The 50,574-nt window shown below is 38.4% G+C and overlaps 1 protein-coding gene and 1 non-coding gene across 2 annotated transcripts; both read left to right on the forward strand.

The window, feature by feature from the left end:
• Positions 1-9,409: 9,409 nt before the first annotated feature.
• LOC129685539 (prolactin-8A9-like) lies at positions 9,410-22,175 on the forward strand. The gene is made up of 6 exons (XM_055619056.1): positions 9,410-9,440; positions 16,909-17,087; positions 17,828-17,866; positions 18,690-18,797; positions 20,831-21,010; positions 21,987-22,175. The coding sequence occupies exons 1-6, from the start codon at positions 9,410-9,412 to the stop codon at positions 22,173-22,175; spliced, it is 726 nt and encodes a 241-aa protein (XP_055475031.1).
• A 5,636-nt stretch (positions 22,176-27,811) lies between these two features.
• LOC129685590 (small nucleolar RNA SNORA67) lies at positions 27,812-27,946 on the forward strand. The gene has a single exon (XR_008721514.1). It is a non-coding gene; the product is annotated as a small nucleolar RNA SNORA67 (small nucleolar RNA).
• Positions 27,947-50,574: the final 22,628 nt, after the last annotated feature.

The raw sequence follows: 50,574 nt of genomic DNA on the forward strand, positions 1-50,574 counted from the left end.
ACACACACACACACACACACACACACACACACACACACACACACACAACAAAAAAAAACTGCAGACAGCTAGGGAACACTCATGTTTAAAGAAAATATTACATGGGCCTTCCATAGAAGACCTCTGAAAGACTACCCACCAGGGTATCAAAGCAGATACTGAGACTCACAGCCAAATTTAGCCAGAGTGCAGGAATCCTTATGGAAGAAGAGAGAGATAGAAAGACCTGTAATTGTCAGGAACTCCACAAGGAGAACAACAGAGCCAAAATACCTGGGCCCAGGGGGAAAGGGGTTGCAGAGTCTGATACTCCAACCAAGACCATGCATGGAGAGGAATTCCTACTCCTGTTCAGGGGTAGCCCGTAGGCTACTCAGTTTCCAAGTGGGTTCCTTAATAAGGGGTACAGGTGCTGTCTCTGTACTCAATGGCAGGCTCTTTGATCACCTCCCTCTGGGGGGAGGGGGCTTGCAGCCTTGCCAGGCTACAGAGGAAGATGTTGCAGCCAGCTTTGATGAGACCTGACAAGCTAGAATCAAATAAAAGGGGAGGAGGCAATGGTGGGATCTAGAAAAGATCATTCTGGGTGAAGTATCCCAGAAGGAGAAAGACAAACATGGTATATACTCGCCTATATAGACCTACAAGATATGATAAAGATAATGACGTCTACATACCTAAAGAAGATAAACAAGAAAGCAGACACGAGGTAAGATGATCAATCCTCACTTAGAAAGACAAATGAGATGTGCATTGGATGTATGACAGGAGTCTACTACAGAAGGCATCTGAAAGACCCTACCAAGCAGCATTTCAAAACAGATATTAAAACTCATAACCAAACCTTTGGCAGAAGGGGAGTTAGTATGACGTGGAAAGGATAGGAGCCCCACAAGGACCAAATATATCCGGGCACAGGGTTTTTTTTTTTTTTTTCTGAAACTGTTTCTCCAACCAAGGACCATGTATGGATATAACCTAGAACCTTTACTCGGAAGAAGCTCGTGGTAGCTCAATAACCAATTGGTTTCCCATAATAAGGGGAACAGGGACTATCTCTGACAGGAACTCAATGGCAGGCTCTTTGACCTCCCAACCCCCCAAGGGAGGAGAAGTCCTGCTAGGCCACAGAGGGGGACTTTGCAGCCAGCCCTGAAGATACCTGAAAAAACAGGGCCAGACGAAAGGGAAGGAGGTCCTCCCCAATCCGTGGACTTGGAAAGGGGCAGGGAGAAGCTGAGGGAGGGAGGGTGGGATTGGGAGGGAATAAGGGAGAGGGATACAGCTGGGATACAGAGTTAATAAAATGTAACTAATAATAATAAACAATAAAAAATAAAATAAAATTTTTTAAAAATTTTTTAATTTTTTTTTAATTTTTTTTATTAATTACACTTCACTCATTCTGTTTCCCCCCATAAGCCCCTCCCTCCTCCTCTCCTGATCCCACCCTCCCCCCCTTTCTGCATGCATGCCCCTCCCCAAGTCCACTGATAGGAGAGGCCCTCCTCTCCTTCTCTCTGATCTTAGTCCATCAGTTCTCATCAGAAGTGGCTGCATTGTCAGGGTTCTAGGTTATCTCCACGGATAGTCCTTGGTTGGAGTATGAGTCTCTGGGAAGTTCCCTGTGTCCAAATTATCTTGTTCTGTTGCTCTCCTTGTGGAGTTCCCGTCCCCTCCAGCTCTTACTATTTCCCACTTCTTACATAAAATTCCATTCACTCTGCCCATCAGTTGGCCATCAGGCTCAGCATCTGCTTTGACAGTCTATACTGCAGAAGCTTTCAGAGGCCCTCTGTGGCAGGTTCCAAGGTTGTTTCTTGTTTACTTCTGGCTTTCAGAGGCCCTCTGTAGCAGGTTCCTAGGTTGTTTCCTGTTTTCTTTTTCTTCTTATGTCCATCCTCTTTGCCTTTCAGGATGGGGATTGAACATTTTAGTTAGGGTCCTCTCTTTTTCTTAGTTTGTTTAGATGTACAGATTTTAGTGGGTTTATTCTATGTTGTATGTTTATATGAGTGAAATAAAAAAAACTTATACACAATTGAAAAATAAAAAAGAAAAAAAAAAAGGGAGAGGAGGTCCTCCCCTATCAGAGCACTAGGGAAAGGTCATAGGGGAAGAAGAGGGATGGTGGGTGGGAATAGGCGGAGAAGGGTGAGGGGGCTGCAGAGGGGATAAATGCATAAATTGTAATAATAAATATATAAATAAAATTAAATTTAAAAAACGTGTGGCATATCAGTTCAAAATTTCAAACTTTTGTTTTATTTTCAAAATAAACATGTAATATTTGAAAAATAAAAGAGAAAGTATTAGATACATCCAAAGCTTCATGGCAGAAACTGTAGGTAGCTTTAAAACCAGAGAAAAGTGTTGAAAATGAAGCCTGCGTTACAGAGTACGGTGCATGTCAATCTGAAAAGTTTCTGTATAGGTCCACAGAAAAGCAGTGCATTTTAGTACAAGGAAGCTCTTGGGGCTGTGGCAGTAAGAAATGCTGCAAAAAGAAAGGGACTAGAAGCAGTTTCAAATACTGTTATAATACTTCTCAATAAAAATCAGGGAGGACTCTGGAATGAAGTAAAAAGGATGTGAGATATCTGAGGACGTTAACAGGCCAGGCTTCTAGAGGATAGGAGGGGAAAGTTGTAGAGAGCAGACACAAGAATCCGTACTAGATAAAGAATGAATGAATAAGTGAGTGAGCAATTGGTTGGACATATGCATGGAGGAAAAAATAATGTAAGACATGATGAGTTCCATTATACTTTCCAAGAAATTGAAATACAGTCAGTAAATCTGTTCCTAAATATTGTTAAAAGTGAAAATAACAATCGAAGCCTCCATACAATGAAAAGACAGGTGCACTGCTGAATTTTACAATGCCCAAAAAGAATAACTATCATCTATGGTCTTCAAACAACTCAAAAAATGCAAAAGAAAGGCACAACTACCAAACACATTATAGTGAGGTAGCATGACCATGATACCAAAACAGACAGACAACCAAAACAGTGAGGCAATTAACTTGAAAAAGAGCAATGGAAGACACAAGTTAGGGGATATAAGAAGGAAGGAAAGTGGAGAAATTATGTAATCATATTGCAATTTAGAAAAATTAAAATTTACATTCTTCCTGAAAGTATTCAAATATATAATGAATTTTCTAATTGAAATATAATTCATATTGTATTATAAATAAATATTTCCTAATTGAAATTCATTACATATTTGAATACTTTCAGGAAGAATGTAAATCCTGAGACACTTTGAAAGCAAACAAATGATGTAAACAATGAATTAAATTCATTAAACTATGGGTTATCATTATGAATCCCCATTTATATACATGATTAAGGAAGAAACGGTACATACTCAAGTATGAGCAATAAAATCACAGCCAGTCAGAGAGGAATAACTATTAATGTGTTACAGAGGTTTTTTGTTTGTTTGTTTTCCCATACCATGACTTTTCAGAAAAAGAATAGTTCTAGAGCCCTATGGAAGGGCTGGAGGAGCTGGAGTGGAGTCAAGGGCTCCACAAGAAGGAAGACCTACATAGTCACAGGGACATCTAGGTTGTTTCTAGTTTCTGGCTATTACAAATAAAGCTGCTATGAACAGAGTTGAACAAGTGTCCTTGTGGTATGGATGGAGCATCTTTGTGTATAACCCCAGGAGTCATATAGCTCAGTCTAGTGGTAGAATAATTCACAGTTTTTGGAGAAACGCACAGATTGATTTCCTAAGTGATTGTACAAGTTTGTACTTCCACCAGTAGTGGAGAAGGGTTCTTCTTTCTCCACATCCTTTCCAGCAGTTACTGTCACTTGAGTTTTTCTTATTTTAGCCATTCTGATGGGTGTAAGATGGAATATCAGAGTCATTTTGATTTTTTCATTCTCCTGATGACTGAGGATGTTGAACATTTCTTTAAGTGTTTCTCAGCCATTAGAGATTCCTCTGTTGAGAGTCCTCTGTTTAGCTCTGTACCCAACTTTTTAATTGGGTTGCTTGCTTTGTTGGTGTTTAATATCTTGAGTTCCTTATATATTTTGGATTATTGAAAATCTTTTACCATTCTGTAAGTTGCTGTTTTATCCTACTGACTGAGTCCTTAGAGCTTTTCAAAATCCTTCCAGAAGCTTTTCAGTTTCATGAGGTTCTATTTATTAATTGTTGATCTTAGTGCCTGACTTCTTCCTGTTCTGTTCTGAAAGTTGTCTCCTTGCCAATGTGTTCAAGACTTTCCCCCACTTTTTCTTCTAATATATTTAGTGTATCTGGATTTACGTTGAAACCTTTGATGCACTTGAGTTTTGTGCAAGGTGATGAATATGGATATATTTGGATTTGTCTACATGCAGACATCCAGTTATAACAGCACCATTTGTTGAAGATGCTTTCTTTTTTCAATTGTATGTGTTCCACTCTCAATTGATTTCTTCTATCGTTTGAGATTATGAACTACATAATTTCCTTATCACCTTTTGCCTTTCATAATCTTGTACATATTCCTACTTACTCTATTTGAAATTCATATCCTTTTGTATTTATTAACGATTGTTCTATACATATATGTATATACAGACTTATTCCTAAGAAAAACTTACAACATGATCATTCTGCATGATGTCACTATATGTATACTTCGTTTGGGATTAGATAAACAATTCATGTGCTCTTTACAGAGAAAACTATTTCAAACCTCTCAATATTCCTTAGTAGCCTATAAATCTTTGTGCAGATTTGAGGAAACTTTGGTTTTCCTCCCATCCACATTAATGACTTACACAACTAACACAACTGAAAAGGGAGTGCCTCCTCCCCTTCCCTCTGATCCTAGTCTATCAGGTCTCATCAGGAGTAGCTGCATTGTTTTCTTCTTTGCCTGCTAAGGCTGCACCCCCCTCAGGGGGAGATGTTCAAAGAGCTATTTTTCAAGATATAAAATATTGCAATAAAATTTAAAAAATATCGACATACTTTAAAACTGCTTGTTTCTTCACCATATTTTAATTCTTTAACATTTTAAAATAATTAATCAGTAACAATTGATATTAATAAGTAATAAGATAATTTGTAATAAGGTAGGTAATACGTATCTTTTTTTGTAGGAAGCACAAATTGAATTTCATGGTATTTTATCTTTTTCCATTATTATTATTATTATTATTATTATTATTATTATTATTATTATTATTTACTATTCATTTGATTTAGATCGCAGTTGAAGCCCCCTCATTATTTCTTCCTGGTCCCACCATCCATTCCCCTTCCTTCCCTATCCCTCTTCCATAGTCCACAGATAGGGGAAGTCCTCCTCTGCTACTGTCTGACCCTAGCCTATCAGATCCCATCAGGACTGCCTGGATCTTTTTCCTCTGTTGGCTAGTTAGGTCACCAACCATGGAGAAGTGATCAAGGAGGAGGCAAACAAGTTCATATCTGAGATATTTCACAGGACTCAAGGAAGAATAATTTGAGTGACTTCTTCAATGAGGTCTCTGTGTGAACTATGTTAAGAAGGTCAATCAATTTGGCTGACTGAAAAATTAGTTCTGCAATCTAAGACTAAGATCTACTCATTTCTGGCAATTTTATTGTTAAAAACTTTTGAAAAGTTTCAGTTAAAACAAATAAATCTTCCAGAACTGTTTTGTTAGTGGTTTGTTCTATCCGCCACAGTAGTTTTCAGAACTTTAGACCAGTATGGTTTTAGAACAGTAGTTCATATGTGAGGAGTATGTTTTGGTTTGCCAAGTTGGAAAACATGCCCTGAGATCTGAACCCAAATACACAGAATTTATAGGAAAAGACAGAATGAAGCTGCCTATGACTGTAACCCTGTTTTGGGAAGGTGGTGACAGTGGGATTCCTGGGGCTTGTAGTTAACCATTCTATCCAAATAATGAACACTATGTTCAGTGAGATAACCATGTGAGAGTGAATAAACATTCCTTCAAGATAGGTCCTCATATACATGTGTATGTACAGGTATAATTGCACATCTACACACACATTACACACACATACACATACATGAACATATATGCTTGCAGGTTTATACACATAGAGACACAAACACATAATCACAAATACACACATATTTGCAAACAATCACTGATGAACCTGTCTTGGTTCTTGATAAAACACTCCAACAAACCCTGCTTAAGGGAAAAAGAGATTTTTTTTTTCAAGCTCACTTTCATATGAATGACTCAAGATTGGAATTATTTTGTACTACTGATTAAACTGCAACTCCTCACTTAGAAATAATTCCTTCTGTTACCCCCAATCTTCTTTTTTTAAATTTTTTATTAATTACACTTTATTCACTTTGTATCCCCCCATAAGCCCCTCCCTCCTCCCCTCCCGATCCCACCCTCCCTCCCCTTTCTGCATGCATGCCACTCCCCAAGTCCACTGATAGGGGAGGTTCTCCTCTCCTTTCTGATCTTAGTCTATCAGTTCTCATCAAAAGTGGCTGCGTTGTCCTCTACTGTGGCCTGGTAAGGCTGCTCCCCCCTCAGGGGGAGGTGATCAATGAGCAGGCCAATCAGATTATGTCAGAGGCAGTCCCTCTTCCCATTACTATGTAACCCACTTGGACACTGCACTGTCATGGGCTACATCTGTGCAGGGGTTCTAGGTTATCTCCACGAATTGGAGATAACTTGGTTGGAGTGTGAGTCTCTGGGAAGTTCCCTGTGTTCAAATTATCTTGTTCTGTTGCTCTCCTTGTGGAGTTCCCGTCCCCTCCAGCTCTTACTATTTCCCACTTCTTACATAAAATTCCATTCACTCTGCCCATCAGTTGACCCCCAATCTTCTTTTACTGCTCTGCTAATATTTTTTTCTAAAGCACGAGTAGCTTATGTACGTTCCTCAGAGTACTGTTCCTGTATTAATTGTCTTGCCTTTCCAAATAAAAGTCTGAAGCCCTTGAAGAAGGGTCTTCAACTTTTATATTTATTAATAATGGACCAAGAGCTGCAAAAGTGCCCAAATATGGAGGCAAAAAAATTCACATTAGTAATATCAGTGGTATTAATAACGTTCTGTGTTGACCTGTAAGTGTAGAGATATTAGAGTTATTTGTGATTATGAAGTTTTCTTCTTTTAATCTAAGCTTAGGTTAATTTTCTCTTTTCAGTGTGAATGTGGGCTACACTTAGAGATAATTTATGCTTCTCTCTCTTTGTATGTGCATATATATGTATGTATTTGCTTGTATATTATTCAAGTATATATATGTGTACACACATACCTTTTTGCACATACATGTATACATGTGTACACACACATCTACTTTCAGAAATACCACAGTGTTGAGATTTAAAACTGTGCCTCATTGAGAATATAAAAATTAAGGTATTAGGGCTGGAGAGAGGACTCTGCACCTAATCACACTACATCTTCTCAGAGAGGGCCTGGGTTCAATTCTCAGCACCCACGTAACAGCTCAGAACTGTCTGTAACTCCAATTCTATGGGATCTGACAACCTCACACAGGTATACATGCAAGTAAAAAACTAATGTAGTTTTAATATATAAAATAAATTAATCATTGAAAAAGAATTAATGTATTATATTGTCTAAATACAGACAAAATAGTTGTGATTTTTGTTTGTTGTTTGTTTGCTAGATTTCACATACTTTTTTTCTCTTGAAAAACTCTGAGGAATCTTTCTGTTATGAAGTCTTATTTTTCAATGGGAACCTATTTGTGTCATTTATTTTCTGAGTACGCTGTAAGATAAAAATATTAAAAACACTGAGGAGCTGTAAACTGACATGAACTCAGTGGCAGGCTTTCTGATCACCTTTCCCTGGAGGGTGCAGCCATAGAAGGCCACAGAGAAAGATGGTTCCGCCAGGCTTGATGAGAACTGATAGGTTAGAGTCAGACAGAAGGAGAGAAGGACCTACCCTATCAGTGGACTAGGGGAGGGGCATAGGAGGAGAAGAGGGAGGGAGCATGGGATTGGGAGGAGAAGAAAGAGGGGGCCAGAGCCGAAATACAAAGTGAATAAATTGTAATAAATAATACATAAGAAAATTTAAAATATCCAAAATGGAAAAATATGTAAAATCTCCCTTGCTGATAATATAGGCAAGAAAAATTTAAAACAGTGATAAAATAGTCTAATAAAGAAGAATATGAAGGAAAGCTTTCTTTACATGAATCCAACCTCTACACGCTTTGCACATTTGGTGAACTATTTGAAAGGATACAGAAGACATCTGTTATAGAAACTATAAGACTGTACATACATGTAGGAAAAGGGTTTTCTGAGAACCATATGTTTGTTGAATTAAATCCATGAGATCAAGGTGACCCCGAAATCAGAGTTGCCTTTCCAAAGAGCTATTCAAAGGTCAGGCTTCTGAAGTCCCTCATACTATTCTTGCAGTTGTATCTTCTTTTGAATGCACACCAGGCCTAAATTTAGGTAGCATATACTCACTTTCCAAAATATGAGGACATTTGGTTGGCATTGGGATGGAAGATCCCTTTGTATTGACAGGATGTCAGAATCTGGGAGCCATTGTGGAGTTGACTTTGGAGAATTGTAACCAGTGGTACTATGGCCCAAGTGATAGTACTAGCAGGATGTGTATAAAGTTAGACTTACCGGGGAAATAGAGGCACAACTATTTTGATTTTGGTGCAATTTCTGAGATAATTAAGTCCAATTCCAAGGAAAGAATCCATATTTGGTATTGTCATCGAATGCACAGTCATTGGCTTGATAGGCCATAGGATCTAGAGAGGAGTTAAAAGAGTTTTTCTGTTAAATATATGTGATATCTTTCAAACTGACTTCTAAATATCAAAATTATATAATATATATCGATTATTGTATCTGTCAGCTTAGTTTATAGAAAATCACTCTTCACAGTAGTCAGTAACTAATGGCAGAGATTCAGGATAACACTATGGATAACTTACTAATGCTGTGGCATAGTAGTGAAATATTCAAGAAGGAATCCCTCTCTGTTCATAAACATCATGAAAGAAATACTAAAAAATATACAAGAGTCTAAGGAAGGGGAAGTGATTATGAACAACAATTTTCTTCTGTTCTGACATAAGTATTCATCATCAGGCCCTGAGATGACTTCAGAGATATGCAAAATACCTTGGACAAGAAGCAACACGTAGGAACAAGCAGAAAGAAATCCTCCAGAAACAGATAAGAATGCGATAATAAAACTGTTGACATTCCCTGGAGATAGACAGACATCGTTCAAGAATGAATATGATTTCTTGCTGTCGTATGGCTCTGCATGCCCTTGGGGCTATCTGCTAGAATATAAAGTAGGAGGAAACTAGCGAAAAGCATGACTCCAGTGAAGCAGCTCTCCAGACTCAGCACTCATCCTGCTTGGGACCTCTTCCGTGATGGAGCTGCCACTGAGTCAACTTAACTTCTGTAAGTGAATTCTCCCTTATGCCTCTCTGTGTTAAAAGGTCCAGTTAAGTTGTTCACTGAGTTCGATTTAATGGTGTTCTTAGGAATCTTTGATATTTAACCTGGCATGAAGAGATATTTGTTCATAGTTTACCAAAAGTAAAACTCAGCATAAACTTTCTCATATTTTTAACATTATTTTTTGAAAGCAACTGTACAAGAGCACAAGAGACAATTGTATAAGTAGTTTCAATATTCTTTAGCTTGAGACATGTTGCAATTTTGAAGATAGTCTGATTTTTCTCTATTGAAGTGAGAGAAGAAGAAGGAAAATGTTACTGGTTTCCAATGAGTAGAAATGACAAGGATCACTAAACATTTCCCAATGCATAGCATACCTTCCAGAACAAATGCTACAGTACAAAAGGACAATGTTTGGAATTTACAAATTTGGAAAATATTGAGGCTGTAAAGGTCAGTGGGTCCAACTCATCTCATCTCAAGGCAGAAGAAACAGTTTTGATTGTAAGTACTCTTCATTAGTTTTCTTATGGGAAAAAAAAAGCTGAACAAGCTTTACATTCTGAAAACTGAAGTAGAGAAAGATGGCAGATTGTGTCTTATATGTTTCCAGTTTAGTGCAAGCCAAATGATATCACAAAAAAGAGCTGACAAAGCACCATATTTTATAGGAAATATTTGTAGAAAAAAGTATGATAACAAAAATTATTAAATGAAATAAAAATACATTTTTTATATTTTTTGAGAATTTCATTCATGAATATTGTAATATATCACTCATCCAACTCTTCAAAAACCTTTTCCTACGGTCTTTCCCAAGTTCAGCACTTTTTTAAAAACATCATTATTGTTACTTATAGATGTGTGTAAACATATAAACAACCTGTTTAATCCATTTGGTGTTGCTCATATGTCTATGACTTTACACCAAACTATTTGGTATTGAATAATCAAATAAACATTCTGGACCTTTGGCATTTATATTTATTCTACCACTTACTCTAAGATGTTCCCTCAGCCTTACATGTAAGTTTCCTGTTGTGGTGCCTAAAGAGTAGCAATTTTGAGGTTGAAGAAAGCCTGATTAATGTTACAATTTTAAAAGTAAGCATTTTAAAGAGAAAAGAAAACAGATCAAATTGAGATTTAATGCTTCTGGTATAATATACTGACAAATTTATTATGTTTTCTCATTTATTTATTTTTATTCCCTTTACATCCTTTTAGCCCCTTCCCTCCTCCCATTCCATTCCCTCCTCTCCTTCCTCTTTCCCCCTGCCATTTTCTTCAGAAAAGGACGGCTCCCATTCCCATCCACTCCAGCTTTTCAAGTTGCATCATGACTGAACATATCCTCTAACCTTGTGGCCTGTCAAGGCAATCTCACCAGGGGAAAAAGTTTTAAAGGCTACCAAGTGAGTCTTTGTCTGATGCAGTCCTCACTGCTCTTACTAGAGGACCCCCTTGAATCCTGAGCTGCCCATTTGCTACATCTTTGTAGGGGTTCTAGGTACCGTTCATGCATGGTCCTTGCTTAGTGCTTCAATGTCAGCAAACCCCTTTGTTCCCTAATCAGTTGGCTCTGTTGTTTTCCTTGCAGAGCTCCTGTTACTTGCAGAGAATTTTCTTGTTCCTCCCACTATTGCCCAAGACTGCCTAAGCATCAATGTTTGGCTGTGAGTCTCAGCATCTCTTTTGAAGTTCTGCTGAGTAGAACCTCTCAGAGGACAGTTCTGACAGGCTCCTGTCTGCAAGCTGAGCAAAGTATCCTTCATAGTGTCAGGTGTTGGCACTCTTTTATATGGTGGGTCTTTTTTGGGCCAGGCATAGGCTGTGCATTCCTTCAATCTCTGCTCTATCTGCTTTAGCTTTCTCCCTGCACATCTCCTAGGCAGGGTAAATTCTGGTTGGAAGTTTTTCTGGTTGGATTTTCTGTTCACCATCCTTTATTAGAAAACTAGTTGAGTTAGAGGATATCCTCTTCAGTCTTTATGGTATTTGCTACTAGGAGTCTCTGCTTGAAACCCCGTCATACCTTTCCAGGAGCCTCCCTGACTTAGATCTCTAGCATGTCACCAAGATTTCCCCATCCTCAGTTACTCTCTTCTCTACAGGCCTTCTGTCAACCTACCCTTGCTCAAATCAGGTCTGATCTCCACCTACCTAACTCTCTGTGTTCCTTCTCCTACCTTGTCCTACCATTGTGTAAATGTACCACAATTTCTGTATCTACTCCTCCACTGAGGGACATCTAGGTTGTTTCCAGATTCTGCTTTTTAAAAAATAATTTTATTACTTATTACAATTTATTCACTTTGTATCGTAGCTGTGGTCCCCTCCCTCATCTCCTTCCAATCCCACCCTCCCTCTCTCTCTTCTCCCCCTATGCCGCTTTCCTAGTCCACTGTTAGGGGAGGTCCTTCTTCCCTTCTATTTGACCCTACCTATCATGTCTCATCAGAACTGGTTGCATTGTCTTCCTCTGTGGCCTGTCAAGGCTAAACCCCCCACAGGGGGAAGTGATCAGGGAGCCTGACACTGAGTTCATGCCTAAGACAGACCCTGCTCCCCTTACTAGAGAACCAACTTGGAGACTGAGTTTATGGGCTACATCTGAGCAGGGGTTTTAGGTTCTCTTCATGCATGGTCCTTGGTTTGGTTGGGCTATCAGTCTCCATAGGGTCCCAAAGTTCCAGTTTATTTTTGTTTGTTTGTTTGTTTGTTTGCTCTCTTATTCTCCTTTGGGAGCTCCTGTCCCCTCCAGGTCTTTCTATCTCCTCCTTCATAAAATTTCATAAAATTCCATGCACTCTGACCAAAGTTTAGCTATGATTTATCAAAGATTTTATTTATTTACCAAAGCTTTATCCTCTGCTTTGGTACCTTGATCAATAGAGTCTTTCATGGGCCTTCTGTGGTAGGCTCCTGTCCTTTACTCTGTCTCCTCTTGCTTCAGATGTCTATTACATTTGCCCTCCTGAATTAAGAATGAGCATCTTCATAAAGGGTCTTCTTTGTTGGTTAGATTCTTTAGTACTATAGATTTTAGGTTGTTTTCAGTTTCTGGCTAGTATGAGCTATCCAGAGCTGCTATGAGCAAATGGTTGAGCAAATGCCCTTGTTATACAGTTGAGCATATTTTAGATATAGGAGTGGTATAGCTGGCTCTTGAGGTAGCTCTATTTCTAATTATCTTAGAAAAATGCCAGATTGATTTTAAAGCTGGTTGTACAAGTTTACACTACCACCAGCAATGGAGGAATGTTCTGCTTTACCCAGACCCTCACCAGCATAAGCCTTGGCTTGAGATTTTGTTCTTAGCCATTCTGACTGGTGTGAGAATTTCAGAAACATTTTGATTCACATTTCCATGATTACTAAGAAAGTTGAGCATTTCTTCTTTTGTTTTTGTAATAGTTTTTAAAATACTTTTTATTTATTTTTTTTTTACAATTTATTCATTTTAAATCCAGATTGTAGCCCCTCCCTCATCAACTCCTGCTCTCACCCTCCCTCCCTATTCCCTTCCCCTAGTACACTGAAAAGGGGAGTTCTCCTCCCCTGCTACCTGACCCTAGCTTGTCAAGGCAATCAGGACTATCTAGATCCACTTCCTTATTTGCCTGGCAAGGTCACATAGCCAGGAGGAAGTGATCAAAGAGCTGGCAGCTCAGTCCATGACAGAGGCAGTTCCTGCCCTCCTTACTTGGTGCTCCACATGGAGATTGAACTGTCCATTGGTTACATTAAGCAAGGGGTCCTTGGTTGATGCTTCATTTTTTGTATAGCACCATTGGCTCAGACTGTTTTTAGCTTTGTTGGTCTCCTTGTGGGGTGCCTGTCCCCTTCAGGTCCTCCTATCCTCATCTTCCTTCTTCCATAAGACACCATGCACTCTGCCCAAAGTTTGGCTGTGATTCTCAACATCTGCTTCCATTTCCTGTTGGGTGGAGCATTTAGAGGACCTCTCTGGTAGCCTTCGTCCTGTTCTCTCTCTTCCACAGCTTCTGGTGTTTTTCCTAGTTGCCATTCTGAATGAGAATTAAGCATCCTCCCTAGGGTCCACCATGTTGTTTAGCTTTTTTAGGTCTGTAGATTTTTGTATCATTATCCTATATTCTATCCTAATATTGGCTTATAAGTGAGTATATACCATTTATGTCTTTATGGCTCTGAGAAGATTTCTTTAAGTGCTTCTCAGCCATTTGAGATTCCTCTGTTGAGATTCTTCGGTTTGGTTCCTTGCTCCATTTTTAAATTGGGTTATTTTGTTTATTCTTGTTTGATTTTTGAGTTCATTATGTATTTTGTACTAAATGTGTAGAACAAAGAGAGAATATTAAAAGCTGCAAGGGAAAAAGACCAACTCACATATAAAAGCAAACATATGAAAATTACATGTGATTTCTCATCAGAAACTCTAAACACCATAAGAGCCTAGACAGATATCTTACAGATACTAAGAGAACACAGATGTCAGTCCAGACTACTATCCCCACCAAAACTTTTAAACAGCATAGAGAAAAAAAAAGATATTCAACAACAAAAACAAATTAAAAATACCTATCCACAAATCCAGCCATACAGAAGATACTAGAAGGAAAACTCCAACCCAAGGAGGCCAACTGAACCTAGGAAAGCACAGGAAATAAATAACCCCACATCAGCAAATCTTTAAGGTGGGAAGCACATATACTCTATCACCAACAACATCAAAATAACAGGAAGTAACAACAACTAATCATTAATATCTCTCAACATCAATGGCATCAACTCCCCTATTAAAAGACACAGGTTAACAGAATGGATATGAAAACAGGATCCATCTTTCTGCTGCATATAAGAGACACATCACAGCAATAAAGATAGCCTCAGTGTAACTGGCTGAAAAAAAAAAGGTTTTGCACTCCAACAGACCCAAGAAGCAAGCTGGAGTAGCCATTGTAGTATCTAATAAAATAGACTTTAAACCAAAATCAATCAAAAGAGATAGAGAAGGACACTTCACACACATCAATGGGAAAATCCACCAAGATGATGTCTCAATTCTCAATATTTATGCCCCAAATGCAAGGGTACCCTCATTCATAAGTGAAACATTATTAAAATTTAAATCACACATCGAAACCCACCTGTTAATAATGGGAGACTTGAACACCCTACTATCTCCAATGGACAGATCGATCTTCAATACAGAAACTAAATGAGGAAAAAATAAAATACAGACATCATGAATCAAGTGAGCTTAACAGATAACTACAGAACATTTTACTCAAACACAAGAAAATAAACCTTCTTCTCAGCAACTCACAGAACCTTGTTCAAAATTGACCATATACTCTGCCACAAAGTAAGCCTCAGCAGATATAAGAAGACTGAAATAACTCCCAGTATCTTATCAGACCACCATGGATTAAAGTTCAACAACAGCAGAAATAATGGAAAGCCTATAAATTCATGGAAACTTAAAGACTACATATTCAAAGATCAGTGGGTCAGGGAAAAAATAAGGAGAGAAATTAAAGAGTTTCTAGTATTCAATGAAAATAAAGGTACAACATACTCAAACTTATGGGACAAAATGAACACAATTCTAAGAGGAAAGTTCATAGCACTAAACACCTTCCTAAAGAAATTAGAGAGATCCCATACTAGTAACTTAGCAGCACACCTGAAAGCTCTAAAGTAGAAAGAAGTAAATGAAACAAAGAGGAGCAGTTGACAGGAAACTCAGGACTGAAATAAAAAATTAGACACAAATAGGACAATACAAAGAATCAATGAAACCAAGAGCTTTTTTTTTTTTTTTTTTTTTTTTTTTTTAGAAAATCAACAAGATAGACAAGCCCTTAGCCCACTAACTAAAAGGCAGAGGGAGGTTATCCAAATTAACAAAATCAGAGACAAAAAAGGGAACACAACAACAAACACTGAGGGTTTCAAAAAATAAATCATTAGGTATTGCTTCAAAAGCTCATATTCCACAAAATTAGAAAATATAAAGGAAATGAACAATTTTCTGAATAGATTTCTTCTTCTGAACTTGAATCAAGATCAGGTACATAATTTAAACAGTCCAATAACACCTAAGGAAATAGAAGAAGTCATCAAAAGACTCCTAACCAAAAAAAAAAAAAAAAAAAAAAAAGACTATTTTCAGATTGTTTTCTCTCAAAATTCTACCAGACATTCAAAGAAAGAGCTAATACCAATACTCCTCAAATTATTCCACAAAATAGAAACTTAATTTATTCTATGAAACTACAGTAACCCTGAGACCTAAACCACACAAACACTCCATAGTTATTTTCAGATCAGTTTCACTCATGAACATTGATGTAAAAATATTCAACAAAATATGTGAAAACCAAATTTAAGAACAGATCAAATTCATCATCCACCATAATCAAGTTGGCTTCATCCAAGGGATGCAGAGATAGTTTGACATATGAAAATTGCTCAGTGCAATCTGCCATATAAATAAACTGAAAGAAAAAAAAAATCAAATGATTATCTTATTTGATGTAGAAAAATTCTCTGACAAAATCCAACATCCCTTCATGATAACTGAAGGGATAATCCAGCATCCCTTTCTATAAGTCTTGGAGAAATCAGAGATACAGATCTTTATCTAAACATAATAAAGCCTACATACAACAAGCTGATTAGCAGCAGCATCAAATTAAATGGAGAGTAACTCAAACAATTCGCTAAAATCAGGGATAAGACAAGGTTGCCGACTCTCTCCATAACTCTTCAATGAAGTAGTTGAAGTTCTAGGGAGAGCAATAAAAGAAATTAAGGGCATACAAATCAGGGAGGAAGAATTCAAAGTAATGCTATGTACATATGATATGGTAGCATGTGTTAATGATCTCAAAAATTCCACCAGTGAACTCCTACACCTGATAAGTAGCTTCAGCAAAGTGGCTGGATACAAGATTAATTCAAAAAACAAACAAACAGCAGCCCTCCTGAACACAAAGAACAAACTGGCTGAGTTTGAAATTAGGGAATCCTCCTCACAATGCCTACAAATAATATAAAGTATCTTGGTGTAGCTTTAGCCAAGCAAGTCAAAGAGCTGTATGACCAGAATCTCAAGTCTCTGAAGAAATAAACTGAAGAAGATGTCAGAAGATAGGAAGATGTCCCATGCTGGTGGATTGATAGGATTAACATAATAAAAATGGCCATCGTACCAAACACAGTCTACAGATTCAATGCATTTCCCATCAAAATACCAACACAATTCTTCACATACCTTGAAAGAGCAATCCTAACCTTCATATGGAAGAACAAAACAGAACAGAACAGAACAGAACAGAACAGCTGTTCAATGCCAGATATTCAATACCAAGTCACACAATAAGGCAAAATTTTTACACATAAAACTTTACTTAATCTTTTGAGCTTTGGAAACCTCAGATTAATGTATCATCCCTAAGTGGCTCTTGTTTCTATGTAGCAGGGACACTCCTGCTTTTGGTGATGTCAAACCTGCTGCAGTGGGAGAAAGCTACATCAATTCTTACATGTCATACTGAAGATGGAGGCTGTATGGAGCCCCTTGTGGAAACATTTAACAATGCCATCAACAAAGCTGAAACTATCCATAACCTTGTTCATCAATTACATGAAGAGTTTGTAAGTACCTCAACCTTCCTGCTAATGTTTGAACTGCTCTAGATCTGAGACATTACGTATCATGACCCAAATATGAGAAATATACCTTAAAAGGTAAAGAACCCACGAGCTACTGAAACGTGCACAGGGTCGATTGCACAGCTTCAGAAATTTCAAAGAAACCAATGAGTTTTTTAGTTTTTTTTTCTATAATAAAAAAACAAAAACCTATGGTATAAACCTTTAAATTTTGCCCAGGTAAGGTATTCTCACTTTCCATTGGTGTATTCAGGGTCACGAACTTCCATCGATTATGTTCATTTAGCACATTGCAAATATTCACTGTAGAAGATGTGTATTGCAGTGATACAGTGGACTACAAATTTGGAACACAGGTAAACTAAATCATGGGAATTGGAAAGGAAAAAAGAAAGAAAAAAGAAAGAAAGAAAGAAAGAAAGAAAGAAAGAAAGAAAGAAAGAAAGAAAGAAAGAAAGAAAGAAACTTAGTCTTTCAAGTAACCCCCTATTGGGAAATGTGATTTAAAGGTTTTCAGTGCTCTAGTTTGTCCAATATCTGTTCCTTTCTATATGTCATTTCTCAAGGTCAGAAAATACAAAGGAAGAGAAAATAGGCAAACATTCAGTATGTTGAATATCAGGAGAATGTGTCTCTGTTTGCAATAAACATGTCTTCATCTTCGGGGTTTTTTTAATATTATTATTGACTGAATTTTATTTTTTTTCCTTTACATGACTCAGTTCTACAACGAATTTTCTTCCAGTCAGTTTTCTATTATTGTAAGTACCTAACTTCTTCCCAGCTGCTTCCCAAAGGCAGCCTCTTGTCAATGTTTGCAACTTAAATGAGAAAGCATCACACAGTATTTTTAGTTTCTATTCTTAACTGACAGTTTTTCAACTTCCTAACCTTCACAATAATCCACTAAACCTCCAAAACTTGGTGATTATTAGAAGTAATTAAGATATTCTAAATTATATATTTAAACAAATTTAATATTTCATTAGTCATTCAAAATTAATACATAACATTAATGATGTTTTATAATTTTGATGACTATAGTTTACTATAGAAAATTCTATTTTTCATGAATAATATTGTCACAATGCAAAAAAATTTATTATAAAACTATTATCATCTTTGTCTTACACAGCTATATTTACGCAATGTTAAATTAATGAATTTATAATTATGATGTCCGGGTAAGAAGATATCATTATTTATCGACAGAAAATAGAATGATTGATAAATATGTGATTTGGCTTTGTGCTGAAATACTACAGAAAGATGATAATTAAAACATTTAGTTTTGATAAATTTACCCCTTTCAATGTTGGTCTTGTTAATAGTAACTTTCAGGAAAAGTGAAAAGATTGTAGAAGAAGAGAGGAGGGGTACAAATGTGAGTGAGAACCCACATTAAGATGCAGGTATATGAGACACAGAATAAGGTGATGGGTACTTTCTTAATTTGTTAATATCAGCATTCATGAAGTACTTATTGTTAAAATTTATATAGCCATCAAAATGCTTTAATATTCTGGTTATGAAGTCATTTAAACAATTTCTAAAGTCTAAATAAATTTTTGTGTTTGTTTTGAGGTTGACCGAGTGCATAAGAGGGATCAGACTGCTTTCACAGCCAAAATTTCCTGTCATTCTAATACCACAAACCCTACAGCTAGTGGAACTGAACAAACAAATATAAAAGTAAGTTTCCTTCATGGGTTTTTCACAAAACATCACAGGCAACGCACTAGATTTGTGCTGTTTTTGGTTATTTTAGGCATTTTGATAGATGCAATAATCATGCATGTAGGAAAATTGGAGGAAAGCATAAATAGTATGTTTTATTTTTTGATAAATAAATGAAATACACTATTAACAGTATAGCAAATTCTTAAATAGTCCTTTTAGAGGATGGTATTTTAGGGAGGACTTGACACTGAAATTATATTTACTACTTTTTAGAATATTTTGAGCTAAATTGGCTATTTGTGATTATATATTCACACCTATATAAGTGATGGAAATGAAGCTGTATTCATTATATGCTGTTAAGGTGTTCTTTATGGCTGTATGACTGAATACTACTCCTTCTCTATATGTCCTGGCTCTATTTCTATTTTTTTAACTTTTTTTTATTAATTATACTTTATTCATTTTGTATCCCCCCATAAGCCCCTCCCTCCTCCCCTCCCATTCCCACCCTCCCTCGCCTTTCTGCATGCATGCCCCTCCCAAAGTCCACTGATAGGGGAGGTTCTCCTCTCCTTTCTGATCTTAGTCTCTCAGTTCTCATCAAAAGTGGCTGCATTGTCCTCTACTGTGGCCTGGTAAGGCTGCTCCCCCCTCAGGGGGAAGTGATCAAAGAGCAGGCCAATCAGATTATGTCAGAGGCAGTCCCTCTTCCCATTACTATGTAACCCTATTTCTATTTTTATTTCTATTTTTTCTATCTCCCTCTCTTTCTGTGACTCTCTATGCCTTAATATAAATCCAGAAGAGCAAAATAATTCTGTTGAATACTAGCATTATGTTTCTTAGTACACAACAATTCCCCAATTCATGTAGATATTATCTACATATCACAGTCGTTCTATTTTATGGTTGCTATCATCTCCTCATTCTGACTCCCTATAATATAATATAAGAATATGACTTAAGTGGGATATTATATGACAGCAATAGGGAAAGTGAGGACAAAGATATGAAGAAAATGATTCCCTAGAGGTACAATTTTTGTAGACATGTCAAAAAGTACTCTCTTAGCATTGCTATATTTGCACCTCACAAAAAACTTAATGAGAGGCGGTAACTAATAAAAAGAAATGGAGGTTTTGAAAAGTTTTACAAGATATTTACGCTTGCCTGGAATTTAAGAATGCAAGTGGGCACTCCATTCAACTGCAGATCTCAAACTGAATCATGTGACAGCTTGTTCCCATTTATTGCCATCACTATTTGCCTGCTCCTTTCTTCAATGGCATTTATATCTTCCTAGTGTAATGAATGGGACTTAGTCTACTCTCATTTTTATCATCACCGAGGAAACTGAAAAACCTCAGTAGAGTGAATAATTTAAATCACACATGAGCATTAAATACTGGAGAATCAAAATTCTGCTGTGATTTTCATGGATTCTATTATTAAAGCCAATGTTCTGTCATAGTTATTCACATATTCAGGCCAACAAATATACTGCTTTTTCAGAGGCAAAGGAAAAGCACAAAAAGGAGTACCACACTCTCTTCATTGTATCTTTGTTCTCATTTATTAATTTCACCTAGAAATCATACATGTGTACATTAATGAAAGCCATGAATCTCTGAGTGAAAATGATTTAAGCCACTTTCTCTGGTTAGAGCCATCTATCTTTCCTGAGTCAAATCTTATTGGCATCTAGTGAGCCCCAGAAAGACCTGTTTTACCAATTGATAGACAAATAACCAAATAACAAATGTCTCATTATAGAGGAAGGTGTTTGAATTTAACAAGCAGGACATAACATGAAGTCCTATCTCAGAAAAATGCTCATTTATAAGCATCATAATTTATTTTATTTTGTAGACAATAGACAAATGTTTAAAATTTACATTCCACACCATGTAATATCTATATTACTTGTGTCATTATACATAGTTAAAAACATGTTTCAGTTTAGCTTCTCTACGTGAACATTACATGCAACAACCTGCTTTACTGAAATTTTTAAATGCAATGTTTCTACCTTGTTTTCTCAGACCAAAAGATATATAAAAATTATTATCAATTCTGTGGGTGCCTGGATCAGCCCTCTATATCATCTGGTGATTGAACTGAGTGCCATGGAAGGAGTTCCTGAAACTATCCTTTCAAAAGCCAATGAGATGGAAGAGAACAACAGAGAAATCCTGGATGACCTTAGATGGATACTCACCAAGGTGAGAAATTTCCCATTAGATATTCTGATTCATAAAACAGATAGTTTCTAAAAATTAAAAAAAAAATATTCTGAAATACTTCTTTTTCCAGAGTGAAACATAGAGTTCTGATTTTGTGAGCAATCTTCTTGTAAGACTATGTTTCTTAACCTGTGGGTTATTACTCTTTTGGTGGTCAAATGACCCTTTCACAAGGATGGATTATCAGATCCTGGATATCAAATGTTTCCATTATGATTAATTACAGTCACAAAATATCAGTTATTAAGTAGCAACAATAATATTTATGGTTGATGCTTACCATAGCATGAGGAACTGTATTAAAGGCTGACAACATTGGAATAGGCGAGAAATGCTGCTCTAAGAAGTTGCTGGCAGCTCCAACCCTCTCAGAGATTCTTCTTGTCACCAACCACCAGGGGGATTGGAATGAAAAACAGTTGCTAATCTTAGGGACTTAGAGAACACTATTCCTGGATAGAGTGAAAAGAGCTCAGCTCCTTTGAACACAGTCATCTTTTGACTCTGCTTATTAAATCACCATCTGATATTCATCACGTGAGATTTTCATCATAATCATCACAAAAATGGATTTGATTGAAATGTATAAAAAATAGTGGTGCATATCAGCTTCTGTAAAACACAAAGGACATGCAGGAGTCTTCTGAGTGAAAATTTGACACCAGCTCTTCCAATGTCCCAGAATCAAATAGAAATTTCCTAGTTCTCTGCTTTGAAAGGACATAGTTTCTTCCTAATCCATTACATGTTAGAACAAATTCAGATGAGTCCTGAGCATCCTTTCTAAACGAGTAGCTGCTTGAGAGTCTCCTGGCCTGGATAAATGAATACCCGTTACTCTGATGGAAGCAGTACATTTCTGAATGTGTTTTTCTGATTAAACAAGTAAGAAACAGGGAGAGAGGAACTCTAACAATATACTCAACAAGTAACGCACTCTCATTTTGATTTATAGGCCTATCCTAAAACAAAGAAGAAGGAAAACTTTCCCAGCTGGAACTATCTCCCATTCTTAAAGTCAAATGACAAATATTATAAGTTTTTGGCAATGTACAACCTTTCTAATTGCCTAAAAACTAGTATATCCCACACTACGCATCATCTCAGAGTTCTGAAGTGTCAAGTAACCAGAAAAGGTTGCTAAGTGCACCCTGTCTGCTTTGAAGGTGGTCCATGACAGCCCACTGCTGAGAAGTTTCTTGTAATTTTATACCTTTGAGTGAATTTGTGGGTGTAATGTGTCTCTCATTACAAAATAAAAACCATTCTTCTCAGAAATATTCATGTCTAAAAGCCTATTTTTTATTCGCTAAATAGAATGCCAGTCAACAAAGTTAGCATGCCCCTATCAAATTTATAACAAACAATAGTTGTTAAACATGCAAAAAAAATTTACAGTTCATTTCGGTTCATTACTCAGAATATTGCTTCACGTAAAAGTAATGGAAGTCAAGTTATTAGAAAGTTTCAACTCTAACAAATCTCTGTACCATAACAAGAAATATAAAGTTCATAGTGCTTCATGAAATCCAGACTGTTCTGAGGAAACAAGGTTCACAGTGAAAGCACAGTGAAAGCCAATAAAATTGATATTTAAGTCCACAGCCCCAAGAGGGCTGGGAGGGAGAGTGGCATGGTGTGGATATGGTAAAAACACAGTGAATTGATGGATGAAATTTCCAAGGAATTATTTTTTAAAAATTAAAAACTGTTTTAGGATGCAAATACCAGTTAGTCAAGACTCCTAGTAAGCAGAGGATGGGCGGTCACTGGCATAAATTCTGTTGCATGCTTTTTGATCACTTCCCCCTGGTGAATAGGCCTTGACAGGTCACAGAGGAAGATGATCCAGACATTTCTGAGGGATTTTATAGACTAAGGTCAGATCACAGGGCAACAGGATTCCCCATTTCAATGGACTAAGGGACGGAATGGGCAAAAGCAAGAGGAAAGACCAGGAGAAGATGAGAGAGAAGAGGCTACAATTGGAATATAAACCGAATAAATTAAAAAAATTAAAATTAAAAAAAATCACAAAATTATGAATGATTTATTTTCTGTCAAGCACAGAGGTACACACACACACACACACATACACACACACACACAGAGAGAGAGAGAGAGAGAGAGAGAGAAAGAGAGAGAAATACACACACATTTTATTTTTCCGGTTTTTTGAGACAAGGATTTTTTGTGTAGTCCTTGCTGTCCCAGACTTGTTTTGTAGAACAGCTTGCCCTGAACTCACTGATATGCACCTGACTCTGCCTCCCCGAGTTCTGGGACTGTAGACATGTGTCAGCCCGCCAAGCTCAGCACATATTTTTCAGTATAATATGTGCAAGCATAATTTAACATAGGATGAGATGACTGCTGACCATGGTTAAGAAATTTTCATGTAAGGAATGTAAAGGCCACTAATAAAACCTAAATCAATAAGGTATGGTAGAAGGTAGAGTCAAAGTAACACAGATCTCATTATTTTCTCCATAGAGGTGCAGAAGGCTTTTTACATCTGTGACCGTCCTTTCATGATAAACACCCTAATTAACCTGGGAAAATATGAATAGATACAAATATAATGAATGCAAACCGTGATAAAACTGATGCCATCATTGCACCAAATGGAAAAACAATACGGTTTTATATTTCAAGGCTATCTATTCTCCAACTTGTACTCTTACTAAATATTTTGCTTAAGATCAATGCTAGAAATATAAAACAAGAAATTACAATAAAGGGGGCGTAATAAAATAAGTTCTATACTTATCGCTATTTCAGATTACTTGATTCTATAATTCAAGTACACAAAAGGATTCCACCAGAAAATTGTTGCATCAGATAAGAGTGTCAAAAGATAGAAAGATGGAATAAAAATAAGTCTTGTATGTGTATATATATATATATATATATATATATATATATATATATATATATATATACACATCTATAAAAATGTTAGAATGGAGTTCTTAACAGGGTATGGCTATGCCCCTACTAGAACCACAAGATAACAAATAAAGAGATTGAAAAACACAGTGCCAAATATAGATTACATCTTTTCAAGCTGCTGATGATTAAGGTTCCATAGACCACAAACCAAAAAGTCTATTGCCAGTGCTTCTTGTTATTCTCTAGAACTTAATGGTAAAATACTATTACTGAGTATACCATACACTTGAAGCATAGAAGAAAGAACGACCAAGATATGACATGTACCTGGATGATTCATCACTACTGCCTAACTTTCATGGTATAGAAGGTGCTATGAATGCTACAAGAGGGGAAAAGCAATCATCAGCTATACCCAGGCATGCAGCCTGTGAGCTACCACAGCAGCCTGCCTGGCAAGATATGATCGTTGTTACAATAATAGCACGAATGTCCTGGGATTAACTAACTACTTTCTGGTTATGTTTAATGACTGCTATATATTATGGAACCCATAGCTTGTAGTTATAATAGTTATCAAAGCCCCAAACTTGTGGATAGACAGGTCATGTTCCTAGGGAAGAAACTAGTAGAATTTTTCTGATAATGGGACATACTATTGAACTGGCTATCAGTAACTTACTGTTACATGCCCAGCTTAGCGCCTCTCTCAGCCAAATCAGTCCATGTTGAATATAAAAATTTAAAACTCTTTCCAGAGTATATAAATTATCACTCTACAGACCAAGTCTTACCAGAAATAATCGTTATGTAATTTAAATTGTAGCATACATGTTTCTATAATTACATTATGCTTTATAACTCAAAGTTTGAGTAAAGAACAAATACATTGATAATAGAAATGGCTATTCTGAAGCATTCCCTAGTCAATGTAAGAATATTTAATCTTTAAAATTTTTTTATTATCATAATTTATTAAAATTTATTCAATTTGCATTCTGGCTGTGTTCCCTTCCCTCATCTCTTCCCAATCCCACCTTCCCTTCCTATAATCCCCCTATACCCCTCCTAGTCCACTGATAGGTGAGGTCTTACTCCCCTTCTATCTGACCCTAGACTATTGGATTTCATCAGGACTGGTTGCATTGTCTTCCTCTGTGGCCTGGCAAAGCTGCACCCTCCCCCAGTGGAAGCTGATCTGCCACTAGAGAAAGCCCTTTTTTTAAATTTAAATCTAGTGTTAAATGTTCTCTACATACATAAGTGAATACAGGAACTCTTACAGTGATCAAACAAAATATTATTTTATGCATAATTTAAATATATGATTTTTATAGTTTCAGAAGTAGCTGAGAATAAAAATATAGGTCCTTATATTCATGCTGAAGAATGTACTAGTGACTAAAGACCATTAGATCTTTTATTATCTGACTGCCAATTGTCAAATAATAAATTTTCTGAAATTTCATATTCGAATCCTTTCTGGAAGAATGTAAATTCGGGGACACTCTGACAACAAAATAATAATGTAAACAATAAACTTAACTCACCGTAGTTATTATTATGGATCACAGTTTGTATACATGATTAAGAAGAAATAATAAGTACTCAAATGTTAACGATAAAAATCACAGCAATCAGAGAGGAAAAGCTATTAATGTGTTACAGAGTAGTTTTCAACATCTCAAGACTTTTAAGAAAAAGAAGGGTTGTAGAGTCCTATGGAAGAGTTTGGAGAACAATTGAGGGAGTGGGATGGGGCCAGGGGGTGCACAAGAAGGAAGACCTACAGAGTCAACTAATCTGGACACATGAGGACTCACAAAGATGGAACCACCAAACAAAGAATATTCATCAATTTTTGGTAACTGTTCTGATGTTGGTCCTCAAGATCTGGTTACATCTATCCTTGTTCTATAAACCTGCCTAAGACATACTTGATTGCTTGAATAAACAGCCTATACCTAGGTAGAGCAGAATGGGGATGACATAGCTAAGGTTCCAGGGATTTAGAGGCCAGGAAAATCATGGGAGTTAGACATATCTAAAGAGAGGAGGAAGGAGGACAGCATAATGGGTTAATGTATAGAAGGAATCACGTGGGCCTGGAGGAAGAAATCCAGTATTGGAATGGAAAGTCCCAGATGAAGAATATAAGAAAATATTTATAAGATCATGGATGGAAGATAGGTTAGATGAGGATGGTTTAGGAGGATGGCATTGGACGGGGGCTGTGAGATGAATGGTGAGGTTATTGATACAGCGTAGATGAAATATTTGCTTGGTCCAATGTAATAAGGCAATTATAAATTCTAAAAGGTGTCTGTATTTTATTATTATGATAGGTGGATCTTATTGTCATGATAATCATAGGTTAAATAATAAAAAAATATAGCTCAACAATCCTTATTATTTAATACCACACATGAGCTTGTCCTAAGCCCCATGAATATATTTAACAGATGCACAGTTTCACCTACATGTGGATCTCCCAACAACTGGAGCAAGAGGAGTCTCTGACTTCAGATCTAGTCTCCCTTCAGATCTAGTTCCTCTAACTAGGCTTTAGTGGGAGATGATGTGTCTAGTTCTTCAGAGACTTAGTATAACAGGGCAGGATAGTACACTGGAGGACCTCCCCTTTCTCTCAGAAGGACAGGAGAGAATTAGGAAGAGGGGCACACAAGAGTGAGGATTGGGAGAAGAGGATGGGGCTGCAATCTGGGTTTATTACATAAAAAAAAAAACAGGGTGAGTAAATAAATAAAACTAAAAACAAAAAAATGTAGAGGTGTTTGGTATTATTCTTGGAATGAAATGTGCCAAAAAAGATAAGAGATTTGATTAATCATGTGAAAAAGTTAAGTTTTTTTTTTTTTTTTTTTTTTTTTTTTTTGTCTCCCAAGGGTCAAAATAACAGTGGAGAAACATCTAATAAAACCTGGGATTCAGTTTAACCAAGTGAAGGTATTTATTTTTATTTTACTGTAAATAAATATATTATAAAAATAATATTGAATAAAATAATTTCTAAAAATCAATAAAAAGAAGATGTAAATGTACAGGTAGGAAAAAGAATGATTCTGTATTTATTTATGGAAAAATGTCTCTCACGGGGTCATGTACCTGAAGGTATCATACTTCTTTTCAGTTACACAGCCATGGAAGATTTCAGAACCTTAAAATCATTAGTAAGATTTAAAAATCTATGGTTCTCCCTATAAAGAATTCACACAACCTACTGAGTAAGGGCAGTAACAACACAAATAGGGGGAAAAAAGTATCAGAATGAAAGGAGGAATGAAATAAAGGGAGAGGTGGAGAGATTAAAAAGTCAGTGAAGGAGATAAAAATGGGAAGAACAGGAAAACTCAAGAGGATTGGAGAATAGATAAATCAAGATGAAAAGGGAGAGGGCAGAAGATGAGAAGGGAAGGGAAGAGAAAGAAAGAAAAGCAAATTTCACCTACTAATGTATTTAGCTAAACTTCTATATCCAAAAATTATCTTATGAAGTGGCTGGAGGTACAGGAGTCTGACACTGTTATAGATTCTAGAGGGGAGTTTTGAATTCTCTATTGCCATCACATGAAGTTCATCCTTGTATGTAAAGAAGCGTCAATGCTGGTGATTCAGGAATATGTACTGCTTAATAGAGATTCCTTACCAAAGTTTCAGCCAAGCATAGCATGTTTGCTTGTAAAATTGTTGGCATCTTCAAGCGTAAATGTATATTGGGTAGATGTAGGAAAGCCTTATTTGTGATTGAAGATGAGTTGTCATAAACATTCCCAACCATGATTGGTATGTTTTACTCGTGTATCACTAGGGACCCAATATAAGCTTTGAGGTAGTCATCCTCACAATACTATTAATAATCAGATTCTCCTCCAATGGGGTTAACCTCTCCAAGGGGCTAGCTTTTAAGGAACGTAGCAACTTGGAAGAAAACCAGGATCGCTTGAGGTCTCTGGTAAACAAAAGATACTTGTTTTCTTTGCCTTCCTTTGGCTGCCAATATGGATGACTAGTTATTCAGGGTAAAATATGGCATTCTCTGACAGAATACTGTCTGTCTTGACCTAGGCCCGAGGCATCAACATGCAGCAGTTCTCTTTAGTCATCAATTATGACCTTCCCACCAGCAGGGAGAACTACATCCACAGAATTGGTTGAGGTGGTTAGTTTGGCCGTAAGGGTGCGGCTATTAACGTGGTGACAGAAGACAAGAAGACCCTTCGAGACATTGAGATTTTCTACAACACCTCCATTGAAGAGATGCCCCTCAATGTTGCTAACCTCATTTGAGAGGCTGTCCTGCAACTGGGCACTAGCCAGGGTTCAGGCCTGGGGGACTGAGGAACAGCTGGTAAGGGGAGAAGGGAGCCAAGGGATGGACATCTTGGTTTTTTTTGTTTTGTTTTGTTTTGTTTTTTGTTTTTTTTCTCTCTCTTTGAATAAATGTCACTTTTTTGAGGCAAAATAAAAAGAATCGGGTTCTTTTCATTCATGAGTTGAGCACTGAAGAAATGGACTGTGTTCTGCAGGTCAAGTAGACCATCAGGTAGATGACTCTCTAATGAGATTGTTGCTTCAATAATTGGATAGTAAGTTTCCATAAAGTCAGTATTATGAACAGGTCAATACACAAAAATGACACGTAGAAATATATAATGATGCAAACAAGACTCTACGATTTATAAATTAATTCACCAAGAGTTCTTGTAACAAAGCGGTCAATATAACATGGATATATTGTGAATTGTGGTTACAAGTGCCACAGTAGATATATTAAAATATTTATTCAAATTAAAATGTAAGAGGGCAAGTTCCTTAACCTTCTGAAATTTATTCCACAAAGAAAAAAAAATCCTGGACTCAAGCTTCCACACCAATATCAGATAGTAGAGACACTTTACTTCATATTGTCTTGTACAAAAATTGACGAAGATGATTCCACATGGTTCTGAGTTATAATGGAGCTTCCCCATAAAGAGTCAGTACAGCCTTACTCAATACAATAGGCTAAGAAATAAAAAGTCCAGTGTCAGAAATGGTTTTTCCTTTGTAGTTGTTCTGTGAGTAACCATAGATTAAAAAAAAAAATTAAAGCCTACTGCCAATTTTGTTTTGATGACAGTGTCCTTCGATTTACAGAAGCTTTTCTCAATAGAGGAATTATCGAATGGCAGATAAACACTTAAAGAAATGTTCAACATCTTTAATCATCAGGGAATTGCAAATCAAAACTACACTGAGATTTCAACTTACACCCATCAGAATGGTTAAGATGAATAACTCAAGTGACAACACATGCTGGAAAGGATGTGGAGAAAGGGGAACCCTCCTCCACTGCTGATGGGAATGTAAACTTCTACAACCACTTTGGAAATCAATCTGGTGCTTTCTCAGACAACTAAGAATAAAGTTTCCTCAAGATCCAGCCATACCACTCGTAGGCATATATCCAAAAGAGGCTCAAGTACACAATAAGGACATTTGCTCAGCCATGTTTGTAGCAGCTTTATTTGTAATAGCCAGAAGCTGGAAACAGCCCAGATGCCCCTCAATTGAGGAATGGATACAGAAATTGTGGTATATCTACACAATGGAATAATACTCAGCAATAAAAACAAGGAAGTCATGAAATTTGAAGGTAAATGGTGGGAACTGGAAAAGATCATTCTGAGTGAGGTATCCCAGAAGCAGAAAGCCCCACAGGGTATATATGTGTATATATCAACTCATAAGTGGATACTAGACATATAATTAGGATAAACATACTAAAATCTGTACACCTAAGGAAGCTAATCAGGAAGGAGGACTCTGGCTAAAATGCTCAATCCCCCTTCAGAGAGGCAAAGAGGATGGACATCGGAGGAGGGAGAAAACAGGGAACAGGACAGGAGCCTACCATAGAGGACCTCTGAAAGGCTCTACCCTGCAGGGTATTGAGGCAGATGATGAGACTCATAGCCAAATTTTGAGCAGAGTACAGGGAATATTATGAAAGAAGTGGGAGACTGTAAGACCTGGAGAGGACAGGAGCTCCAAAAGGACAGCAACAGATCCAAAAAGTCTAGGCACAACAGTCTTTTCTGAAACTGATACTCCAGCCAAGGAGCACTCATGGAGATGATCTGGAAGCCCTGCACAGAGGTAGCCTATGGCAGTTCAGTATCCAAGTGACCTCCATAGTAATGGGGACAGGGACTGTCTCTGACATGAACTGACTGGCTTGCTCTTTGATCACCTACCCCAAGGGGGGAACGGTCTTACCAGGCCACAGAAAAAGACAATGCAACCACTCCTGATAAGACCTTATAGACTAGGATCAGAGGGAAGGGGAAGAGGACCTCCCTTATCAGTGGAATTGGAGAGGAACATGAGTGGGGAAGACGGAGGGTGGGATTGGGAGGGGAAGATGAAGGGAGAGACAGTGGGGATACAAAGTGAATAAATTGTAATTAATAAACACTCTCTAAAGCTATTTTTCAAGATAAAAATATTTCAATGCATTTTTTAAATTGTTGTCTCAATTCCAAACTCCTTGTTCCTTCACCATATTTTAATTCTTAAACTTTTTTTTATTAATTACACTTTATTCATTTTTTTTTAATTTTTTTATTTTTATTTTATTTTTCTTTTTAGTTACATTTTGTTAACTCTGTGTCCCAGCTGTATCCCGCTCCCTCATTCCCTCCCCAACCCCACACTCCCTCCCTGGTCTCCTCCCTGCCCCTTTCCAAGTCCCCTGATAGGGGAGGACCTCCTCCCCTTTCATCTGACCCTGTTTTATCAGGTATCTTCAGGGCTGGCTGCAAAGTCCTCCTCTGTGGCCTAACAGACTGCTCCTCCCCTGGGGTGGGGGTCAAACAGCCTGCCCTTGAGATCCTATTAGAAATAGTCCGTGTTCCCCTTACTTTGGAAAACTACTTGGTTACTGAGCTACCACAGGCCACATCCGAGCAGAAGTTCTAGGTTATATCCATAGATGGTCCTTGGTTGAGTGTCAGTCTCAGAAAAGACCCTGTGCCCAGATATATTTGGTCCTTGTGGAGCTCCTATCCTTTCCATATCACACTAACTTCCCTTCTTTCATATGATTCCCTGCACTCTGCCGAGGGTTTGGTTATGAGTCTTAGTGTCTGCTTTGAAACACTGCTAGGTAGAGTCTTTCAGATGCCTTTTGTGGTAGACTCCTGTCATAAGTTCAATGCACATCCCATTTGTCTTTCTAAATGAGGATTAATCACCTTTGCCTGTGTCCACTTTCTTGATTATCTTCTTTAGGTGTGTAGATTTCATTATGTTTATCATGTCTTGTAGGTCTATATAAGCGAGTATATACCAAGTTTGTCTTTCTCCTTCTGGGATACTTCACTCAGAATGATCTTTTCTAGATCCCACCACTTGCCTGCAAATTTCATGATTTCTTCCTTTTTGATTGCTGAGTAGTATTCCATTGTGTAAAAATACTACAGTTTCTGTATCCATTCCTCCGTTGATGGACATCTGGGTTGTTTCCAAGTTCTGGCTATTACAAATAAAGCTGCTACGAACATGGTTGAACAAATGTCCTTGTTGTGTACTTGAGCAAATTTTGGGTATATACCTAGGAGTGGTATAGCTGGGTCTTGAGGTAGCACTACTCCTAGTTGTCTGAGAAAGCGCCAGATTGACTTCCAGAGTGGTTGAACCAGTTTACATTCCCACCAGCAATGGAGGAGGGTTCCCTTTTCTCCACAACCTCTCCAGCATGTGCTATCACTTGAGTTTTTCATCTTGGCCATTCTGATGGGTGTAAGGTGATATCTCAGGGTCGTTTTGATTTGCATTTCCCTAATGGCTAATGAGGTTGAGCATTTCTTTAAGTGTTTCTCTGCCATTCGACGTTCCTCTTTCGAGAATTCTCTGTTTAGCTCTGTTCCCCATTTTTTAAGTAGATTACTTGGTTTGTTGCTTTTCTGCTTCTTTAGTTCTTTATATATACTTGATATTAGCCCTCTGTCAGATAAAGGGTTGGTGAAGATTCTTTCCCAATCTGTAGGCTGTCTATTTGTTTTGATGACAGTGTCTTTTGCTTTACAGAAGCTTTTCAGTTTCATGAGGTCCCATTTATTGATTGTTGCTCTTAGAGCCTGTGCTGTTGGTGTTCTGTTCAGGAAGTTGTCTCCTGTGCCAATGAATTCTAGGCTGTTTCCCACTTTTTTTTCCAGCTGATTTAGAGTATCTGGTTTTATGTTGAGGTCCTTGATCCACTTGGACTTTAGTTTTGTGCAGGGTGATAGATATGGATCTATTTTCATTTTTCTGCATGTAGACATCCAGTTGGTCCAGCACCATTTGTTGAAGATGCTGTCTTTTTTCCATTGAATGGATTTGGCTTCTTTGTCAAATATTGAGAATTCATACGTGTGTGGGTTTATTTCTGGGTCTTCTATGCGATTCCATTGATCCTCCTTTCTGTTTCTATGCCAATACCATGCAGTTTTTATTACTGTTGCCCTGTAGTACAGCTTGAGATCGGGAATGGAGATACCTCCAGATGATCTGTTGTTGTACAGGATCGTTTTGGAGATTCTGGGTTTTTTGTTTCTCCATATGAAGCTGAGAATCTTTTTTTCAAGGTCTGTAAAGAATTGAGTTGGTATTTTGATGGGAATTGCATTGAATCTGTAGATTGCTTTTGGCAGGATGGCCATTTTCACAATGTTAATCCTACCAATCCATGAGCACGGGAGATCTTTCCATCTTCTGAGATCTTCTTCAATTTCTTTCTTCAAAGACTTGAAGTTTTTCTCAAATAGGTCTTTCACTTGCTTGGTTAGAGTCACACCAAGGTACTTTATGTTGTTAGTGGCTATTGTGAAGGGTGTTGTTTCCCTAATTTCTTTCTCAGCCTTTTTGTCTTTGGTATACAAGAGGGCCTCTGATTTTTTTGAGTTGATTTTGTATCCTGCCACTTTGCTGAAGGTGTTTATCAGCTGAAGAAGTTCTCTGGTTGAATCTTTGGGGTCGCTCATGTATACTATCATATCATCTGCAAATAGTGACACTTTGACCTCTTCCTTTCCGATTTGTATCCCCTTGATCTCCTTTAGTTGTCTTATTGCTCTGGCTAGGACTTCAAGTACAATGTTAAAGAGATATGGGGAGAGTGGGCAGCCTTGTCTTGTCCCTGATTTCAGTGGGATTGATTTAAGTTTCTCTCCATTGAGTTTGATGTTGGCTATAGGCTTGCTGTATATTGCCTTTACTATCTTTAGGTATGTGCCTTGTATCCCTGATCTCTCCAAGACTTTAAACATAAATGGGTGCTGGACTTTGTCAAATGCTTTTTCAGCATCTAAGGAGATGATCATGTGGTTTTTCTCCTTCATTTTGTTTATGTGGTGGATTACATTGATGGATTTCCGTATGTTGAACCACCCTTGCATTCCTGGGATGAAGCCTACTTGGTCATGGTGGATGATATCTTTGATGTGTTCTTGGATTCGGTTTGCAAGTATTTTATTGAGTATTTTTGCATCAATGTTCATAAGAGAGATAGGTCTGAAGTTCTCTTTTTTTGTTGGATCTTTGTGTGGTTTAGGTATCAAAGTGACTGTGGCTTCATAGAATGAGTTTAGTAGTGTTCCTTCTGTTTCTATTTTATGGAATAGTTTGAGGAGAATTGGTGTTAGTACTTCTTTGAAGGTCTTGTAGAATTCTGCGCTGAAGCCATCTGGTCCAGGGCTTTTTTTGGAGGGGAGACTGTTAATGACTGCTTCTATTTCCTTGGGAGATATAGGACTATTCAGTCTTTCTACCTGATCTTGACTTAATTTTGGTAGATGGAATCTGTCAAGAAAGTTATCCATTTCATTTAGATTTTCAAATTTTGTGCCATATAGGCTTTTGTAGTATGACCTAATAATCGTTTGGATTTCCTCAGTGTCTGTAGTTATGTCCCCATTTTCCTTTCTGATTTTGCTGATTTGTATGGTTTCTCTCTGCTTTTTAGTTAGTTTGGCTAAGGGTTTGTCTATCTTGTTGATTTTCTCAAAGAACCAGCTTTTTGTTTCATTGATTCTTTGGATAATTTTATTTGTTTCTAATTGATTGATTTCTGCCCTTAGTTTGATTATTTCCAGCCGTCTGCTCCTCTTGGGTGTATCTGCTTCTTTTTTTTCTAGGTTTTTCAGTTGGGCCATTAAGTTGTTTGTATGTGATGTTACAGATTTCTTCTTGTAGGCACTTAGTGCTATAAATTTTCCTCTGAGCACTGCTTTCAATGTGTCCCATAAATTTGGGTATGTTGTGCCTTCATTTTCATTGAATTCTAGAAAGTCTTTAATTTCTTTCTTTATTTCTTCCTTGACCCAGCTGTCATTGAGTAGTAAGTTGTTCAGTTTCCATGTGCGTGTCGGCTTTTTGTTGTTTCTGTTGTTGTTGATGTCCAGCTTTAGTCCATGGTGGTCAGATAGTATACAAGGGATTATTTCAATCCTTTTGTATCTGTTGAGGCTTGCTTTGTGACCAACTATATGGTCTATTTTGGAGAAGGTTCCATGCGGTGCTGAAAAGAAGGTGTACTCTTTTGAGTTTGGGTGAAAAGATCTGTAGACGTCTATTAGGTCCATTTGATTTAGGGATTCTGTGAGTGCTTTCATTTCCCTATTTGGTGTCTGTCTGGTTGATCTGTCCCTTGATGAGAGTGGGGTGTTGAAGTCTCCCACTATTAAGGTATTAGGATCAATGTATGATTTAAGCTTTAATATTGTTTCATTTACGAATGTAGGTGCTCTTGTATTTGGGGCATAGATATTCAAAATTGTGATGTCCTCTTGTTGGATTTTTCCTTTGATGAGAATATAGTGGCCCTCCTTATCTTTTTTGATTAACTTGGGTTGAAAGTCTATTTTATTAGATATTAGGATGGCTACTCCAGCTTGTTTTCTGGAACCATTTGCTTGAAAAACATTTTTCCAGCCCTTTACTCTGAGGTAGTGTTTATCTTTGTTGCATAGGTGTGTTTCTTGGATGCAACAGAATGTTGGGTCCTGTTTCCGTAACCATTCTGTTAGCCTGTGTCTTTTTATTGGTGAGTTGAGTCCATTAATATTGATAGATAATATTGACCAATGCATGTTAGTTCCTTGTGTAATGGAGTCGATGATCTTACCTTGTTTCATTGCTTGTTTTCTTTTCATTTTTGTTGGGACATTATCTGTATGCCCTGTTTTCTTGGGTGAATTCGTTTTCGTTGGATTGGAGTTTTCCTTCTAGTATCTTCTGTAGGGTTGGTTTGCTGTATAGATATTGCGTAAATTTAGTTTTGTCATGGAATATTTTGTTTTCTCCATCTATGTTGATTGAAAGCTTTGCAGGGTATAGTAGTCTGGGTTGACATTTGTGATCTCTTAGAGTCTCCATGATGCTTGCCCAGGCCCTTCTGGCTTTCATAGTTTCTGATGAGAAGTCTGGTGTGATTCTGATAGGTCTACCTTCATATGTTACTTGGCCTTTTTCCCTTGCTGCTTTTAATATCTTTTCTTTGTTCTGTAGATTTAGTGTTTTGACTATGATGTGACGTGATGTGTTTCTTTTCTGGTCTAGTCTATTTGGTGTTCTGTAGGCCTCTTGTATATTTATGGACATCTCTTTCTTTAAGTTGGGAAAATTTTCTTCTATGATTTTTTTGAAAATATTTTCTGGACCTTGGAGCCTGGAGTCTTCTTTTTCATCAATTCCTATTATTCTTAGATTTTGTCTTTTCATAGCATCCTTGATTTCTTGGATATTTTGTGATTGGAATTTTTCTGATTTTACTTTTTCTTTGAGAGAAGTATCAATTTCTGCAAGTGTGTCTTCAGCTCCAGAGATTCTCTCTTCCATCTCTTGTATTCTGTTGGTGATGCTTACTTTTGTGGTTCCTGATCTTTTCTCCAAGTTCTCCAGCTCAAGAGTTTTCTCACTTTGTGTTTTCTTTATTGATTCTAATTCTGTTTTCATGCCTTGCACCATTTCTTTTATGTGTTTGAATTTGGATTCCTGTCTCTCTACGATGGACTCTATTTCTTTGTTCATTTCCTTTTTGTATGCCACTAATTTCTTCTCTACTTGTGCCTCTATTTGTTTGGCTATGTTTGCCTGTGTTTCTTTAAGGGTTTTGTCTATTTCTTCTTTCTTTACCTCCAATTGACTGGTCATCTCTTTGAAAGATTTGTTCATTTCCTCCTTATGGGCCTCAAATAATTGAGCAAGCATGGCTTTAAGGTCATTTTCCTGTGCTTCTGATGAATTGGAATATCCATCGATTTTGGGGTTTGCTGGTGAAGTCATGATGTCCTGATTTATGTTGGAAATGTTCTTTCGCCTACCCCTGGCCATTGGCTTATCTGAGACCTTCCCTGTTTGTTTTTGGATTCAGCCGATCAGACTGGTACTGTCTCTCTCTCGAGTCTGGAGAATTCTTCAGGAAGTTGAGAGAGGTCCCATGTCCTTAGCGTATGCTGAGGACTAGCTGTACCTGTGGGAGGAAAGTACGCAGGCGCAAACAGAGGCAAATGCAAGCGTGCGTGCGTGTGTGTGTGTATATGTGTGTGTGTGTGTGTAAGTGGGTGTGGGCGTGTGTCTCGAGGGACAGAGTGATGGCTAATGTTGAACCCTTGAGTGTGTGGGAGGGGCTCTGCAATGTATATGTCGCAGGCGCTAGTGATGATCGCAGCGCAATTTCTGGCATTAACTGCCTTAACTCCTCAATTAGACCCACAGAGCAGGAACTTCAATGTTCCAAGTGCCCCTCTGTTTCCCAAAGTGGGTATATGGGTGGGAGGGGGTTCGATGCCTGGCTTCTGTTTTAGAAGAAGCCAGGATCAGTGGAGCTGCAGATTCTCAAGGGTGCACTCACTTACAGGCAGGACACTTGGCAGAGATCAGCGTATCTGGGCTGTCTGCTCTCTGGTTTGGCCCTGCTTCTTTGATGTGCTCCGCCAGTTCCGTGCTGCTGTCACTGCCAGGTTATGAGGTCTTGCTGCAGCTGGAGATTTCAGGGTGGTCACGTCAGTGGGAATCGGGGTAACCAGCCTTTCTGTTCTCTGGTTTGGCCCTGGTTAGTCTTAAACTGGAGGGCTGATGTGCCCCGCCAGCTCAGTGCTGCTCCGCTGCCAGGTTAGAAAGTCCCGCTGTAACTGGAGACTGGGTTGCTAGTCCAGATGTTTTCTGGGAAGTCCTGGGGTCTCTTTACTGTGCTCTCCAAGCTTCGGAGGCCCAGCGCCTGGTGTGTCTAGCTTGTATGGCGTTTCTGTCTGGTTTTGGTGAGTATATAGCGTATTCTCTGTCACTGTGGTATTGGGCGGGCAGTACCGTCAGTGATCGCGATCCTGCGGAGCTAGTATGCCGTCTAGCAGACTCGGGCCCTGGGAGGATGGTGCAGCTGCCGCGCGTGAATCTGGGGCTCCGAGACACAGTACTGCTGGCCTTTGCCGATAAAGGACTTGGGGCTCAGCCTCAGTGGCTGCAGGCCCCAGGCAGTTAGGTCTGCTGAGAAAGGCGAGTCCGCTGTGCCGAGGAGGAGGGAGGTCTGGGGGAGGGGAGTGCCGAGAGATCAAAGGATCATTTCTCACCTTCCCCAAACAAGTCCCTGGGTGACCCGAGACCAAGGTTTTCACCTCCGGCGATGTTCCCTGTTGTTTAGAAAGTCTCTCCGTTGTTTCCCTGGCTTCAGAAGTTCTTCCACTCATCAACTCAGAACTTTTTCTCTTCCACAGCTTGGAAACTGTGTGTGCTAGTCGCCATCTTGGCTCCGCCCCCTTTTTCCACTTTATTCATTTTGTATCCCCCCCATAAGCCCCTCCCTCCTCACCTCCCGATCCCACCCTCCCTCCCCTTTCTGTATGCATGCCACTCCCCAAGTCCACTGATAGGGGAGGTTCTCCTCTTCTTTCTGATCTTAGTCTATCAGTTCTCATCAAAAGTGGCTGCATTGTCCTCTACTGTGGCCTGGTAAGGCTTCCCCCCCCCCTTAGGGGGAAGTGATCAACGAGCAGGCCAATCAGATTATGTCAGAGGCAGTACCTCTTCCCATTACTATGTAACCCACTTGGACATTGAAAGAACTGCCATGGGCTACACCTGTGCAGGGGTTCCAGGTCATCTCCACGAATAGTCCTTGGTTGGAGTATGATTTTCTGGGAAGTTCCCTGTGTTCAAATTATCTTGTTCTGTTGCTCTCCTTGTGGAGTTCCCATCCCCTCCAGCTCTTACTATTTCCCACTTCTTACATAAAATTCCATTCACTCTGCCCATCAGTTGGCCATCAGGCTCAGCATCTGCTTTGACAGTCTATACTGCAAAAGCTTTCAGAGGCACTCTGTGGCAGGTTCAAGTTTGTTTCCTGTTTTCTTCTGGCTTTCAGAGGCCCTCTGTAGCAGGTTCCGAGGTTGTTTCCTATTTTCTTTTTCTTCTGATGTCCATCCTCTTTGCCTTTCAGGATGGGGATTGAACATTTTAGTTAGAGTCCTCTCTTTTGCTTAGTTTGTTTAGATGTACAGATTTTAGTAAGATTATCCTATATTACATGTCTATATGAGTGAGTATATACCATGCTTGTCTTTTTGCTTCTGGGACAACTCACTCAGGATGATCCTTTCCAGGTCCCATCATTTACCTGCAAATTTCATGATTTCCTTATTTTTCATTTCTGAGTAATACTCCATTGTATAGATGTACCACAATTTCTGCATCCATTCTTCAGTTGAGGGGCATCTGGGTTGTTTCCAGCTTCTGGCTATTACAAATAAAGCTGCTACAAACATGGTTGAGCAAGTGTCCTTTTTGTGTACTTGAGCCTCTTTTGGGTATATGCCTAGGAGTGGTATGGCTGGATCTTGAGGAAGCGCTATTCCTAGTTGTCTGAGATAGCGCCAGATTGATTTCCAGAGTGGCTGTACCAGTTTACATTCCCACCAGCAGTGGAGAAGGGTTCCCCTTTCTCCACAACCTCTCCAGCATGTGTTGTCCCTTGAGATTTTCATCTTGGCCATTCTGATGGGTGTAAGGTGAAATCTCAGGGTTGTTTTGATTTGCATTTCCCTAATGGCTAATGAGGTTGAGCATTTCTTTAAGTGCTTCTCTGCCATTCGATATTCCTCTACAGAGAATTCTCTCTTTAGCTCTGTTCCCCATTTTTTAAGTGGATTACTTGGTTTATTGCTTTTCAGCTTGTTTAGTTCTTTATATATATTGGATATGAGTCCTCTGCCAGATAAAGGGTTGGTGATGATTCTTTCCCAATCTGTAGGCAGTCGCTTTGTTTTGATCACGCTGTCCTTTGCTTTACAGAATCTTTTCAATTTCATGAGGTCCCATTTATTGATTGTTGCTCTTAGAGCCTGTGCTGTTGGTGTTCTGTTCAGGAAGTTTTCTCCTGTACCAATGAGTTCTAGGGTATTTCCCACTTTTTTTTCTAGCCGATTTAATGTGTCTGGTTTTATGTTGAGGTCTTTGATCCACTTGGACTTCAGTTCTGTGCAGGGTGATAAGTATGGATCTATTTTCATTTTCCTACATGTAGACATCCAGTTGGACCAGCACCATTTGTTGAAGATGCTATCTTTTTTCCATTGTATGGTTTTGGCATCTTTGTCAGAAATCAGGTGTCCGTAAGTGTGCGGGTTTATTTCTGGGTCTTCTGTTCGATTCCATTGATCCGCCATTCTGTTTCTATGCCAGTACCATGCAGGTTTTATAACTGTTGCTCTATAGTACAGCTAGAGATCAGGGATGGAGATACCTCCAGAAGATCTTTTATTGTAGAGGATTGTTTTAGCAATTCTCGGTTTCTTGTTATTCCATACGAAGTTGAGAATTTTTCTTTCCAGGTCTGTAAAGAATTGTGTTGGCAATTTGATGGGAATTGCATTAAATCTGTAGATTGCTTTTGGTAAGATGGCCATTTTTACTATGTTAATCCTGCCAAGCCATGAGCATGGGAGATCTTTCCATCTTCTCATATCTTCCTCTAATTCTTTCTTCAGAGACTTGAAATTTTTTTCATACAAGTCTTTGACTTGCTTGGTTAGGGTTACACCAAGGTACTTTATGTCATTTGTGGCTATTGTGAATGGTGTTGTTTCTCTAATTTCATTCTCAGCCCTTTTGTCTTTTGTATACAGGAGTGCTACTGATTTTTTTGAGTTAATTTTGTATCCGGTCACTCTGCTGAAGGTGTTTATCACCTGTAGGAGTTCCCTGGTAGAGTTTTTGGGGTCACTCATGTATACTATCATATCATCTTCAAATAGTAATAATTTGACTTCTTCCTTTCCCATCTGTATCCCCTTGATCTCCTTCAACTGTCTTATTGCTCTAGCAAGGACTTCCAGCACTATGTTGAAGAGATATGGACAGAGTGGGCAGCCTTGTCTTGTCCCTGATTTCAGTGGGATTGTTTAAGTTTCTCTCTGTTCAGTTTGATGTTGGCTATAGGCTTGCTGTATATCGCCTTTACTATGTTTAGATATGTGCCTTGTATCCCTGCTCTCCAGTACTTTAAACATGAATGGATGTTGGATTTTTTCAAATGCTTTTTCAGCATCTAGGGAGATTATCATGTGGTTTTTTTTTTCTTTCAGTTTGTTAATATGGTGGATAACATTGATGGATTTCCGTATATTGAACCACCCCTGCATACCTGGGATGAAGCCTACTTGGTCATAGTGGATAATATCTTTGATGTGTTATTGGATCTGGTTTGCAAGTATTTTGTTGAGTATTTTTGCATCAATGTTCATAAGGGAGATTGGCCTGAAATTCTCTTTCTTTGTTGAGTCTTTGTGAGGTTTAGTTACCAAGGTGATTGTGGCTTCATAGAATGAGTTTGGTAATGTTCCTTCTGTTTCTATTTTGTGGAATAGTTTGAAGAGAATTGGAGTTAGCTCTTCTTTGAAGGTCTGGTAGAATTCTGTGCTGAAGCCATCTGGTCCTGGGCTTTTTTTTGGATGGGAGACTTTTGATGACTGCTTCTATTTCTTTGGGGCATATAGGACTATTTAATTGATTTACCTGGTCCTGATTGAGCTTTGGTAAGTCAAATCAATCAAGAAAATTGTCCATTTCATTTATATTTTCAAATTTTGTTGAGTAGACTTTTGAAGTAAGTCCTAATGGTTGTTTGGATTTCCTCAGTGTCTGTAGTTATGTCCCCCTTTTCATTTCTGATTTTGTTGATTTGCGTGGTGTCTCTCTGCCTTTTAGTTAGCTTGGCTAAGGGTTTGTCGATATTGTTGATTTTCTCAAAGAACCAGCTCTTGGTTTCATTGATTCTTTGAATTGTTTTATTTGTTTCTAATTGATTGATTTCATTCCTGAGTTTGATTATTTCCAGCCGTCTACTCCTTTTTGGTGTGTCTGCTTCTTCTTTTTCTAGGGTTTTTAAGTGGGCCATTAAGTTGCTTGAATGAGCTGTCTCAAATTTCTTCTTGAAGGCACTTAGTGCTATGAACTTTCCTCTTAGCACTGTTTTCATTGTGTCCCACAAGTTTGGGTATGTTGTGTCTTCATTTTCATTGAGTTCTAGAAAGGCTTTAATTTCTTTTTTTATTTCTTCCCTGACCCAGCTGTCATTTAGTAACAAGTTATTCAGTTTCCATGTGTGTGTATGCTTTTTGCTATTTCTGTTGTTGTTGAAGTCCAGCTTTATTCCGTGGTGATCAGACAGGATACAAGGGATTATTTCAGTCTTCTTGTATCTGTTGAGGCTTGCTTTGTGACCCACTATATGGTCTATTTTGGAGAAGGTTCCATGAGGTGCTGAGAAGAAGGTAAATTCTTTTGTGTTTGGGTGTAAAGTTCTATAACTGTCTGTGAGGTCCATTTGATTCATGACCTCTGTCAGAGATATTGTTTCTTTGTTTAATTTTTGTTTTGTTGACCTGTCCTTTGTTGAGAGTGGGATGTTGAAGTTTCCCACTATTAATGTGTGGGGATCTATATGTGGTTTAAATTTTATCAATGTTTCTTTTACAAATGTGGGTGCTCTTGTATTTGGGACATAGATGTTCAGGATTGTGATGTCTTCCTGGTGGAATTTTCCCTTGATGAGTATGAAGTGTCCTTCCTCATCTCTTTTTATTAATTTTGGTTGAAAGTCTATTTTATCAGATATTAGAATGGCTACTCCTGCTTGTTTATTGGGTCCATTTGCTTGGAAAGTCGTCGCCAATCTTTTACCCTCAGGTAATGTCTGTCTTTGTGTCTTAGGTGTGTTTCTTGTATGCAACAGATTGCTGGGTTTTGTTTACTTATCCATTCTGTTAATCTGTGTCTTTTTACTGGAGAGTTGAGTCCATTGATGTTGAGAGAGATTAATGACCAGTGGCTGTTAGATACTTTGATTTTGATGTTGACTGTGTTCATAAGGTTGTGTGCTTGGTTGCTTTTTGTTTTGCTGTAGTAAGGTTAATTATTTCCTGTGTTTTCTTGACAGAAGTTAATTTTCTTGGGTTGTATTTTCCCTTCCAGTGTCTTCTGTAATGCTGGATTTGTGTGTAGGTATTGTTGAAATTTGTTTTTGTCATTGAATATCTTGTTTTCTCTGTCTATGAGGACTGAGAGTTTTGCAGGGTATAGTAGCCTGGCATGACATCTGTGTTCTCTTAGGGTCTGCATATATCTGTCCAGGCCCTTCTGGCTTTCATAGTTTCTGTTGAAAAGTCAGGTGTGATTCTAATGGGTTTGCCGTTATATGTTACTTGGCCTTTTTCCCTTGCAGCTTTTAGTATTTTTTTTCTTTTTTCTGTATACTTACTGTTTTGATTATTATGTGGCGGGAGGATTTTCTTTTCTGGTCAAATTTGTTGGGTGTTCTGTAGGCCTCGTGTATCCTTATTGGCTTTTCCTTTAACTTGGGGAAATTTTCTTCTTGATTTTGTTGAAAATATTTTCTGGGCCTTGGAGAAGGGAGTCTTCTTTTTCCTCTATTCCTATTATTCTTAGGTTTTGTCTTTTCATATTGTCTTGGATTTCTTGGACGGTCTGTGTCAGGAATTTTTTGGATTTAACATTTTCTTTGATAGATACATCGATTTCTTCCATTGTATCTTCTACACCTGAGATTCTTTCTTCCATTTCTTGTATTCTGTTGGTTATGCTTACCTCTGTAGTTCCTGTTTTCTTCCCTAAATTCTTCCTCTCCATTATTTCCTCCATTTGTGTTTTCTTTAATTTTTTTAGTTCTATCTTCAGGTCTTGAGTTGTTTTGTTTACTTCCTTCACCTGTCTGCTTGTATTTTCCTCTTTTTCTTTTAGTTCCTTCAACTCTGTTCCTTTTATTTCTTCAGTGATTTAATTATTTCTTCTCTGAAGGCCACAAGCTGTTTGGCTGCATCTTCCCGTATTTCTTCACGGATGGCCATAATCTGCTTGTCTTTATCTTCCTCCATTTCTTTACGGATAGCCATGATCTGTTTGGTTTTATCTTCCTCTAATTCTTTACGTATTTTATTTCTTTCCTCTATTATTCCCTTCATCAGCATAGATGTAAGGTCATCCTCTTGATTTTCTATTATGCTGCGTTTTCCAGGGCTGTTCGCCCCTGGATGGCTGGGTTCTGGAGATGCCATATTGCTCTGTCTTTTGTTGGTTGAGCTTTTACGCTGACCTCTACCCATTGGGCTGATTTAGGTGTTGGCTGTTAGTTTCTGTGCTTCCTGGAGTCCTGAGGTAGGGAGTATCCCCTTGGCTGGAAGATGATTTTTCCTGAAGGAGTCCTTCTCTGCTTTTTGGTTATGGTCACTGTATGGCCAGTGTTTCTCAGGAGTAGCCACTGCTCACCTCAGGTTTATAGCCCTGAGTAGTAGCTGTGGTCTCTGTTAGGCAGGGGGGTATCTCCTCTTACCCATAGAAGTTCTCAAGACAGCTGCCCCACTACTGGGTTTCTTGTTATAAATTTAGTGTGCTGCTGCTCACTAAATTTCCATGTACAGTCCTCTTGAAGAACCTGCTGATTCCCTGGCTGTGAGGTTTTCTTCCAACAGGGAAACTCAGTCTGTTATCCTGGGGCGCACAGTTCTGTCTGGGAAAGTGGGAGGTGCACTCAGCAAGTCTCTGGGCCAGAGGCTGATTGCTCTGCTCTGGTCCTGGAGAATGTGCACCTAGGTTGAGTTGGCGCGTGGGGGCCCTGCTCTGGTCTGGAGGCTGGATGCCTCACTCTGGACCAAAAGCTGTGTGTCTCTGTCTGGGATGGAGGCTGCAGGCATTGCTCTGGTCCAGACGCTGTGGGTGCAGCCCTCTTGAAGGACCAGGGATTCCCACAGTTTTGACAGTCTAGCTAGGGATAACTGGTTGATCCTTGGCATAGTATCTGAGGGCTGCTGTAATGGCTCTCTGGCTTTTGTAGGTCTGAGGATGCAGCTGTGTGTCCCAGTGCCCTAGGGGAACTCAATAATGGTGGCAGAGCACAGCGCTCCTGCCTGCACTAGAGTCTGCGTGAGTCCAGGAAGTGTTTTGGTGCTGGGTGTCCTAATTGTTAGAGCTGCTGACCCCCTCCGCTGGGGGTTTCCTCCTGCCAGAGACACGCAGTCTGGTGCCCTGGTGCCCTGGTGCCCACAGTTCTATCTGAGGCGGCGAATCAGGCGTGCAGGCAGGGCTCCATGCAGGCGCCTGTGTCCCAGCTCTGGGTCCGGGCTGTCTCCTGTGGCACCCGAGGAACCCGATTCTTTTTCAGGGGATGTCTGGGTAACCTGAGGTCGGTCCCAATTGTTTCCTGCTCCGTGGGGTTATCTCTCGACTGGGAAATCCAGTCTATGATGTTGTGGGCCCACAGTTCAGTCTGGGACGGTGACCACATCGCGCTGGCTTGTAGATCTGGGCTGGCGACCAAGCGCCTGGAGGAACTGGGATCTCTTTTGCGGTTTAGCCGGGTGAGTTAAAGCTGATTGAATCCCCCACCATGGGGTATCCTCTCACCTGTGAAACACAGTCCCTTGTGTTTTATGGCCGTGAGTTCTGATTGCTGGTCACTGTGCCAATCCTGCTGTGCTGCTCCTCAGAATGAGAGTCCTCCTGGCGCTGCCATCTTGCCCCGCCTCACTTTCAATTCTTAAACTTTTAAAAATAATTAATCAGTTACAGTTGATATTAATAAGTAATAACATAAATATTTTAATAAGACAGGTAATATAAATATTTTTGTAGGAAGCACAAATTGATTTTCATTGTGCTTTATCTTTATTATTATTATTATTATTATTATTTGAAATCACTTCACTTTGCATCTCTTTTGTAGCCTCCTTCCTCATCTCTTCCTAGTCCTACCCTCCATTTCTCCTCCTTCCCTGACCCTCTCCCTAGTCCATTGATAGGGGACGTTTTCCTCCCCTACTGTCTGACTCTAGCCTATCAGATCCCATCTAGTCCTGGATCCTTTTCCTCTGTGGGCTAGCTATGTCACCCCCCCCGGGAAAAGTGATCAAGGAGCACTCAAGCAAGTTCATGTCTGAGACTGTCATAGGACTCAAGGAAGAAAATTTGAGTGACTTCTGCAATGAGGTCTGTGTGAATTATGTTGAGAAGGTTAATCAATTTGATGGCCTGAAAAACAAGTTCTGCAATCTAAGATCTACTCATTTCTTTCAATTTTATTATGGTTTAGAACATTTGAAAAGTTTCAGTTAAAATAAATAAATCTTCTAGAACTGTTTCATTAGTGGTTTGTTCTATCTACCACAATAGTTTTCAGAAGTTTAATCCAGCATCAGGGATATGTTTTTGTTTTCCAAGATAGTAAACATGCCCTGAGATCTGAACCCAAATACACAGAATCCATAGGAAAAGAAACAATGGAGCTGCCCATTACTGTAACCCTGGTTTTGGAAGATGGAGACAGTGGGGTTCTTGGGGCTTGTAGTTAACCATTCTATCCAATTAATGGGCACTATGTTCAGTGAGATAACCTGTCTTTATAAAAGTGTTGAGGGTGAATAACAAGTCATTCAAGATAGGCCTTCATATACAAGTGTATATACATGTATAACTGCATATCTAGGCACACACCACACACACATGTAGATACCTGAACATATGTGCATGCATGTTTATACACATAGACACTCGTGCAAACACATAATCACAAATACACATATGCATATAGATGCACACACATACACAAATACAAACACTAATGAACCTGTCTTGATTCTGTGATAAAATACTCCAATTAAGGAAAAAAAAAAGAGATTGTTTTTTCACGCTCACTTCTATGTGAACAACTCAGGATAAGGATTACTTTCACTTCTGAATGACTTTCAACTCCTGATTTATAAATATTTTCTTTTTATCACCTGTTACTTCCAAAGTTCTTCCACTGCTCTGCTAATATTTTTTCTAAAGCATGAGTAGCTTGTGTACAAACCTCAGAGTACTGTTTCTGTTCTTGTATTTGTTGTCTTGTCTTTCCAACTAAAGTTGTAAAATCTTTGAAGAAGTGTCTTCAATTTTTTTATTTTCTTTTTTTCTCTTCTATATGGAATTTTGTTGTTTATGTTTATTGTACATAGTAGTAGCAGAGACCATGAAGTCATTTTTGCTCAGGTGTACTATTTACCTTATCCGTATTCATCTCCTTGCCTTCTCTTTCTCATCTCTCCCCACCTCTTCTGATATTTATCGCTCCAGGTATAAACATTTTGGTTTTCAGAAAGCACAATAATTCAATTGCCTTGTACTACGGATTTTAATTATAAAATTGTTTACAGAATGTCATGTGAAACTATCCTTTACACATAAAATGTTTAGAATTTTATTATTTTTGCATATTGAAATTAGGAAAGAAAATTGTAAGGGCCATTTTTAGAGTGAGAAATTGGAAAAGAAAGAAATGTTCTTTTAAATTTCCAGGCTAGGTCAAAGGAGCAGAACAAAAAGCACCGTGAAAAAATAGTTTAGAGCCTAAAAAGCTTTAGGAATCAAAACACGAAACAACTCTCACCATGGATGGAGACCGTTGTCCTTTGGCTGGTTTTACTTCCTTTTAAGGAAATAATGGGCTAAAAAAATAAATGTCTATGTCTAGGAATAAATAAAAAGGCTTTGCTGTAGCTTCACATTATGGGCTTTTAAAATAATGTAGCATTCCTTTCAATTTGGCATTTCTCATCATATTTCACTCACAGCCCATCTCTCATGTTTTAATTTATCCCTCCTTAAGAAATTACCAGCATTTCACTGTAGAATAGACTGTAGAGTGCGTACCTGCTGGCTATCCCTAAAGTATCCTTGAAGTCTAAAGTGTGACCTACTTCTAATGACTACTATGAACTGTCTGTCATCTTGTGAAAGAGCCACTTCTTCCCTAGCGAACTCTCTTTCTTTTGTGTTAACATGACCTTGATTTCAAGAAGAAATGGCAAGAAATTTTATGTTTATATCCTTTAACTGTCTTATAAACAAGCCATGAATGCCCAAAATATGGTGAACAAAATCTGCAGATGAACTGAGCCTTTTCTGCAGGGGGAAAACTGACAACACCACTCATCAGAAGGTTCAAGGTTGAACCCAACCCTCCTCTTAGCTATAGACTTCTGACTGATTTTTTTTTAACCTGAGGAAATATCTTACAGGCTCCTCACCACCCACTGCCATGATAGTATAGCTTGCACCCAGAATAATATTATGTACAAGTGCACTAGAGACTGGAAACACCTGTATTCACAAATATAAAACGGACAGAGAAACTCACAGAGTAGAGCTTTCAAGTATACTTTTTAACTTAAAGCTATGGTCCAAATGCTCTATGAAACCTCCAATGATAGCAGAGGTTGAATTAAAATAATTCAGGCTACTTTCCCCCCCAAAGACATCAGGTGCTAATTATCCCTTCAATGCCTGCCTGCTTTTAATGGTATCCACAAAGCAAGAAAGATTAAAAATTAGACCTCAAGAGTCATGATTCACCAGCCCCCAATGTTCATGTGATCTCTGTTTGGCAGAGTGATGGCCACCATCTTAGTGAAGGATTCTATTGCTGTAATAAAGCACTATGGCCAAAAGCAACTTGAGAGGAAACTATATTTCGTCTTCTACTTTTAGATAAAAACCCATCACTGTGAGAAGCATGGAAAGGGACTCAAGCAAGGGAGGAATCTAGAAGCAGGAATTGACTAAGAAATTGTGGAAGGGTGCTGCTCACTGGCTTTCTCCTCATGGCTCACTTAGCCTGATTTCTTATGGAACCCAAATCTACCATCCCAGAAGTGACATTTCCCATAGTGATCGTGACCCTCCCATATCAATCATCAGTCAGAAAGAAAAATGCAATACAGGCTTGCTGATAAGCCAATCTGATGAGGACATTTCTCATTCAAGGCTCTATCAAATGATTCTTTCAAAATGATTCTAGTTTGTGTCAAGTTGACATAAAAGTAGCCAGCATAGTCAGATCATGGCCATAGGGAATAAAAGATAGAAGGATTCCTGACCTAAACCCTCCTGAGCTCTTGCTTTTAGTTTCGGTTTCCCATAGAATCATTCTTCCTCTGGTTAGTTTAATAATAGACCTAATTTTGTGAATTGCAGGTAAAACGTTCCCCACAGGCTCCAGTATTTGAATATTTGGTCACTAGCTGATGTTACTGTTTTTGGAGGCTGAATAACCTTTAAAAGGGAAGGCTTAGCTGGCAGACATAGGCTAATTGGTGTGGAACTTTGAGGGCTATTGCATACCTGATTCAATTCTACCATTTTCTCTCTGCTTCCTGCCTGTACTGGTGAGAGCAAACACTGCAAGGTCCCATATCCACAGAAGAAGCTGTTTCAGCTGGCATGCCTTCCCTGCTATGATGAATTAATGCCTACTATGATGTATTAATGTCCCCTGATAATCCAACCAAACACCATTCATGTATATAATAATCTAGATAACCTTGCTCAGATGTAGCCCATGGCAGCTATGTGGGTACCCTAGTAAGGGGAACATGGACTGTTTCTGACATGAACTCAGTGGCTGGCTCTTTGACAACGTTCCCCTGAGGGGGGAGAAGCCTTGCCAGACCACAAAGGAGGACAATGCAGCCAGTCCTGATGAGACCTGATAAGCTAGGATCAGATGGAAAGAAAGGAGGTCCTCCCTATCAGTGGACTTGGAGATGAGTGTGGGAGGAGATGAGGGAGAGAGGGTGGGATTGGGAGGGATTTAGCAAGGGGGCTACACCTGGGATAAAAATGAATAAACTGTAATTAATATAAAAAAGTAAAAATTTAGTTAAAAAATGGAGGAGGAACAAGCAAAAGCATATTTATGAAGGTCCCAACATTTACTTAGTGAGATCTATCCCATGGCCTGGGAATTCTGGGAATGAATGCATCTAAATGAGGGACATATTTAGTTTCAAAGAACTAGTTAATTTACTAAATTATTCTGTGACCAATCTTTCCTGCAAAGAATATACTGTCACTGGCCAAATCCAGTGAGCAACACCCCAAGTAGTATTTGCTATTGTGAGATAGACTGGGAAAGCTATATGGATCAGTGGTTCACGTCAAACTGGGAATACAGTTTCCAAGAACCATATTAATGGGGCCTAGTCAGTGTACTGGATACTAGGAGGCCTGCCATCTAATCCCACCTTGATAGCTCTTGGGTTTTCTGACATATGAAACTTTTTTCTTTTTTTTTTTTTTCAGTTTTTTTGTTGTTTGTTTTTTCTTTTATTATTATTATTATTATTATTAATTACACTTTATTAATTTTGTAACCCCCATAAGCCCCTCCCTCCTCCCCTCCCGATCCCACCCTACCTCCCCTTTCTTCGAAACTTTTTTCTTAATATGCACTCAACAACCATAAAAGTGTCCGAATATAGAGACAACAAAATTCACATTATTAGTATCAGCGATTTTAATAGCATCCTGTGCTGACCTGTAATTTTGGGAATATGGGAGTTATTTGTGCTTGTGAAGTTTTCTTCTTTTAATCTAACATTAAGGTAATTTTCTCTTTTCAGTGTTAATGTGGGCTACACTTACAGATAATGTATGCTTCTCTCTGTATGTGCATATATGTGTATGCATGTATTTGTTTGTATATTTGTGTGTATGTGTGTATATGCATCTATGTTTGTATATACATGGGAGAGAGAGCTTTCTCACAAGTATTTGTGAGAGTTACTTTGTAAACTTCCCAATTCATAGAATGGAAAAATATGGCAGAAAAACAATTTCCAAATCTATGGAAAAATAATCCGATCACCCAGAAAGCGTTTAGAAGACAAAACATGTAAGAAGAGGGTAAACCTTTCCATTGAGCATTATAGTCAGGTTTCTATGATGAAAAGAGTTTTCATTTGACTAAATTAAGTATCAAATAGAAGACAACTGTTGGGGCATACTAAGAGTGCCTTCCTGCAAATATGTTACAGAGGACATCTTAAGGAAGAGTCCCTATCAATTTGCCTCGTGGCCTATGTATTCATAGGCCTGTGAATTGAATACACAGGAATTGAATTCCTGTGTATTCAAAATCACTGGGGCCTAAAGCCAGTGGGAGAATGAGTAGATATATCAGGGAACATAACCTTGCCTTAGGGGTAAGGTTTTAGGTCTGCCTCCGAGAGTACTCTGTGTACAACTCTCTCACGTAGACAGGAGTGCTGGGGGTGAAGGTGTAATAG

The sequence above is a fragment of the Psammomys obesus genome, unplaced genomic scaffold, assembly GCF_907164565.1.
Source record: "Psammomys obesus unplaced genomic scaffold, mPsaObe1.curated_primary_1811, whole genome shotgun sequence".
Taxonomy (NCBI): domain Eukaryota; kingdom Metazoa; phylum Chordata; class Mammalia; order Rodentia; family Muridae; genus Psammomys; species Psammomys obesus.

Bases quoted from the DNA above. Each gene is read 5' to 3' on its own strand.
- LOC129685539 (XM_055619056.1), top strand. From the start codon at position 9,410: ATGGAGCTGCCACTGAGTCAACTTAACTTCT. The intron at 9,441-16,908 runs GTAAGTGAATTC...GTTTCTATGTAG, and splicing joins ACTGAGTCAACTTAACTTCT to CAGGGACACTCCTGCTTTTG. The intron at 17,088-17,827 runs GTAAGTACCTCA...TACATGACTCAG, and splicing joins ATCAATTACATGAAGAGTTT to TTCTACAACGAATTTTCTTC.